The 72,089-nt window shown below is 44.4% G+C and overlaps 1 protein-coding gene and 2 non-coding genes across 3 annotated transcripts; 2 read left to right on the forward strand and 1 right to left on the reverse strand.

The window, feature by feature from the left end:
* Positions 1-678: 678 nt before the first annotated feature.
* On the forward strand, positions 679-760 carry trnas-aga (transfer RNA serine (anticodon AGA)). Its single transcript has one exon. It is a non-coding gene; the product is annotated as a tRNA-Ser (tRNA).
* A 5,171-nt stretch (positions 761-5,931) lies between these two features.
* trnan-guu (transfer RNA asparagine (anticodon GUU)) lies at positions 5,932-6,005 on the forward strand. The gene has a single exon. It is a non-coding gene; the product is annotated as a tRNA-Asn (tRNA).
* Positions 6,006-33,419: 27,414 nt separating this feature from the next.
* Positions 33,420-58,150, reverse strand: LOC144698504 (uncharacterized). Its single transcript, XM_078570442.1, has 4 exons — positions 57,901-58,150; positions 56,969-57,648; positions 39,364-39,935; positions 33,420-33,711 (listed from the first exon to the last, which is right to left on the reverse strand). The coding sequence occupies exons 1-4, from the start codon at positions 58,070-58,072 to the stop codon at positions 33,420-33,422; spliced, it is 1,716 nt and encodes a 571-aa protein (XP_078426568.1). The 5' UTR covers positions 58,073-58,150.
* Positions 58,151-72,089: the final 13,939 nt, after the last annotated feature.

Raw genomic sequence — 72,089 nt, forward strand, 5'->3', positions numbered from 1 at the left:
GTGCAATCATCAGCGAGCATCCTCACTTCTGATCATATGATGGAAGGAAGGTCATTGGTGAAGCAGCTGAAGATGGTTGGGCATAGAACACTAGCCTGAGGGAGTCCTGCAGTGATGTCCATGAGCTAAGATGGCTGACCTCCAACAACCACAACCATCTCCCTTTGTGCCAGGTATGACTCCAACAAGCGGGGAGTTTTCCTCTGATTCCCATTGACTCCAGTTTTGCTAGGGCTCCTTGATGCCACACTCGATCAAATGCTGCCTTGATGTCAAAGGCAGTCACTCTCACCACATTTTTGAAGTTCAGCTCTTTTGTCTATGTTTGAACCAAGGCTGTAATGAGGTCAGGAGCTGAGTGGCCCTTGCGGAACCCAAACTGGACATCAGTGAGCAGGTTGTTGCTCAGTCAGTGCCGCTTGATAGCACTGTTGATGACCCCTTCCATTACTTTACCGATGATGGTGAGTAGACTGATGGGGCGGTAATTGGCCAGGTTAGATCATTCTCACTTTTTCATTCCCAATTTGGTGGGAAGAACGAGGAGAGACAGGATAAATTGCAGGGTTCCGTGGAAAAGGCCAGGTAATGGCCATGACAAGATGGGCAGAAAGACTGCTTTCTCTGCTGTAACTTTTATGATTTCATACAACTAATAGTAGAATAGGAACAACTTCTATAGTCGTGGCCGAGTGGTTAAGGCGATGGATTAGAAATCCATTGGGGTTACCCTGCGCAGGTTCGAATCCTGCTGACTACGTTTCCTGTTATTTCTGATTTTAACCACGCACAGACAGAACTAATTGTCGTTTGAATCGAGGAAAAGTGATCCAAACATATCCGTGATCTCTTATGTCCATTGATTGTCAGCCTTCTGCAAATCTCCAGCCGGAAATGGAAAAAAAAAAATGAGCCAATTAGGTGACATGATTTCATCCTGGCATTTGTCTCTCTTTAGGCCTCTGTCAGTCTCGGTGTACACCGCTGTTTGTTTTCCTTTGTGTGGGTCAATGTGGTTCAGTTCCCTGAGGAGGTGAACACATTTTTACGAGAACAAACTGGATTCACATTAGTTGTGCAACTTCACATTACAATGTTACAGTGAAAAATATCAGGATGAAAGAGACAAGAGGAGTCTGTCTCTTTCTATGTATGGACTACAACAACAACTTATATTTATAAAGCTCCTTTTACCTAATGAAACGTCATAAGGCGTTCCCCAGGAGCATTGTATAACAAAGTACAACGCTGAGCCTCATATTCGGTCAGATGACTAAAAGCTCCGTCAAAGGGGGAGGCTTTAAGAACTGTCTTAAAGGAAGAAAGTATCGATTTCATATTCCAGCAAACAGCAATGGTTTTTCTCATTGGCTGAAGACGTCACTTGTGTTCAAATGACACAGACCATTTGGTCAAAGAAACTTGTCCCTGGTAAAAGGGATCTGGAAAGGGAAAATTCCACAAGCAGCCTGCATGTGTCAAACTGCTAGGTTAGTGGTTAGAATGCGGTAATTTTATCAGTACAGCCTGCGTTCGATTCCTGGTTAGGGAGTTGAAACTTATTCCTCCTGGGCGAGCTGTTCAAATCAAAGTGATTGATTTGCTGGTTGAAAATAACACTGTAAAGCTCTGCTAGAAATGATGGAGTGAGAGTGTAAGTTTCACATCAGAGCTGGAAATGTCACAAGGGCAAAACTCGGGAATAAACCCAGAGTCGGAGTGTGGGAGTGAAAATAAAAGAGAAGGACTGTGATAGGTTACAAAGCACTGACTATAGAGCTGGTGGTGCACGGCAGAATATTATTCCCGTGTTACCCATGTCACATGCAGCTCTAATTTCCTGATTTATCCCATGCCCAACATTACCACTACAGTTTGGTGGCCTATAAACAACTCCCACCAATGTTTGCTGCCTCTTGTTGTTTCTTAGCTCCACTCAAACTAATTCCACATCTTGATCCTTCAATCTGAGATCCTCTGTCACTAATGTACCGATCTCGTTCCTTATTAACAGCGCGACCCCACCTCGTTTTCGATTTGTCCATTCTTCCTAAAAGTATTCAGGTCAACCAATCACACTGTTCTTTGAAAGCAGCACACAGGGCCGAATGGCCTTTTTTCTTTGCTGTAACTTTCTGTCATTTTATTTTTCCTAATACCACGGTTAAGATTAATTTTCTTACCTTCCATATGATGCTTTGAATTCAAGACATTCAGCAAATTCAGCGAGTTTTCTTTTCATTTATGGCAGGGAATTTGGAACCGGACTCGTTGAGCGGCAATTAAATGTTCTCAATCGTCAGATGCAGCTCACCGAGTTAAAACAGGCACTGTTAGCATTAGCCTGTTATGTAGATTCTTGCTGTACATCTTCTGAGCTATAAGCTGATCACAGCTCCACTTTCTGAACATTGAAAGACAGTGTGAAAATAAGCACAATTTCAAATCTCAACAACACACATATTTGTGATTTTCTGCGTGTGTCAATGTGGTTCAGTTTCCCATTTTTACCACCCAAACATTGGCCATGTTAGTTCTGTGGCTTCATGTTAAGGTGGTACAGGGAAAAAAAGAGCAGTTTTAAAACATTTCTCTCTTTTCTTTGAGTGGAGACTGTTCAGCAACTAAACCTCCAGATGTTACTGGGTGATGATTGAAGCTTTCACATGATCTTATTAAGTAGCTGAGAACGCTCGAGGGGCCGAATGGCCAATTCCTGATCATAATTTTTTATATTCTAATTCAGTGTGAATGTTGGTGAAGACAATGTTTGTGTCTAATCTGAATGTGGTAGTGAGGCCGAGCATGCTCAGCCGCTGGTTCAGGTTTCGATCTCCCCGGTGATTTGGGCTTCACTCCCACCGCTGCCAAACTTTCTGGTGGTTTGTTATTTGAGGCGCTTCCCAAAAATTCTCCGTGCGGTGAAGGGGCAGCTGATCTGTGCAGTATTGTATATCATTTGGAAGAATGAGGAGAGACAGTGTAAATCCCAGGGTGACTGGAAAAAGGTGGGACAATGACACGGACTGCAAGACCTCCTTTCACTGGAACTCCCTGTATTCATTCTATTATTTTAAACAAACAACATGCAGCCTTTACCCAGTTGTCCGGGCCGAGTGCTGAAGGCATTTTTACACATGGTTCGAATCCTGCCAACTCCCTTTCTTCTCATTCCTGATTGACACAAACTGCCTGCAGAATAAATTATCTGTCAAATGAAAAAGAAAACCACCCAAATACCCCCGTGTTTCTTACTTTTGTTATTCTGAAAACATTCACTACATTTGCAGTCTGAAATGGAACAATAATTGGCCAAGTTGGTGACATCCTTGCTTTCTGGGTGTTTGTCTCTCCTTCGGCCTCTGTCACTCTCGGTGTATGTGTCTGTGTGTGTTCCTCTGTGTGTGCCAATGCGGTTCAGTTCCCCGAGGGGATGGACACATATTCACTTCATAAACTTGATTCACATTAATTGTGCAGCTTCATATTAAAATGTCAAAGAGAAAAATATCAGGATGAAAGATGCAAGAGAGAGTTTGCTATGTTTGGAAGGAGGTGCAGCTAAGAAGTGGAAGATGTGAATGTTATTGATGATTGAGAGGAATGCATTGTAACCTTGGGGCTTTTGTAGGCCGATTATCTCCCACACTTTGAAATTCAGAACAAGCTGAGGCTCCAGGGAGGAAGGAACATTGATCTCCCTGAATTTTTGCATAGGGAACAATGACTCTGCATTCCCGGCTAGCTTACCTGGTAAAGCGTGAGACTCTTAATTTCAGCATCGTGGGTTCGAGACCCACTCTGGGCGCTGCTGTTTTTTTAAAGCTTTGATGGGTGATCCCCAACTCCCCATCCCTCCAGCAGTGTCACCGCTCAAACTGAGTCTCTCTCCATCCCACTTTGTTAATATCACAGTTGCTGGCCTCTGAGTGAAAACAGCCTCGGCTTCACTGGAAGTCGGAGAGCTTCGTGCTTCGGATTTGGTGCTTTCACCGCCGCAGCCCAGGTTCAACTCCTGATCAGGAACTAACTTTTTTCTTCCCGCTGTGTGAACTGACACAATGCACAGGAATTCCTCGTGTAAACTATTAAAGCGAACCTGAAATTTAATGTAGGGAAGTGTGAAGTGATTCATGTTGGTCAGAAGAATGAAGAGAGGCAACATCACATAAAGTGTACCATTCTGAAGGGGCTTCTGTGTTACAGAGCGAGTGGTTAGGATCTGGAATGCACGGCCTGAGAGTGTGAGGGAGACAGATTCAATCGCGGATTTCAAAAGAGAATTGGACAGAAAATTCAGGTCTCCGGGGAAAAGACGGGGGACCATAACATTCTAACATGAAGTTGCACGAATAATGTGAATGAAGTTTGTGATGGTAAAAAAGTGTTCATCCCCACAGGGAACTGAACCACATTGACACACACAGAGGAACACACACAGACACATGCACCGAGAGTGACAGAGGCCTCAGGATCCACAAACACCCAGAAAGTTAGGATGTCACCAGCTTCTCCAATTATTGTTCCATTTCAGACTGCAGATTTGGTGAATGCTTGCCGATGAACGGAAATGAAGAAATGTGGAACAGAAGCCGGAGAAACACACGGGAGTCTTTGGAAAGTTTTTATTCCATTTCACCAACAATTAATTTAATTCTGGATTCATCTAAAATAAGGAGCAGCAGACAGCGAGGATTCAAACCTACACGGGGAGAGCCCAATAGATTTCAAACCCATTGTCTTAACCACTCATCCGCAATTACAAACCTCACATCAATTTCAATCTTGTTCATATGAAATCACAGAAAGGTTATAACAGAGAAAGAGGGAGTTCGGCCCCACATATCCCTAGTCACCCTGCAATTCATACTGCGTCTCCTTGTTCTTCCTGCCAAGATGAAGATCTTAGTACATCACGGCCACGAGCCGATGCTCAGGTGAAGTGACTGAAAGAACAAATCAAATGAAATTTCGATTCGAACCCACGAAGAGAACAGAGGCCAAATAAAACACCTTAACCCAGCCGGCCACGCTCCCACTATCAAAGGTAAACTAACCATTGCCTTGGGTGGTAACAGCTCCAAAATAGAACATAACAAATAGAAGCAGGAATTGGCCATTTGCCTCTCCAGCGCCTCATAGTGTCAGAGAATCAGTGCTAAGACTACACACAGATGGAGGCCATTCAGCCTGGGTCGGAGGAACAAAAGACTCAGGGGAAGGAATGGGACATTCAGCCCCTTGACCCTGCTTCACCATTCATTGAGGTCACGACAAATCTGGTTGTGGTCTCAACTCCGCCTTCCTGCCTGCTCCCCATAACGTTTGACCCCCTTGTCTATCAAAAATCTGTCTAATTCTGGCTTGTGTAAATTCAATGACCAAACCTCTGATGAAAATAATTCCACAGGCGAATGACCCTATGAGAGGAAATAAATCTCCTTAACTCCGTCTGAAAAGGGAGATCTCTTTCTCTTCTGGAAACTAACTCACCTGGTCTCACTCCCCCGCGTTTGTCCCTGGAGACCTGCATTATGTCCAATTCTCTTTTGAAATCCGCGTTTGAATCTGCCTCCCACCCACACTCTCACGTAGTGCATTCCAGATCCTAACCACTCGCTGTGTAACAGAGAAACCCCTTTAGAATTACCGGCTTCGGGACTATCAGAATACTTGGTAACAGACAAAACACGGAAAGACTCGAAGGGAGACGGCACCGGTTGTAGGAGAGCTGGTTCCCGGTGACATGGATGTGTCTGCAATGGGTGGGATCAGACTTTTTCCATGTGCCCACAATGAATGTCCCAACCTTTATTTGGGAAGAGTAAAACTGATAGGGAATAATTGTCATTGCAGTCACGGCAATCTGAAGCTTTCTCTCACTGAGCCATTGGTTTAGGATATCTTACAGAGTGCAAGCTCTTCTATCAAGTCTCTGTGGCGCAATTGGTCAGCGCGTTCGGCTGTTAACCGAAAGGTTGGTGGTTCGAGACCACCCAGGGACGAAGCTGGCACTTTTTTCTCCCCATCATTACTCATTAACGCTCTGATTTGTTTCGGGGCCCTGAAACTACAAGAAAATCCATCCCACCCCCCACGTTGAAAACACGGCTCTCACCCACTGAGTTCCCACACCAAGCTCTGTATATGGATATTCATTTCAGATATAACAAAGAATATGAACAATCGTGAACCCCCATCCAAATTAATAGAGATCTGTGAGGCTATTGGATTGAAATAAGCCCATCAATTAATCGCTCTTCCTCAGCTCCATGGTGAGTGAGACAGGAACAAGTAGCAATATTCCAGCCCCGCACTCTCCAATCACCCGCTGCCAGTGGAAACGTCTTCTTATTTTGCTGAATGTTATCTTCAGAAATGGTGAAGAGCGAATCTAATGTGGCTGCAAGATCCAGCATTCAGCTCACATTCAACAACAAACAGGAATGGGAGCGATACAACTTTTCCACACAGCTGGGTGATAATGTTTTCCCGAGCATCGAATGGAGTAACTTGCACATGTGAAATGAGCGGGGTAACCACAACGCTACAGGAACATTTCCCTGCCTGGATCCCAATGGAGCTGTCTGGAATGTTAATCGGTGACGTCATGCAGCAGCACTTTGGGTCTTTGTTTTGAAGAAATGGAATTCGGCTGTTCTCATTAGGAATGCTGGAGACAGACTGATCAACAATGTCATCATCAAATGGCACAGCGCAGTAAGAGGACCTTCCACCCATTCTATTTATAACCAGCCTTTTAAAAAGATCTTGCCTATTAGTCCCAGTTTCCTTCTCCCTTTCCATGAATCAGAAATTTCTCCCTTTCAACCATGTCCAAATTCCCTTTTGAAGAAGGAGTTTCTGCAGAATCCATGCAGTTTGCCTTAATGAACATTTCCCTTCCCCAATGAAATGAAGAGTTGGACTTTGGTTCCTTCTGAAGTTTTTGATATAAACATTAGTTGTTTGTGCAATTAATTTCATATTGAATTTACAAAAGATGTTTATTCTGATCGGACATGTCCTCAGTATTTTCTCAGTCATGATGACCATGAAACTAGCACTGATTGCTGTACAAACCCATGTGATTCACCAGTCCTTTCGGGAATTCAATCAGTCGTCCTTACCTGGTCTGAGTTGCATGTGACTCCAGACCCACAGTGATGTGGTTGATTCTTAACGGCCCTCCGAAATGGTTTAACAAGTTACAGAGCTGAAGGGCAATTCGGGATGGGCAACAAATGCTGGCCAGCGATGCTCATGAAAGAATGAAGATCCATGATAAGGAGCGATGAAAATTGATTTTGTACGATCTCTCCCATTCCCTTGTGTTCAATCACAGTATCAGTTGCGCCTGCCTTTAGGGTAATGCTAGTCTTTGTTTAACACAAGTAGTCATCTTTCAGTCAGTAAGTAACTGTGAATTTGCATTTGTAAACTCATTAATTCCTGTTGTTGACTAAAGAAACTGGTATTTTTTTTGTGCCTAGTCAGTTTCATCCCTCCTGAATTTGAGAATGCTTTTTGAAGTTGGCGAAGGGCAAATTTAATGTGGTGGCAAGGAACTATATTCAGTTAATATTCAGCAACAAACATGAATTATGGAACTTTCCCTCACACTTTGATGTGTAAATCTCGATAATGTTTCTACCCATTTCCAGACAGGGGACTTTTTGCATGTACTTGATAACCACTACACTACAGAAACAATGGACAGAACCACAGAGAGTGACTTAGTATATCAAACCCTGCAGTCTTACTGCACGCCCGAACCCTGGTTTGTGGAAGTCCAGTTTGGCTGAAAAACATAGCCATGCGGCAGAGAAATTGATCTGAAATTAGAATCATAAAATGTCACAGCACATCAGCAGGTCATTCAACACTTCACACATGTGCGAACTATCTCACTGTAATTCGTCTCATTTTTGTCTCTTTCTCATAACCGTGCCTTTTGGAGAAAATCATTCAAAGCCTGGAGAAGTGCCAATGACACATGGCTGTGAGATAATATATTCAGTTATTGTTTAGCAACAAATGGGAATTGTGCAACTTCTCGCAATTAGATAATTCAGTTTTGATAATGTCTCTGCCAGCTTTTGAACCAGTGACCTTGCGTATGTGAAGTGAATGTGATAACCACTATTTGTATTTTTATTCATTTATGGGACGTTGGCATCACTGGCGATGCACCACAGAAACAATTCGTGAGAAAATGCCAAAGGGACTTGTATAGAATTTCAAACTGTGTAGACCTGCTGCACTGCAAGATCCTGTTCTACTGGAATAAGATTGGGATGGGACATTTTGGAATGCTGCAGAGAAATTGATCTAATTGTAAACTGACACCGCCCATTAGGAGGCCATTCGACCCATCGGGTTTGTGCTTTCTTCAAAGAGCTAACCACTTAGTTCCAATATCATTCTCTTCCTTCATAATCCTGCAGGTTTTTTTTCCATTTCAAATAATTATGAATTCCTTTTTGAAAACTCTGAGTTAAGAAAAACAATATTGAAAGAGGTGCAGGAGCTTCTGCAGTGTCCATGCTCAGTGTGTGAAAATTAACAAAGTTTCCCACGTAGAGTTGGACTGGGGATTCATATGTTGTCTTCTAAATGAAGAGGAATGTTTATTTATGCAATTGATTTACTATTGAATATTTAAATGAAGTTTATTCTGACCAAGCATCTCAGTCGATATATACAATGTAATTCCCCTTATTGTACAGCCTGTTACAGAGGCTGTTTATAGAAAAGAGGGAAAGGTTTGCTACAGCTAAACAAAGCCCTGGTTAGATCTCACCTGGAGGACTGTGTATAGTTCTGGGAACGGCACCTTATAAAGGATCAATATTGGTCTTGGAAACAGGGCAGTGCTGATCCAGCAGAATGTCAGTTCTGGAATGTAAGTGGACATTCTCCCCTCCGTAAATTGAGGTCATCCAAAACTGCTGTCCGTGTCTTCACTCACAGCAAGTCCCATTCCCCATCACCCTCTACTCGTTGACCTACATTGGTTCCCGGTCAAAGAATGCATTTACTTCAAACTTTCTTATCCTTGTGTTCAAATCTCCCGTTGTTCTCGCCCCTCCCTATCTCTGAGATCTCCTCGAAACCCACACGTCTCTGAGATATCTGTGCCCCTCTAATCCTGGCCTGTTGTACGTTCCCAATCAAAATCGCTCCACCATTGGTGACCGAGGTTTCAGTTACCGAGGCCCCAAACTCTGGAATTCCCTCTCTCCACCTCGACCACTCTTTCCTCCTTTAAGACGCTCCATAAAACCTATCTCTTTGACCAAGCTTTTGTTTACCTGGCCCAACATCTCAATATGTGTGTCAGTGTCAGACTCTGTTACATAAAGATCCTGTCAACCATCTTTGGAGGTTTAATTACGTTAAAGGCGCTATCTAAAGGTAAGCTGTTGTTGTAATGGGCATATAGAGAAGGAGACAAGCTCCTCTTCCAACTTTCACCCCGATATTTTTTTGATCTGAAGTTGCACAACTAATGTGAATAAAGTTTGTTCTGTTAAAAATGTGTCCATTCCTTTGGGGAACTGAACCACATTAACACTCACACAGACTAAGAGAAAGAAGAAACCACGGGAGTGTTTGCGTGGTATTGATTCCGTTTATCCAATAATTAATTCCATGGGCACCTGATTAAAATCAGGAATGATGAGAACTGGAGACGGTAGGATTTGTACCTCTGTGAGGAGACCCCACAGGATTCCAACTCCATCCCCTTATCCACTCCACCGTGAACACAGGGCCGATAATGACGTCACTGCTGTTTGTATAAAATCACAGACGGTTACATCAGACGGTCATTCAGCATGTTGTCTCTCTGGAAGAGCAACTCAACTACTGTAATTCCACACCCCACCTTTTCCCCACAGCAACTCTCCTAGTTCTCCCTGTCAATATGAGGTGGCATCTGCTTGTGCTAATGGGGCTGTTAAATGTTGAGCAGCGGTGGGACGCGAACTCACGACTTCGTACATACTTTAAGCCAACGGCTTAGCTCGCTCAGCCACGCTGGGCGAAATTTATGAAACGTTTCCTTCACAAGTTTCGGCACTGAAATAGAACAAAAGCTATAGATTAGGAATAGGCAAAATACTGCGGATGCTGGAAATCTTAAACAAAAGCAAAAAATGCTGGAAAAACTCAGCAGGTCTGACAGTATCTGGGAAGAGAAAGGCAGAATTAACGCTTAGAGTCCGTATGACTTCTTCGGAGCTAAAGGGAAGTAGAAATATGAAGTCCTACTTCCCTTTAGTTCTGATGAAAAGTCATACAGACTCGAAACGTTAACTCCGTCTTTCTCCCAACAGATGCTGTCAGACCTCCCGAGTTTTTCCAGCATGTTTTGGTTTTGTTTCAGAGTAGGAATAGATCATTTGGAACCTCAAACCTGCTCCGTCAGTTAATCAGATGATCCTGCACTTCGTAACAAACAGAAATCATCTCCACTCAAAAACACAATGCGCTGCAGTGAAGGGTCGGCACCATTTAAACTGTCATTCAACTGGTCTGGTTCCAAATCTCCTGCTGGAAATGACAAGAAATCTTCTCACTGAATTCACTCCGGGTCTTGACTTCAGAAGGACAGGACACAAGGTAATAAAGTACATTTCGATAGAATGGGTTATAAAATGGCAGAATGACTGGGAAAGTGCATCCGTGGTGTTGGGAAAAATAAAGTTATATAAAGTTACAGCAAAGAAAGAGGCCATTTGGCCTGGCGTGCTGCTGTCAAAGAGCAGTTGTGATTGGTTGATCAGGAATGGTCAATTACTCTTCTATTTCACACTGCGAATTTAGTGAATGTTTGCAGATGAACAGAAATAAGAAACACGGGCTATCTGGCTGTTTTTTATTCAATTTAACCGATAATTAATTCCACAGACCGTCAGTTAAAATCAGGAATAATAAGAAGCTGCGTGAGAAAACTCCAGCCGATTCCCAGTCCGTCGGTTTAACCAATTCGCCACAATACTTAGTGAAAGTTCGCTATTGTTTGTATAAAATAATAGAATGGAGACAGGGAGTAACAGAGAAAAAAGATTTTCAGTCTGTGCCATTGGCCCAACCATCTCTCCCCATTCTCCCAACCAAAATGCAACACTGCACAGGTCAGCCGTCCCCTGGCCGCACGGAGGTTTTTTTGGAAGCGTCTCAAACAACAAACCGCCGGAAAGTTTAGCAGCCGCGGGACTGGAGCCCAAAGCAGGAAAGCCTCGGCCAGCATCTTAGCCCACTCGGTGACTCAGTACCACATTTAGAGCAGAAACAACCATTGCCTCGACTGGCATCGGCTCTGAATTAGAGTGTGGGAAAAATATGATCAGAAATAGGCCATTCAGCCCCTCGGGCATTCTCAACTACTTCATAACATCAAGTGAAAACTTCAATCATTATCCGCTTTGGAACATCCGGGCATTTAGTAGCTGAACAGTCTCCACCCAAAAAGAAACAAAAATAAATGTCCTCTTGCATCTTTTAAAACAGCACTTTTGTTTTCTCTGGACCATCTTAATATGAAGCCACAAAACTATCGTAAACAATGTTTGGATGGTAAAAATGATGAACTGAACCACATTGACACACACAGAGGAACACACACAGACATCGACACCGAGAGTGACAGAGGACAAGGGTTTGTTTCTAAGGAGAGACAAACACCCAGAAAGCAAGCATGACACCAACCTGGCTCCGTTTTTGTTCCATTTCCGACTAGAAGTTTCGTGAATATTTTCGTGAATGAACGGAAATAGGAAAACGCCCGAGTGTTTGGATGGACTTGATTCAATGTAACCGATAATTAACTCTGTAAACACAGAGTTAAAACCAGGAATTATGAGAAGCGGGAAACCCCAATGGATTTGGACTCTATCGCCTTCACCACTCAGTCACCACGACTGACTCAATGCACAGGGTGATGTTGTTAGTATGAAATCATGGGTGGCTACAGCAGAGAAGGGGAACATTCTTGTCCGTGCCGGCTCTCTGGAAGAGCAGTTTAACTCATTCCATAACCCTCGTCTTTTTCCTCAAAGCAATTTATTTTGAATCTGTCTCTCCTCGTCCTTCCTGTTAAAATGAAACACCGCACACAAACCGTACAATTCGATTTGAGCTGGCACTTGTTCGACTCGCTGTTGAAGCTGCTCATGTAGAACTTTCAATTTCCAAAACCCACCAACCTCATCACTGCGGCTCCTGTGAAACTGACAAGGGAACACACGGCAGAAATTCATCACAGAAAGTAACTGACACACATCAAATTCTAAACACGTTTACCTTGGTAGGAGGCTGTGGCACAGTGGTACTTTCATTGGTTTGGGATTCTGGGGATCAAATCTTACCATCGCAAATGGTGAAATTTGTTTTCAGTAAAAAATCTTGTGATCATCACTAATGGCAGTAGGGACGAAAATCTGCTGTCCCAGCAATAACTCTTATATACTCTCTGGAAGAGGACTGACCTAGCCAGGGACTACACACCCATCCAGTTTATGAACCCAATCTTTCCCTGGAAAGCAGGGAATGGGAATGTAAGACACGAGAAGAGTTCACAGGACCTGATTGTCCCAGACACTGATTATAGGAATGTGCACAGTATCAATTATCCACAGTCTTGTGTATGTTGTTAAACTTTGAAATTATTTTGAACTGATTTTCAATGTGAAGAATCGGAATGAGCTTATTTTGTTCAGTAGATATACAAGAAGGTACATGCTCATGTGCAAACACTGCGTGTTTGAAACTCAAGTGAATGGTTCCGATCATTTCTGCAGTTGTACTAGCCTGGTTTCAAATTCAGTTCCTAATCCGTTTAGTGTCTGAGATTCAAAGTGTTGGACAGAAGGGCAAGATATACATCTCGCGAGATTAAGTTATGAAATGCCAGAATAACTTAGAGAGATGCAACCGGGGTGTTAGGAAACACAAAATGACAGAAAGTTACAGCAAATAAAGAGGCCATTTGGCCCTGTGTGCTGCTTTCAAAGAGCAGTGTGATTGATCTGAATATTCAAGGGTATTCGTAATTTAGGAAGGATAGACAAAAAGAGAAAGGAGGCGGGGTCGCGCTCTTAATAACGACAAGATCGGTACATTCATGAGAGAGGGTCTTAGATTGAAGGATCAAGATGTCGAATCAATTTTGGGGGAGCTAAGAAACGGGCAAGAGGCAACAAACATTGGTGCGAGTTGGTCAACAAACTGCAGTGGTAATGTTGGGCACTGTAATAAATCAGGAAATTAGAGCTGCAAGTAACATGGGTAATACAGGAATAATATTCGGCTGTGCACCACCAGCTCTATAGTCAGTGCTTTGTAACCCATCACAGCCCTTCTCTTTCATTTTCACGCCCTCTGGATCTGTTCTTGACTTGTTGCACGTGTGACATTTCCAGCCCTGATGTGAAACTTTAACTCTCACTCCCCTGACTCTGACAGAGATGTTCTGTGTTGCTTTCAGCCAGGAAGACAATAACATTGGTTTTAAAAGTTCGCCCAAGGGCAGTAAATCCCAATTTCCTGACAGGGAATCGAACCGGAGGTACAGCAGTGAAAGTGTTGAACCCTAACCAGTCGGCCATCAGGGAAACTGTTAACAGGATTGGAAATTTGGCTCATGAAGGCTGATTTTGGCATTTTTTCATTCCCGATTCCTTTCACCAGAGATAAATTTCTCTGACCAAATGGTCTGTTCAGGTTGAACACAATGAGCCAACGAGAAGAACCATTGCTGTTATCTGGAACATGAAATCGATAGTTTCCTCCATTAATACAGTTCTTCATCTTTGACAGAGCTGTTAGTCACCTGACCGAATATGTGACTCGGTGTCACACTTTGTTATATAATGATCCTGGGGAACACCTTGTGTCGTTTCATTAGGTTAAAGGCGCTTTATAAATATAAATTGCTGTTGCAGTTTAACATACAGAGAAATAGACAAACTCCTCTTGCATCTTTTACCCTGAGAGTTTTTCCTTGTAATATTTTAAAATGAAGTTCCACAACTAAAGTAAATGAAGTTTGTGCTGGTAAAATGTATTCAACCCCTCGGGGAACTGAAGCACATTGGCACATACAGAGGAACACACACAGACGGATACACCGAGTGTGACAGAGGCCTAAGGAGAAACAAACGCCCAGAAAACAAGATGTCACCAACTTGGCTCAGTTTTTGTTTCATATCCGACTGGAGACTTGCAGAAGATTGACACAGAAATGGATTTGTTTGGATGGTTTTTCTTCTATTTGAATGAGAATTAATTCTACAGTCAAGCAGAAATAACGAGAAGCACAGTCAGCAAGATTCAAACCAACGTCAGGAGGCCCCAATGGATTTTAAACCCATTCACCTGAAACACTGGGCCACAACTACAGAACTTGCTAACATGCTAATATTATTTGTTTAAAATCATAGAATGGTTACAGCAGAAAAAGTGGGCCTTCTGCCCGCCCTATCATTGCCATTACCGACCTTTTCTCCAGAACCCTGCAATTTACATTGTCTCTCATCGTTCTTCCTACAAAATAATCGCATGTTTAGTCAAAATACAGAAGACTCGTTCAGCCAATAACAGCATCGAGTGTGTTAGACATGAACATGAAGTGAACAGTGAGGTGAAATAGTGCCACAAGCTGCGGATGTACAACTTCCAATTTCCAAAACCCACCAACCTCATCAATGCGGCTCCTCTGAACCTTTCAAGGTAAATATTGATCCTTAAAAGGGGCCGCTCCCAGATCTATTCACAGTCCTCCAGGTGTGATCTAACCAGGGCTTTGTATAGCTGTGGCAAACCTTTCCCTCTTTTCTATAACAATCTCTGTAACAGGTTGTACAGCAAAAGATATTAGATTGTATATTTCGACTGAGAAAAATGAGGAGGTGCTTGATCTCACAGCCATGTGTCCTGGTCAATGTTCACGAATATTAATCTGCAATATAATGAAAAATACATTTAGGCCGACATAGAGCCCATTCGAAATCTATAGAATTATTGGATTCAAACAAACCCATCAATTATTCTCTCTTCCTTAGCTCCACAGTGAGTGAGACAGAGAAAAGCAGAAAAGCAGCAATATTCCGGCCCCGCACTCTCCAATCACCCGCTGCCAGCAGAAAGCAGCGACTGCGGCTTCAGTCAGCGGGTTACTGCCCATCCCTGGGACACAAGACACTCCAACCCGGGCCAAACTTCCCAATTCACCGAACACAGGCACAAGGAAACGCAGGTAGATTATATCCTGGTCCCTAACCTCCGAGCAGCATTTACTGAATACCCGAGGGAATGTGTCACAAACAAAACTAACACCAACTTTCTAAATCTTTTTATTGGATGTGTTCATTTCATTTTAAGTTCTGCTGATGGGAAAATGGCCGAAATAGAGGTTGGTGAATAACAGCTTGGAACCATGTTCCTCTCTCCCACTGCAATGCTGATCCTTCCAATTTACAGACATTTGGAGGCAATTATTAGTTTGATACTCAGATTAGCTCCGTCTCCATATTATAAGATGAATCTAGAAGCACTGGAGAAGGTACAATAAAGATTTACTGGAGTGATGTTAGAACTGAAAAGTTTTAACATTCAACAACGATTGAATTGATTAAACAGGTTTTCTCTAGAAAACAGGGTGAGGGATGACCTGATCGAAGCCTTTAATATTCCAATAGGGTTTGGTAGATGCTTCTACTTGCGGATAGACAAGGATAAATAAAAGTTGGTCACCAGGAAATCCAATGTCCAATTCAGAAGCAACGTCTTTAACCAGAGATAAAAGCAGAAAATGATGGAAATACTCAGGTAATCTGGGAATTTTTGTGGATTGAGAACCAGAATTATACTTTCAGATCTGTGCACTGATTCTGTACAGTTCCGCTGACAAGTCACAGACCTGAAATGAAAACTATGTCTCTCCACAGACGTTACCAGACCTGTTTAGAATTCGAAAATGTTCTGTTTTTATTTCAGATTTACAGCATCGCTTTCCTTTTTCCTTCAGAAGAGAATGTAGAGCCCATTGCCAGAAGGATTAGAGATCCAAGTCTGTGCTGGACACGCCTAGGTAAAGTCACACTGTGAAAACATCATTCAGCAGCTCATTATGGAAAAAGGTTTACTCGATCATCTGATTAGTTGACACAGCAGCAGTCACATCTGATGGAGAAAATTCAGAGATTTCATGCGTGTGAAGGCATTTACTCAGTTTGGCCACCAGTGAACAATCCAGCTATAAAAGTTCAAAGGATTTGCTCCGCAATAGGCGCATTCTTACTGACAAGACGGAGTTTAAATGTTTGGTGCATGGAAGGAGAAATCACTTCTTCACCTCACCTGCGAAGAATCCAGTGAATCCACATCTAACTGTAGGGGTTTGTTTTGTTGTTAATTACACCGAGGACAGAAGCATGGTAGAGGCCGATGCAATTTATTGTATCAATTGATTGTATAATTTAAACCTTGACCATAAAGCTGCAATTACCATCGGATCATAAAAATTTATTTGATATGCAATTACGTCTCCCACCCAGCATTCAATGCGGGACAGAATGTGCCCTATCGAGAGCGCCAGGGTCTTACGCATGCGCATTGCGTCGTTTGATTCGCACCTGCGCATTGCGGGCTCTTAGCCGAGCATGCGCAGTGCTGTCCTTGACTGGAGCTGCAGACGGAGGTTAAGAAAATGGCGATTGGAGCAGAATAACAGAGTTAGTGGGTTTGGGGGAGGAATCGAGCCAGCGGAGTCGGCAGGGAGGTTTTATAAACACTTTGTGCAGCCCGCAGAGCCTTAATAAGAAACTACAGGCCCCGCGTTTGCAGCGAACAGACCGGAAATGACTGGGTCTCTCCCTCTGCTCGGCCCGGGGGCGCGGCTGTGCATCAGGGCGCATGCGCGGTCATCCTGGTCCAGGTAGCAGGAGGAGCGAATGCTGTGAATTTCTATCCTGGACTCACAGGGATGGATTTTGGAAACTCCTTTTACAGGGGGTTAGAAGGAGAGGATTTACACACAGCAAACTCAAATCAAGAGAAATATTTCTCAATTTCTGTCCTGGACTGACAGTGATTGATTGTTTTGTAATCTTTTCATAGGATATCACATGGGAATGATTTGCAGACGGGAAACTCAAACCAAACATCAGATCAAGATCTGACAGGCTCACTCGATTCATCAGCCTTTGAGAGTAAGTAATGAGTTTCAGGTCATTGTCACTCATTGTGTAAAATTTTTGCTCACACCCCTCCTGTAAATCTTGCTTCATAACTTAAATCTGTGTCCCATAACCCTTTTATGATCAGATAATGTGAACAGCTTTTCTTTAACTACCTCATGTAAACCAATCATAAACTTGTATACCTCTATCAAATTTCCCCTCAATCTACTTTGCTCCAAGGAGAACAACACCAGTTTTTCCAAACTAATCTAAAATCCTTCACCCGTTGAACCACTCTGGTAAGTCTCCTGCGCACCCTCTTAAGGACCCTCACATCCTTCATAATGTGTGGTGATCAGTGGTTTACACAAACCCAGATGTTCTGTGTCCATGTCTGTGATGTCATCACACATTGACAATTACACTGTGACATCAGCACACATCGACAATTACACTGTGACATCAGCACACATCGACAATTACACTGACATCAGCACACATCGATAATTACACTGTGACATCATCACACACCGATAATTGCGTGGTGACATCACCCCGCTCCCAGGGTATTTCCTCAACTGGGAGATTTTGCTCTGACTTCAGTGCTTCTGATATCTTTCCAGCTACAGTCTCCGGCAGGAGTTTCCAAAGCTGAAAAGAGTTAAATTGTTTCACAGGTGAGTAGTTTTGACAATTGATCTACAATTTGGAGCTTTTAGTCCTCTGTTATCTGTGTGAGGTCCGACAGCTCTGCGGCTGGTGTGACTCCTTTACTGTGGATCTGATTCTGTGTCCATCCATTGCTCTGTTTCACCTCTGCCCTCCCTGATCACCTCTCTGCTGTTGTCTAACTTCCTCTGTCTCTAATAGCGGGTGTATTTTAGCTCTGTTTAGCATTTTACGGTTACTTCTGCCAACTGCTGCCCTGACCATGTGCTGCTGGCTTACCAGCTATAGCTTCCCACCATGTCTTTCATAGTCAGGAGTTGTTTTTCCTGCGATATAGTCCATCTCTCTTCTACCCCTGAGCTTATATTGATCATCAGATTCGGCATCATTTTTATTCCGTCGTTCATTCTGCACCCCTGAAATGTTAACTCTGTTTCTCTCTCCACAGATACTTCCTGACCTGCTGAGTATTTCCAGCATTTTCTCTTTTTATTTCAGATTTCCAGCAGCTGCAGTATTTTGCTATTATTTTATTGGCAGGCAAAGTTACTGAGGTGGAAATAGGCGGTCTTAGTGATATGTAGTCAGAAGCTCAGCTGAGGGTGAAATATGACACTAAGATTGTGAAAAGTCTGGCTCAGCCTCAAAGTTGTCAGAGAGATGGATGGCATTGATGGTTAGGGAGTGGAGTTTGTAGCAGGGATTGAAGACAATGGCTTCAATCTTCCCAATATGTAAATGGAGGAAATTTCTGTTCATCCAACACTGGATGTTAAACAAGTCAGGATGGTGTGTGACTTGGAGGGGAACTTGGAGGTGATGGTGTTCACATACATCTACCCTGGTCCTTCTAGGGGATGGAGGGTTAGGGTTTGGGAGATGTTGGTAGAATTGTAGATGCATAAAACCCCTATCCTTCACCCCTGCCTCTCCCATCTCCCTCTCTATTTCCCCCAGTAGATGCTGGTGTTTTGTATAGTCCCTGACCAGTTGGCAGGTTCCCTTCCCTGAGAGACATTAGTGAACCAGTTGAGTTTATATTACAATCCAGCTGTTTTCATGTCACTTTTTCCTGGTATTGGCCCCACAAATTCCCAGGTTCATTCACTTCAATTTCACAACTTGTTTTTGTGATATTGTGGTTTCTCTCTCATTCACTTTTATCTGTTTAAACTATTTCCCCAGGATTTTCAATTGGGAAACCCACCATTTCATCAGAATCTGACGGTGTCGCACAATTAGTCAAAACCTGAATTTCATCGCATTTTAAGCATGAAACATAAAAGTGCTTTTCACCGTGGGGAGAAACCGTACACGTGTTCTGTGTGTGAACGAGGTTTCAGCCGATTATCTGACCTGTCGAAACACAAGCACAGTCACACTGGAGAGAAACGATGGAAATGTGGGGACTGTGGGAAAGGATTCAATTATCCATCCAGGCTGGATACTCACCAGCGCACACACACTGGGGAGAGGCCTTTCACTTGTTCTGTATGTGAGAAAGGATTTGTTGATTCATCCACCCTCCTGAGACACCAGCTCATTCACACTGAAGAGAGGCTGTTCACCTGCTCCGAGTGTGGAAAGGGATTCACTCGGGCATCCAACCTGCTGAGGCACCAGCGAATTCACTCTGGGGGGAGACCATTTACCTGCTCCGAGTGTGGGAAGGGATTCATTCAGTTATCCTACCTGCTGACACACCAGAGAGTTCACACTGGGGAGAGGCCATTTACCTGCTCCGAGTGTGGGAAGGCATTCACTCAGTTATCCAACCTGCTGACACACCAGAGAGTTCACACTGGTGAGAGGCCATTCACCTGTTCCGAGTGTGGGAAGGCATTCACTCAGTTATCCAACCTGCTGACACACCAGCGAGTTCACACTGGTGAGAGGCCATTTACCTGCTCCGAGTGTGGGAAGGGATTCAGTCATTCATCCCACCTGCTGACACACCAGAGAGTTCATTCTGGGGAGAGACCGTTCACCTGCTCCGAGTGTGGGAAGAGATTCACTCGGTCATCAAACCTGCTGATACACCAGAGAGTTCACTCTGGGGAGAGGCCGTTCACCTGCTCCGAGTGTGGGAAGCGATTCACTCAGTTATCCAACCTGCTGACACAACTGCGAGTTCACACTGGGGAGAGACCATTTACCTGCTCCGAGTGTGGGAAGGGATTCGTTAATTTATCCGATCTGTTGAGACACCAGCGAATTCACACTGGGGAGAGACAGTTCACCTGCTCCCAATGTGGAAAGAGCTTCACACAGTCATCCCACTTGCTGAGACATCAGCGAATTCATACTGGAGAGAGGCCGTTCATCTGCCCTGTATGTGGGAAGGGATTCGCTGTGTCCTCTGACCTGCTGAAGCATCAGCGAATTCACACTGAGGTGAGGCCGTTCAGCTCTCCAAGTGTGGGAAGGGTATCACCTCGTCATCCCAACTGATGAGACACCAGCGAGTTCACAAATAACGAACAGGACATTGCTGTTAATCACATCCAGGACTGAACCTTGTTCAGTGGAGTCTGTTTCTGCTGATGTTAATAAACTCTAGCCCAGTTATTGGGGCTAATATTCTGGATAAGGACAAATAAAATATATTTGTGTTAAATGTAGCATATTGAGTTAACACAAGTTAGTTTCTCTAGAAGGTCTCTCCCTCTCCCCTCTCTCCTCCATCCTCACCTCTAACAACAAGTGTAAGGAGCTCATGTAGCTTCTTTGTCACTAAGATTGAGACAATCCGATCAGCTGCCTCTGCTGCTTCCCTCCCTTCCACTAGCCCAACGGGACAATCTGTCTCTTGAATGTTCCACCTTGTCCAAGCTGTGAACCCACATCTTTCATTAGCTTCTCTCCCATCCCCCTTCCTGCCCTCTCAGTGCTCATCTTGTCCATGAGACCCACCTCCTGCTCCATCGACCCTATTCCTACTAAACTGCTGATCCCCCAACTTCCCCATGCTCACTGATATTGTTCACAGTTCTCTCTCTTCTGGTACGATCCCTCTCTCCTTCAAATCATCACCCTTTCCTCAAAAAACAATTACTAAACTCTACTGTCCTTGCAAAGTATTGACCCATCTTCAACCCCCAGTTCCCGTCTGAACTCCTGAAAAGTGTTCACACCTCCCAAATCCGTCTCCATCTTTCCCTTGAATCCATCCAATCAGGTTTCTGCCCCTGCCACTGTACTGAAACAGCTCAGATCAAAGCCACCAATGACATCCTATGTGACAGTGGCAAAGGGAAACTATCCCTTCTCGACCTGCTTTGACAAGGTTGACCACACCATTCTGCTCCAACACCTCTCCACTGTCGTCCAGCTGGGTGGGGCTGCTCTCTCCTGGTTCCATTCTTCTCTATCTAATCATAGTCAGAGAATCACTTGGAATGTCTTCCCTTCCCACTCCCACAGTTACCTCTGGTGTCCCCAGAGGATCCAGCCTCGGCCTCCATTTATTTCTCAGCAACATTCTCCCCACAGCGACATCATCTGAAAACACAGTGTCAGTTATCACATGGACACTGACAGTGCCCAGCTCTACCTCACCACCACCTCTCTCCACTTCTCCACTTTTGTTAAATTATCAGACTGCTTGTGGATGTGCAGAAATTTTCTCCAATTATATTTTGGGAAGATTGAAGCCATTGTTTTCATTCCTGAGCAATCAACTCCATTCTTTATCCCATTTCTATCAGGTCATCTCTCAGCCTTCTCTTTTCCAGAGAAAAGAGCTTCAGGCTGTTCAGCCTTTCCTGGCGATTATAACATATCCGTTCCTGTAACATTTGTGAATGAACTTTTATGTCCCTGGCCCTTGCGACACCTGAAAGCCGTTTTGAGTCTGTATGACCCTTCTTCAGAGGGTGTCTCTATTGGACAGAGCGGTTTCTTGGCTGCAGAGAATTGTGGGATTTTGAAAATGGGAAAAGAACGCACCATTCACAGTGTTCTGCATGTGGATGAGGTTTCAGCCGATCATTTGGCCTGGTCAAAACATAAATGCAGTCACAACTGAAAGCAGTTGTGCAAATGTCGACACTGGGAAGGGATTCATTTACCCATCGAAATTGGAAACTCATCGGAGCGTTCACACTGGGGAGAGACCATTGACCGGCTTAAAGTGTCAGAAGGGATTCACTCCGTTATCCCACCTGCAGACACACCAGCGAGTTCACACTGGGGAGAGACCATTGACCGGCTTAAAGTGTCAGAAGGGATTCACTCCGTTATCCCACCTGCAGACACACCAGCGAGTTCACACTGGGGAGAGGCCATTCATCTGTGCTGTGTGGAAAGAGATTCATTAATTTATCCAACCTGATTGCACATCAAAGAGAGCTTTCAAATTTCAAGACTGTGGGAAGTGTTTTACAAATTCTCAGGAACTGATCCACCAGCAAAGTATTCATACTGATGAGACACCGTTCAGATGCCTTCTTTATGGGACTGGGTTCAGGCAATCATCCCACCTCTCTCTACACAAGTGCTCTCACACTGGGGAGAGGCTGTACACCTGCACCAAGTGTGGGAAGATATGCATTCAGTCATCCCACCTGCCGAGACACCAACGAGTTCACAATGAACTACAGTGATTGGATTTTGCTGTTATTAACGTACAAGAATGAACTATACCCATTGGGGTCTGTTTCAGCTGATGTTAATAAACTCCGATAAAAACAAAAAGCTAAAAGCTACTGCAGATGCTGGAAATCCAAAACAAAAACAGAATTACCTGGAAAAACTCAGCAGGTCTGGCAGCATCGGCGGAGAAGAAATCAGTTAACGTTTCGAGCCTTCATGGCCCTTCGGCAGAACTGAAGAACTTCAGTTCTGCCGAAGGGCCATGAAAGCTCGAAACGTTAACTGATTTCTTCTCCGCCGATGCTGCCAGACCTGCTGAGTTTTTCCAGGTAATTCTGTTTTTGTTAATAAACTCCGGCCCAGTTATAAGTTTAATATTCTGGATAAAGGTCAAATAAATCAACCTTCTGTCAAACACAGAGGATGTTGAATTTTTAAAAACATCTCTAACACAAGTTAGTCCTTGTTTCGGACTCTCCCTCTCCCCTGTCTCCTGCATGCACACCTCCAACAAGTGTGAGGAGCTCATGGAGCTTCTTTGTCACTAAGATTGAGACAATCTTGAGACAATTGAGTTCAGCTGCCTCTCCTGCTTCTCTCCCTCCCACGAGTACATCCTTGACGCCGACATCCTTGCAATTCTTATCCAATCTCCGACCACTCTTCCGTCTCCAAATTCATGCACAATGGTCCTGCAACTTAGGGGTAAAATGACATTGTGAAAGGATTGTTCACCGGCTGAATTGTGACGTTCTTACTGACAAGACAGAGTTTAAATGTTCTGTGTATGGGAAGAAAAAATAATTGTTCACACCGCCTACTGAGACTCCAGTGAGTTTACATCTAAATGTCAGGGGTTTTACTGCAGTTATTTACACCCGGGACAGTATTATGGCAGAGGAACCATGCACTTTGTTTGTCATACCAATTGACTGAATAATTTTGTGTATTGGTCTTGGGCTTCGTTCGTCATCGGATCACAAAACAGAACTTTCTATTCAAAAAAACGAACTCTCAATGGCAGCCTCGTTACCCAGCATTCAATAGGGGCCAGAATGTGCCCTATCCTCCCTACACATGCGTATTACGATGTGTGTTTGGAGCATGCGCAGTGCTGGTCTGTGACTGAAGCTGCTCAGAGCGGGTGAGTGAATGGCGAGTGGAACAAACTAACAGAGTTAGTGGGTGTGTGAGGAGGAATAGAGCCAGCCGAGTGGGCAGGGAGGCTTCATAAAGACACAGTGAAGGCCGCAAACCCCAAATAACAAGGTACAAGTCTTGTGTTTGCCGAGAACGGGCCGAGAAAGCCTGGATTTCTCCCTTCGCCAGGCCCGGGGTAACGGCCGCCATCTTAATAGGGGGCAATGTGCAGCAGGGCGCATGCGCGGGCATCCTGGTCCAGGTAGCTGGAGGAAAGAATATTGTGAAATTCTATCCTGGACTGACAGGGATGGATTTTGGAAACTCCTTTTACAGGGGGTTAGAAGGGGAACATTTACAGACGGTTGAGATCTGACAGAGTCACTCAATTCATCAGGACCTGGATCCTCCTTTTTAAATGCTCTGTACAAACCATTTCCCAAACCTGTCACTGTCAGTCCAGGATAGAAATTCAGGAACTGGATTCTATCGGCTTCTGAGCGTAAGCATTGAGTTCCAGGTCATTACCACTCACTGTGTAAACATTTCTTTCTCACATCCCTCCTGTATATCTTACCCAAAATCTTAAATCTGTGACCCATAATCCTTTCATGATCTGCTACTGTGAACAACTTTTCTTTAACTACTTTATGTAAACCTTTCATAATTTTGTACACCTTTTGTTAAATCTCCCCTCAATCTACTTACTCCAAGGAGAACAATCCCAGTTTCTCCAACCTAACCTTGCAACTAAAATCCTTCATCCCTTGACCCATTCTGGTAAATCTCCTCTGCCCCCTCTCAAGGACCCTCCCATCCTTCATAATGTGTGGTGATCACTGGTTTGTACAAACCCAGATGTTTTGGGTCTGTGTGTGTGACATCATCACACTTCGACAATTACACGGTGACATCATCACACATCAACAATTACATGGTGACATCATCCCGCTCCCCGGGTATTTCCTCAACTGGGAGATTTTTCTCTGACTCCAGTGCTTCTGATATCTTTCCAGCTGCAGGAGATTTTAAAGTTGAAAACTGAAATTGTTTCAGAGTAGAGTATTTTTGACCATTCATCTACAATTTGGAGCTTTTAGTTCTCTGCTCTGTTATCTTTTAGAGGTTCCATCGCTCTGGGGCTGGTGTGGCTCCTTTCCTGTGGATCTGAATCCATGTCCATCTTTTGCTCTGTTTCACCTCTGCCATCCCAGATCACCTCTCTGTCATTGTCTAACTTTCTCTGTCTCTAATACTGGGTTCATTTTAGCTCTGTTTGGCATTTAACTGTTACTTCTGCTGATTGTGTCCAAATAAGGTTTCCACTGCTGCCCATCCCCTGACCATGTGCTGCTGTCTTACCAGCTTTATCTTCTCACAGTATCTTTCACAGTCAGGAATTGTTTTTCCTGTGCTATAATCCACTTCTGAACTTATATTGACCATCAAATTCTGCACCATTTTTATTCCCTGTAATCCATTTTGCACACACTGAAATGTTAACTCTGTTTCTCTCTCCACAGATCCTGCCTGATTTGCTGAGTATTTCCAGCATTTTCTTTTTTTATTTCAGATTTCCAGCAGCTGCAGTATTTTGCTATTATTTTATTGCAGGCGTTGGTCACAGAACTGAGTCACAGACGGACCAATTAAGAGCCGGTTTGTATCAGGGTGGGTGCTGGTTACAGAAGTTGGTCCCTGGCCTCCAGTGTAGGTCCTTTTTCATCAAGTCACAGAATCATTGAATGATGGCGATATAGACGGAGGCCATTTAGCCCATTGTGCACATGCTGGCTCTCTGCAAGAGCAAGTCAGCTAGTCCCACTCCTCTGCCCTTTCACTAACAAGACCAGCAAATATTGCCAATCCCCAGTTGCCTGTGGGGAAGATGATGTTTGACCTTCTTGAACCGCTGCAGTCCATGTGGTGAAGGTGCTCCCACAATGCTGTTAGGTAAGGAGTTACAGGTTATTCACCCAGCGATAATGAAGGAGCAGTGATATATGTCCAAATCAACAACAGCAATTTGTGTTTATATAGCACCTTTAACGTAATAAAACTTTCCAAGGCATTTCAAAGAACAGTATGCCTTTATAAAAAGCATTAGTGATTAGGACTGTACAATCAAAGCTCTCTGCTGTTGACTGAGTTCTGGATTGGCTGGTTGATGGACACTGTAACCAGGTCAGTCTGCGTTTCCTCGCGGTGAGTCTGCAGTGGTGACTTGAGTCTGAGAAGGATGAGAGATTAACCCTACGAAGACAGAGTAAAACAGCACAACTGTACTTGCACAACGGCAGCAAACACAGCCTTTAAAATAAGGATGAGAATTTTATTATTTAGGTTCTCCTTACCCCGGAGTGTTTGTAGGTCACTGAGCACAGGGGTGATGGGTGAACAAGATTTGGTGCGAGTAAGCACACAAGCAGCAGAGTTTTGGATGACCTCAAGATTACAGGGAGGGTGAATGTTGGAGGCCAGCCGGGAGTGTGTTAGGATAGTTAAGTCTAGAGGTAACAAAGGAATGGATGAGAGTTTCAGCAGCAGATGAGCTGAGACTGGGCTGGAGTCGGGCGATGTTACTGAGGTGGAAATAGGTGGTCTTGGTGATGATGTGGATATGTGGTTGTAAGCTCATCTTGGGGTGAAATATTTCACCATGTTTGTGAACAGTCTGGTTCAGTCTCAGACAGTTGTCAGCGAGTGGTGCAGAGTCAGTGTCTGGGGAGTGGAGTTTGTAGTGGGGACTGAAGACAATGGCTTCAATCTTCCCATTATTTAAATGGAATAATTTTCTGCTCATCCAGTATTGGATGTCAGACAAGTCAGGATGGTGTGTGACTTGGAAGGGAACTTGGAGGTGATGTTGTTCACATACAACTGCTACCCTGCTCCTTCTAGGGGATGGAGGTTGAGGGTTTGGGAGATTCTGTCAGGGTTCTCCTGCATCTCTCACTTCTCTCTCGCTCTTTCGCCCTCCTCCCCTAGAAGCCCAAATCTTGTGTAGGCCCAGACCGGGTGGCAGGTTCCCTTCCCTGAAGGACATTAGTGAACCAGTTGGGTTTTTATGACAATCCAGCAGTTTTCATGGTCACTTTTACCTCGTGCCGGCCCCACAAATTCCCAGATTCATTCAGCTCAATTTCACAACCTGCCTTTGTGTTTTTGTGCGTTTTCTCTCACTCCATTTTTTTTGTTTTAAATAAACTACACAGGGTAATAGAAGGGGAAGGTTTGCTGTTGGGAAACTGACACCAAGTCCTGAGAGAGTCACTTGATTCATCAGGACCTGAATATTATCAGCCTTTGAACATGGAAGCAGAAAGCGCTGCACACACTGGGGAGAAAGCGTGTAAGTGCGGGGACTGTGGGAAGGGATTCAATTACCCGTCTGACCTGGAAACTCATCGACGCACTCACACTGGGAAGAAGCCATTCGTCTGCCCTGAGTGTGGGAAGGGATTTACTCAGTCATCCACTCTGCTGACACACCAGCGAGTTCACACTGGGGAGAGACCGTTCACCTGCTCTGAGCGTGGGATGGGATTTATTAGTTCAACCAACCTGCTGACACACCAGCGAGTTCACACTGGGGAGAGACCATACACCTGCTCTGAGTTTAGGAAGGGATTCACTAGGTCATCCCACCTACTGAGACATCAGCTGGTTCACTCAGACCAGAGACAGTTTACATGCTTAGTCTGCGAGAAGTGCTATAAAAGTTACCAGGACCTGATCTTGCATCAACGTGTTCACACTGATGAGAGACCGTTCAGGTGCTCTCACTGCAGGGCTGGGTTCAGGCGGTCATCTGACCTCATTGTACATCAGCGCAGTCACACCGGGGAGAGGCCGTTCACCTGTTCCATGTTTGGGAAGGGATTCACTCAGTCATCCAACCTGCTGAGACACCAGCAAATTCACACTGGAGAAGGGGCTGCTCACTTGCCCTGTCTGTAGGAAGGGATTCATTAATTGAACCTACCCACTGAAACACCACGGAGTTCACACTGGGGAGAGACCAGTCAGCTGGTCTGTGTGTAGAAAGGGATTCACTCAGTCATTTGTGCTGCTGAAACACCAGCGAGTTGACAAGTAACAGCAAAATCCAATTACTGTAGTTAATCACATCCTGGATGGAACCATGTTCATTGGGGTCTGTTTCTGCTGACGTTAATAAACTCCAGCCCTGTCATAGAGGCTAATATTGTTGATGCAAATCAATTAAATCAACTTGGTGTGAAATACAAGGTGTGTTGAATCTTTTTAATATCTCCAATGCTCTGCTTCTCCCCTGTCATCTCCAACAACAAGTGTGAGGAGCTCATGCAGCTTCTTTGTCACTAAGATTGAGACAATCCGATCAGCTGCCTCTCTCCCTTCCACTCTCCCACCAGGACAAACTGTCTCTAAGGTTCCTTCTTGTCTGAGCCCTGAACTCACATCTTCCTCCAGTTTCTTTCCCATCTCCCCTCATGTGCTCTCAGTGCTCATCTTGTCCATGAGGCCCTCCTGCTCCCTTGGCCTTATTCTCACTAAACTGCTGATTATCCAATTTCCCCATGTTAGCTGATATTGTTAATGTTTCTCTCTCTTCTGGTAATGTACCCCTCATCATCAAATCTATCGTCGTCATCCATCCTAAAAATAAACTCTTGACCTGACCATCTTTTCACACTACCGGCCCATCTCCAACCTCCCTTTCCTCTCCAAAGTCCTTGAACTTGGTGTCCCCCGAGGATCTATCCTTGGCCCCTCCTATTTCTCATCTACATGCTGCCACTCGGTGACATCATCCAAAAGCACCGTGTTAGTTTTCACATGTACACTGACAACACCCAGCTCTACCTCACCACCATCCCTCTCCATTCCTCCACTGTTACTAAATTATCGAACTGCTTATCCCACATCCAGTACTGGATGAGCAGAAATTTCCTCCAATTAAAAATTGGGAAGACCAAAGCCATTGTCCTCGGTCACCACTACAAATTCCGTTCCCTCACTACTGAGTCCATCCCTCTCTCCGGGAACTGTCTGAGACTGAACCACACTGTTCACAATCTTGGTCTTTTATTTGACCCCAAGATGAGTTTCTGACCACATATCCACACCATCACTAATACCAGATATTTCAATCTCCATAACGCTGCCTGTCTCCACCTGACCCCCAGCTCATCTGCTGCTCAAACCCTCATCCATGTCCATGTTACCATTAGACTTGACAATCCCAATACATTCCTAGCTGGCCCCTCGCATTCACCCCATCCCACACAGAAACATGAGGTCATCTAAAACTCTGCTGTCCATGAGCTTTATCAGGCCAAGTCCCGTTCACCCTTCACCCCTGTAGTCATTGACCTAAATTGGCCCCTGTTCAAGCAATGCCTCCATTTTAAAATTCTTAATCTTGTTAACAAATCCCTGCATGGCCACATCCCTCCCTATCTCTGTAACCTCCAGTCGCACAACCCTCTGAAATATCTGTGCTATCTCATTCCGTACTCTTTAGCATCCCTGATTTTAATTACTCCACCATTGGTGGCCGTGCCGAGGTGCAAAGTTCCAGGATTTCCTCCCTAAACCTCTCCACCTCTCTCTCCTGATTAAAGAGGCTTGCTAATATCTGCCTCTCCAATCAAGGTTCTGTGTATTTACCCTAATATCGACCCATGTGACCCGATGTCAAATGTTTCTTTATGAAAGTCCTGTGAAGGACCTTGACACGTTTTGTTACATTAAAGGTATTATATGAATACAAATTGTTTCTGTTTCAAGACAGCCAGTTTGTGCACAGTAAGATTCCACAAACAGCAATCAGACTAACTGATTAATCCAGTTTTTTTTGGTGCTGTTAGTTAAAGCACGAATGTTGGTCCCACTGGACCAGGAGAACTCCCCTGTTGACAGGATGTGGAGTTGTTGAGCTCTCCTGAGCTGAGAGTGGAGCTGACTGAGCTGTCGGGCCTGCAGTGTACCTTGAAGAACCACTGTCTGGGATCTTTCCTCTTAATTCACTGACTCCCAGCTGAAGTTGTTTCTGCAGTTAAATAGTAAACTTTGAATATCAATCCCAATGTAACCTTTGGAGCAAAATCAACAACTTTAAATCAGCTGTAAAAGAGAAAGAAAATTCATGCTAATGCATTTGGGGAGGGCAAACAAAGCTGGAGAATACACAATAAACAGGAGAATATTGGGAGGGGTAGAGAAAGTGAGAGACCTTGGAGGCCATGTCCACTGGTCCCTGAATGTGGCAGACCAGGTGGATCAGGTGGTAAAGAAAGCATATATTTATCAGAACTCACAATACACCAGCACGTTCACACTGGGGAGAGGCCATTCACCTGTACGGAGTGTGCGAAGGGATTCACTCAGTTATCCAGCCTGAACAAACTCACACTGAGGGGAGGCCATTCACCTGTATGGAATGTAGGAAGGGATTTTCCCATTCGAACAACCTTGTGAGACACCAGCAGGTTCACACTGGAGAGAAGTTGTTCAGCTGCTCTGAGTGTGGGAAGAGATTTACTCAGTCATCCCATCTACAGACACATCAACGAATTCACACGATGAAAGACCTCTTAAATGTCCAGACTGTGAGAAGTGCTTTAAAAGTTCCAGTGAACTGATGCACCATGAACGTATTCACACTGACGAGAGACCGTTCAGGTGCTCTCACTGTGGGACTGGGTTCAGGTGGTCATCTCAACTCACTGTACACCAGCGAATTCACACTAGAGAGAGGCCATTCACATGCTCCGAGTGTGGGGAAGGGATTCACTCAGTCACTAACCTGTTGAGACACCAGCGAGTTCACAATTAACAAGGGATTGGATTTTGCTGTGAATCTCATCCAGGTCTGAACCATGTTGATTGGGGTCTGTTTCTGCTGATGTTAATAAACTCCAGCCCAGTTATAGGGATTTATACTCTGGATAACAATCGGATGAATCAGATTTGTGTTAAACACATGGTGTATTGAGTGTTTTTTTAATATCACTAACACAAATTAGTTCCTTTTGAACATAGGAATATGTCTCAGGACATTGGGGCAGCAATGAACAAACACAGGGGAATATTGGATACAGAGTCAAAACAACATTATATTCTTTCTCCATGTGACCTATCTCAGACCATCAACATGAGAGGAGTTGACATTTTCAGTCATTCCAAGAGGAAATTAGAGGCTGCAATTATCCACGGATGTTGTTCTGAAATTTTACAACCTCCCACTGTCACCAAAGCTGGCAATAGACAGCTCATTGTTCTAATTGTGTTGTAGCCTCTGTCCCAGATGTTCTTCAATATAGATTTAATGTTCAGAGAAAGGGGTGAGATTGGATGGTCAAAACCGTTCACAGGCTATGGAGGGTGATGTTGACTTGAATGTGCCAAAAACAGTGTTCTTCACAGGCACCAATACTTTATCCCCAGTTTTAGTCACTTTGGTCGGTGTTGTCCACCTGATAGGACAGGATGTGTCCTCATGTGTCTGTTTGTATGAGTGCGGGTGTGTCCCTGAATGTGGAAGTGTGTGTAAATGTGTGTGGGTGTGGAGAGGTTGTCTGAGTGTGTGAGACAGACAGAGAATGTGTGTGTGTAGGTCTCTGTGTGTGGTTGTCTGTGCTGCTTCTCATTAGCTATAACACAAACCTTCCTCTTCAAGCAGACAACATGGCTCCTGAGAATCCCATCCAGTGATGTGAATGGTACGATTCGGAGATCCTTCATCCAGGGTGAAACCACAGGCTGACTGTGTGCTGTGTAAAACCTGACACCTACACAACCAGGCCCCACTTCTCCTGGAGCAACATGAAGTGTCTGCTGCTTTCCAGATCCATTCCTTTCCCCTCACCATTATGCTCAGATAATTCACAAATTCCTTGTGTACAACATCCTCCAACACACCTATGGTTTCCACTTTAAATAATTCCATCGGTCTTTTTCACAGACAGCAATGGGGTTGCTGCTATCACAGGAATCAGTTCTGAAATACTGTCCCTCTGATCATTAGGCTTCCTGGAGTAATACACTGATCCAGATCTTCCCACCTAACACAAATCCATATCCCCATCTGAGTTCCAGATTTTAATGTGATCATCTAATATAGAAAACATATATCATTTAACCCATTTAAACCTGATTCAGCACACCCCCTCCACACACACTACAAGAGGTTGTCTTTGAGATCAGTTGTTCCTTTGTAATCTGGGTTGTTCTGAATGATGACAATATGAACCTTCTTCCTAACCTGTCCTAACCCTTGAAAGGGGGGAATGCGCCATTAACAAATATATGCTTCAAGTTAATAATTCTGCTTTGTCTGACTGACATGGTTAATTTACAGAAGGATAAGGGTATGGTCGAATGGACAGATCTCCAACGGGGACATAAGGGGACTTCTTGCTAATGTCGGGATTACAAGGTTAGACATTATTTTTACATTGATTTTTTTAACAATTTGCTAATTTTTGATGGAAAGGGAGACAGTGAGAAGGAGCTAGAAAGTCGAGAAGGTCAGAGGAAGTGCACTTGTGGTGTGGGGTGGGAGGGGAATAACAGAGGAACCAGGTATGGGTGCAGACCATTTCTACATAGGCATGAATGTACAGGATCGAAATTATAAACAAGGGCACACAGTTCATTCTGTAATCATGATCAATGCTGTAATGTCTACAAAATACTCCAAACGTACGGGAGAAACTTGTATCGATGAGATGTCTTTGGAGCTCTCCTGTATCCCCATATTTGTCGATAATGTTGCTTTTCCATCACACAGCTGACTCATGTCGAGTGTTTTAGATACTCCACAACACCCTTCTGTCGGTTCATTCACTGAAACCACGGACTCTCCTTGTTGTAACGGTGACATTCCCTGTCTGCCCGGTTATTTCTTGAAGTCAGTCAGCCCTTGAATTGTTGGTACATTGTTTCATCATGTCCCACCCAGCTGGCCACCAGTGTAGAGGCGTTGGAGGAGGACGGTTTGGTCCACGTTGTTAGAGGCTGTGGACAGGGCGAGAAGGACAATGAGGGAGTTTTCCTTTGTCACATTCACATCGGGTGTCATTGGTGACTTTGGGAAGAGCTGTTTCGATACCGTGACAAGGACAGAGATCTTATTGGAGGGATTTAAACATGGAGTTCTGGGAAATGTGGACATGGATTTGGGAGATGATCAGGACTTTGGAGAGTGAAGGGAGGTTGGAGCTGGAGCAGGAGTTTAATAGGATAGTGGGATCAAGTGTTGGTTTTATTGAGGACAGGTGATGATGGCAGATTTGAAGGTGACAGGGACAGTACCTGAAGAAAGAGGGCCATTAGCAATATCAGTGAACATGGGGAAATTGGGTGATCAGCAGTTTAGCGGGAATAGGGTTGATGGAGCAGGAGGTGGGTCTCATGGGCAAAGTGAGCTCTGAGAGGGCAGGAAGGAGAGATGGGAGAGAAACTGGAGAAAGATGTGGGTTCAGAGCTCGGGCATGGGGGATCTTTAGAGAAAGTTTGTTCCGATGGGCTAGTGGAAGGGAAGAAAGCAGCAGAGGCAGCTGATCGGATTGCCTCAATCTTAGTGACAAAGAAGCTCCATGATCTCCTCACACTTGATGTTGGAGGTGAGGATGGAGGAGACAGGGGAGAGGGAGAGTCCTTCAAAAGGAACTAATGTCTTAGGGATAGTAAAAAGATTCAACATCATCTATTTAATAGAAAGCTTAATGATTTTATTTTTATCCAGAACATTAACACCTATAACTGGACTGGAGTTTACTAACATCAGCAGAAACAGACCCCAGTGAAACATGGTTCAGTTGCAAAACTCAATCACTGTAGTTACTCGTGAACCTGCTGGTGTGTCAGGAGGTTGGATGACTGAGTGAATCCTTTCCCACACTCAAAGCAGGTGAATGGTCGCTCCCCAGTGTGAACTCGCTGGTGTTTCAGGAGGTTGGATGACTGAGTAAATCCCTTCCCACACACGGAGCAGGTGAAAGGCCTCTCCCCAGTGTGAACTCGCTGGTGTGAAATAAGATTAGCTGATCGCCTCAACCCAGTCCCACAGTGAGAGCACCTGAACGGTCTCTCATCAGTGTGAACACGTTGATGGGACACCAGGTCCCTGGAACTTTTATAGCACTTCCTGCAGTCTGGACATTGAAAAGGTCTCTCCTCACTGTGAACTCGCTGGTGAGTCAACAGATGGGGTGAATCAGTGAATCCCTTCCCACATTCTGAACAGGTGAAATGCCTCTCTCCAGTGTGACCATGCTGGTGTCTCAGCAGGTTGGATGACTGAGTGAATCCCTTCCCACACTTGGAACAGATAAATGGCTTCTCCCCAGTATGAATTCATTGGTGCACAGTCAGATGAGATGATCGCCTGAACCCTGCCCCACAGTAAGAGCAGCTGAACAGTCTCTCATCAGTGTGAACACATTGATGGGACATCAGTTCCCAGGAGCTTTTGAAGTACTTCCCGCAGTCTGGGCATTTAAAAGGTCTCTCATCAGTGTGAACTCGCTGGTGTTTCAGTAGGTAGGATGAACGAGTGAATCCCTTCCCACACTCGGAGCAGATGAACGGTCTCTCTGCTGTTTGACTGCACCGATGTCTTTCCATTCAATTGAATCCCTTCCCCCAGTCCCCACACTTCCACGACTGCATTTATGTCCTGCCAGATTAGATGATTGGCTGAAGCCTCGTCCACACACACAACACGTGTACAGTTTCTCCCCACTGTGAACGGTGCTTTTTCCTTCCATGTTCAAAATCCGATGATATACAGGCTACGATAAACTGTGCAACTCCACCAGATCCTGATGTGATGTTTGGTTTCAGTTTCCTGACTGCAAATCCTCTCCTTCTAATACCCTGTGGCATTGATTTAAAACGGAAAAAGGGAGTGAGGGAGAACCCACAAAAACACAAAGGCAGGTTGTGAAACTGAGCTGAATGAATCTGGGAATTTGTGGGGCCGGCACGAGGAAAAAGTGATCACGAAAGATGCTGGATTGTCACAAAAACTCAACTGGTTCACTAAGGTCCACCAGAGAAAGGACCTTCTACACAGTCTGTGCCCATAAATTTCAAAACTGTGCCTGAACACTAAGTCTAGGTCATAGGAGCAGGAGTCCTAACACTGACTCCTGGGGAAATCCACTTTCAACCTTCCTCCATTCTGAAAAATCATTACTCTCTGTTTCCTGTCTATCAGTTAATTTTGTACCCATGTTGCTGCTGCCCATTTTGTTCTGTGAGCTATAACTTTGCTCACAAGTCTGTTATGTGGCATTTTACCTAATGCCATTTGGAAGACCATGTACACCACATTAACAGAATTACCCTCATCAACCACACTGTTAACTCTTGAAAAACCTTAAGCAAGTTCGTTTAACATGATTTTCCATTAATAAACGTGTGCTGGCTTTCCTGAATTAGCCCACATATTCTTAAGTGACTATTAATTTTGTCCAGAAGTATCACTCCCAAGGCTAAACTGACTGGTCTGGTAGTTGCTGGGCTGATCATTACACCCTTTTTGAACAAAGGCGTATGATTTGCAATTCTCCTGTCCTGGGTCTGAAGAAGATTGGAATAATATGGTCAGTGCCTCCACAATTTCCACTCTGAATTCCCTCAGTATCCTTGGATACATCTCATCCAATCCTGGTGTCTTGTCAACTTTATCAGCCTATATAATACCTTCTCGTTATCAATATTAAACACCATAAGTGTTTGAACTACCTCCTCTTTAACCATGACCTGTGCAGCATCATCTTCTTTGGTAAAGACAGATGCCAAATATTCATTTATACCTCATCCATGCCCCCTGTGCCAATGGGTAAATCACCTTTTTTTTAAATCCCTAACCAGCCCCTGTCTCCTTTTACCGGCCTGTTACTAGGTATCAGCCAGAGAAAGCGTTTTGATTTCCTTCCATGTTAGCTGCCAGTCTCTTCTCATACTCTCTCTTTGCTTCTCTTACTTTCTTTTTCCAATTTCTCCCTGAATATTCTTTCTTTATCCTGTCTCTCGGTTGTATTAGCCACCTGATATCTCTGTTAGCAGACTTATTCATCTTCATCTTAATCTCTTCTCTTATTTAGTGAGCTGTGGATAAGTTAGCCATACCTTCCTCATTTGTAAGAATAAGTCATTACTATGTCTGATCTATTTCCTCTTTGAGGCAGCCCATTCCTCAATTACAGTTTCTCCTGCCAACCTTTGATTCCACTTTACTGCGTCAGATCCATTCTCACCCTATTGAAGTTGGCTTTCCCGAGTTAATTATTCTTTCTCCTACAAGTAATCTTTGCCCACAGACAGACAGGCCAACTGTTTACCTTCCAGATTTAAAGGCCGATGATATTCAGGTCCTCACGAATCGAGTGACTCTGCCAGATCTGAATTGATGTTTGATTTGAGTTTCCCATCTGTCCTTAACTTCTAAGATCCAGTAAAAGAAATTTACAAAAACACTAGCCGCCAGTCCAGGACAGAAATTGAGAAGAAACAAACATTTCTCCTGGTTTGAGTTTGCTGTGTGTAAATCCTCCCCTTCTAACCCCCTGTGAAAGGAGTTTCCAAAATCCATCCCTGTCAGTCCAGGATAGAAATGCGCAACATTCTCTCCTCCTGCTACCTGGACCAGGATGGCCGCGCATGCGCCCTGATGCACATTGCCCCTGTGACGATGGCGGTTGTTAACTCGGGCCTGTCTCCGAGAGGAGACGCGGATCAGTGTTGTCCCCTCTCCGTTCGGTGTAACCGCAGGACCGGTAGCTTCTTATTCAAGATTTCAGACCTTTGCAGGGTCTTCATGAAGCCTCCCCGCCCACTCCGCCGCCTCCATCTCTCCCCACTCACCGACTCCTTTTACTCGCCTGTGTTCGCCATTTCTCAGCGTCTTCCACCAGCTCCAGATGGGACTGCGCATGCTCCAGTCAGAGATCGCAATGCGCATGTACCAGTCACTGCCAGCTACTGCGCCTGCGCGAGGACCGCCTGTCGTGAGGATAGAGCACATTCTGCCCCCCACTGAATCCTGGGTAAAGGTACCGCCATTGAAAGGCCTTTTCTGTAAAGATAATTATGTTCAATGATCCGATGATGATTTGCGCCATTGGGCCAATATATAAAATTATTAATATTGATATGGCAACCATAGTGCACGGCCTCTCCACCATAGTTCTGTCCTGGGTGTAATTAACAACAGATCAAACCCTGACAGTTAGATGTGAACTCACTGGAGTCTCAGCAGCGGCCCAGACAAGTGATTTTTCTCCCCATATTCTGACGACTGAAACTCTGTCTTGTCAGTTGGAATGTAGCAATTGTGGATCCAATCCTTTGACCTTTTAAAATTGGAGTGTTAGCAGGTGGGCAGTGAGTAACCCTTTTGCACACAGGAAGTATCTGAATGGTCTCCCATAGGTGTGACTGTGCTGCTGTGTCAGAAAATGGAATAACGACATTAATCCATTTCCACATTCAGCTGGTGTGATTTCATGGTGTGATTTTGCAACATGAGGTTCAGCTCACACTGGGATCTCAAACCCTTCTACGAATGTGCTCTACATTCTCAACCACAGTTAGAGAAAGGTGGTGCTGTAAATCTGAAATAAAAAAACAAAATATTGGAATTTTCAGCAGATCTGGCAGTGTCTGTGGAGAGTGAAAGATGTATTTAAATTTCAGGGCTGTGACTTTCCATCAGTGAGCAGACTTGAAAACTTAACTCTATTTCTCAATTCACAGATTCTCCTGGATGTGCTGAGTATTTCCATGATTTTCTGCTTTTATCACTGATTGAAGAAGTTGCATATGAATTGTGCATTAGGTTTATTGATGACTAACGTATATTTATTCACAACCATCTACAAGTGGAAAACTCTTCCACTTGTCTACCCTCTTAACCACTTTCATTATCTTGAAGGCCTTAGTCAAGTCATCCCTCACTTTCTTTTCCAGAGAAAAACTTTTCAATCTGTTAAATCTTTGTGAATTTGAAATATTTTCCAATTCTGGCATCATTCCAGTAAATCTTTTTTGCACCATCCCCAGTGCTTCGCTCCTTCCTATAATATGGAGGCAGAGATAATCTGAGCATCAAAGTCACATTGTCCCAAATTCCTGTATGTTGTAAGGATCATTATGGCAGTGGGAGAGGGGACTGTGGTTTCGAGCTGTTATTCACCATCCCCTGTTTCAGCCATTCTCCCATTAGCTGAAAATAAGATTAGATGAAATGAGCAGATCTAATGAGCCGGTCTGTGACATTATGAATCAATTACAAAGCTGTCTCTCAGCCTTACAGTGAAGCGGAGGGTATTTTTCATTCTAAATTTGCTAATTATACCATTAAGAATACCTGTCAGAGAATGACTAGATTTCAGCATGGGGCCAGTGTAAAGCTCATTTAACATGATTACCAAGCAGTGAAGAGGTGAATTTGTAATTCACATGCACCTTGTTTGTGCATTTCCCAGATTAATAGTTGCACTGAGTCTGTTGTTCTCCATCTTGATATGTTCAAGATGGAAATCCATAAATATTTGGGCACTAAGGGATATGGTGATAGGATGGGAAAATGGAGTTGAGCTGGAAGAACATTTAATGGTGGAGCAGGCTCAAGGGGCCTTTTAGTCCAACCCTGCTCCTATTTCTTGTGTTCTTATGAACATCAGTGTGAATCATTTCCATTCAAGCACAGCAGATGCAGCAGCACCCGTCCACCTCCTCCCTTCCCACATTCCAGGGCCCAAAACACTTTCCAAGGGGCACAGTGATTTACTGGTACTTCTTGCTATTCAGTATTGTCTATTCACTGACCACAGTACGGTTTTCTCTACATTGAGGAGATTAAATCCCAATTGGGTAACTGCTTTGTGGAACATCACCTTTCAGTCTCCAAGTATGACCCTGAGCTCCTGGTCATTTACCAGTTTAATCTCCACCCACTCCCACTTTGACCTCGACCTCCTGCACTGTTCCAATGAAGCTCAATGGAAGCTCGAGGAACAGCAGCCCATCTTTCATTGGACACTTTACATCCTTCTGGACTCAACATTCATTTTGATAATTTCAGATCATAACCACTGCTCCCATTTTTTCTGACAGGAGGTGCTGGTAATGGTTCTTCTTTTACCATTTATCCCTCCTCTGAACCTGTGTTGTTTCTCCACTTGTCCCATTAGTTTATTTCCTTGTCTCATTATCACCCAATGCTGCCTTGCACCATCATCCCCTTTGTCATTTAATCACGAGTTCAGGCTCGGACAAGGGGGATCTTTAGAGATAGTTTATCCCGGTGGGCTAGTGAAAGGGAGGGAAGCAGCAGAGGCAGCTGATCAGATTGTCTCAATCTTAGTGACAAAGAAGCTCCATGAGCTCCTCACACTTGTTGCTGGAGGTGAGGATGGAGGAGACAGGGGAGAGGGAGAGGCCTTTAAAAAGGAACTAACTTGTGCTAGAAATATAAAAAATACTCAACTGTTCATCGCAAAGCTAATTTATTCCAATTTTATACATAATATGTAACTGGGCTAGAGTTTATCATCAAAAAGGAACGAACGTGTTAAAAATAGTAAAAAGGTTCAACACATTGTGTTTAACACAATGCTGATTTATTTGACTTTTATCTAAGTGGGCTGGAGTTTATTAGTGTCTACAGAAACACACTATTATCAACATACTTCAGTCCTGAATGTTATTAAGAGCAAAATCCCATCACGACAGTTACTTGTGAATTCTCTGGTGTCTTAGCTGGTGGGATGACTGACTGAATCCCTTCCCACATTCGGAGCAGGTAAATGGCCTCTCTCCAGTGTGAACTCTCTGGTGTCTCCGCAGGCCGGATGACTGACTGAATCCCTTCCCACATTCGGGGCAGGTAAATGGCCTCTCTCCAGTGTGAACTCTCTGGTGCAGCAGCAGGTTGGATGACTGAGTGAATCCCTTCCCACATTCGGAGCAGGTAAATGGCCTCTCTCCAGTGTGAACTCTCTGGTGCAGCAGCAGGTTGGACGACTGAGTGAATCCCTTCCCACATTCGAAGCAGGTAAATGGCCTCTCTCCAGTGTGAATTCTCTGGTGTCTTAGCCGGTGGGATGACTGACTGAATCCCTTCCCACATTCGGAGCAGGTAAATGGCCTCTCTCCAGTGTGAACTCTCTGGTGCAGCAGCAGGTTGGATGACTGAGTGAATCCCTTCCCACATTCGGAGCAGGTAAATGGCCTCTCTCCAGTGTGAACTCTCTGGTGCGTGATGAGTTGAAATGATCGTCTGAACCCAGTCCCACAGTGAGAACACCTGAACGGTCTCTCATCAGCGTGAACATGTTGATGGGACTTTAGTTCCACAGAACTTTTGAAGCAGTTCTCACACTGTGGGCATTTAAAAGGTCTCTCATCTGTGTTAACTCGCTGGTGTCTCATGAGGTTGGCTAATTGAGTGAATCCCTTCCCACGCTCAGAGCAAGTGAATGGTCTCTCCCCAGTGTGAGTGCACCAATGCGTTCCCAGTTCCGATGGGGATTTGAATCTCTTCCCACAGTCCCCACATTTCCATGGTTTCTCTCCATTGTGACTGCATTTATGCTCCGTCAGGTCATATGATCGGCTGAAGCCTCGTCCACACACAGAATACGTGTACGGTGTCTCCCCACTGTGAACGGTGCTTTTTCCTTCCATGTTCAAAATCTGAAGATACTCAGTTTAAGATAAATTAGGCGACTCCATCAGATCCTGATGTGATGTTTGGTTTCAGTTTCCCGACTGCAAATCCTCCCCTTCTAATACCCTGTGGAATTGATTTAAAACAGAAAAAGGGGAGTGAGAGAGAACCCACAAAAACACAAAGGCAGGTTGTGAAATTGAGCTGAATGAATCTGGGAATTTTTGGGGCCGGCACTGGGAAAAAGTGACCACGAAAACTGCTGGATTGTCATAAAAACCCAACTGGTTCATTAATGACCATCAGGGGAGGGAACCTACCACCCGGTCTGGGCCGACACTAGACTCTGGCCTCTATAAGAACATACGAAATAGGAACAAGAGAAGACCTAACACCCCATCGAGCCTGCTCCACCATTCAATACGATTGTGGCTGACCTTGGGCTTCAACTCCACTTTCCTGCCCACTCCCCATATCCCTCGACTCCCCGAGACCCCAAAAATCTCTCCACCTCAGCCTGAAATATATTCAAAGATGGAGCATCCACAACTCGCTGGCTGGAGAATTCAATGTGACAGAGAGAGTAAGAGAGAGAGGAGTGGGAGAGACAGAGAGAAGGTTACTAAACAAAGCACAGGATGTCAATAAACATAATTCAAGTACATGGGATTGGGGTAATATCCTGTTATAGATTGAGAATTGGTGAACAGACATAAAACAGAGTCGGAATAAATGTCTCATTATCAGGATGACAGGCTGTTATTTGTGGGATCCTGCAAGGATCAGTACTTGGCCCACAGCCATTCACAAACTACACAAATGATTTGAAGGCACTCATTTAAGCAGCACCTAAATTTTCACATTCTCATCCTTGTTTTCCTCCATTGTTGTGATCATTCCTATCTCTGTAACCTCCTCCAGCCTCACAATCCTCCCGAGATATCTGCTCTTCTTGAATTCGAGAATTACTGATTTTAATAATTCCATCACTGGTTGCCATTCTGTCAGTTTCCAAGACTCTAGAATTCCCTCCCTAAACCTCTCTGCTTCTCTATCTCATTTGCATCCTTTAAGATATTCCTTCAGACCGACCACTTTGACCAAATTATTGGCCACCTGCCTGAGTATCTCCATGGTTTCTAACATTTCTGTGAAATGTCTTGGTAAACTATATAACAATAAATGTGCGATATAAACACAAATTGTTGTTGTTGATTTGGAGATATATTAATGTCCCTTCCTCATCGCTGGGTGAATAACCTGTAGCTCCTTACCTCACAGCATTGTGCGTGCACCTTGACCACACGAACTTAATTAGTAATGGGTTGAAAGGTTATGGGGAGAGGGAGGGAAATTGGAGTTGAGGCCAAAATGAGATCAGCCATGATCTTAATGAATGGTGGGGCAGGTTCGAGGGGCTGAATTGCCCACTCCTGCTCCTAGTTCTTATGTTCAAGGATCTATGGACATGCACACCAAGGGTCTGTACTTCCTCAGGTCCTACCATTCATCATGTACTCCCTTGTCTAGTTAGTCCTCCAAAAATGCATCACCTCACACTTTTTTGGATTAAATTCCATTTTCCACTTCTGCCCATCTGACCAGCCCGTCTATATCGTCCGGTTGTCTAAGGGTTTCCTCCTCGCTATTTACCACACTAGTGATTTTTCTGTGTTACCTGTGAACTTACTGATCATACCTCCTACATTCATGTCTACATCATTAATGTCCACTAAAAACAAGGGACCCAGCACCGAACCCTGCAGTACGCCACTGGACACAGGCTTCCAGTCACAAAAACAACCTTTGACCATCACCCTCTGCCTCCTGACACTGAGCTAATTCTGGATCCAATTTGCCAAATTGCCCTGGATCACATGGGCTCTTACCTTCTGGACCTGTCTCCCATGCCAGACCTTGTCAAAAGCCTTAGAGAATTCCATGTGGACTACATCAATTGAACTACCCTCATCTACACACCTCGTCACCTCCTCGAAAAATTCAATCAAATTTGTTAGACATGAGCTCTCACTGACAAAGCCTTGCTGACTATCCTTGATTAATTCTTGCCTCTCCACGTGGGGATTAATTCTGTCCCTCAGAATGTTTCCCTACCACTGATGTTAGAATCACTGGCCTATTAGCTCCCTGGTTTATCCCTACCATTCTTCTTTAATAACGGTACCACATTAGCTGTCCTCCAGTCCTCTGGCACCGCTCCTGTGGCCAGAGAGGATTTGAAAATTAATGTCAGGGCCCATGCAATCTCCTCCCTTGCCTCCCACAGCACCTGGGATACATCTCATCTGGGCCTGGGGATTAATACACTTTTAAGGCCCAATAAAACCGCTAATACCTCCTCCCACTCAATACTCATTTGTTCAAGTGTATCACAGTCCCCCTCCCTGATATCTACATCGTCCTTCTGTATAGTTAATACAGATGCAAAGCACGCATTTAAAACCTCATCTACATCTTCCAGCTCCTCACACAGATTGCCATTTTGGTCCCTGATGGCCCCTAATCTTTCCCTGCTGATCCTCTTGCCCTGAATATACTTATAAAATGCCTTTGGATTTTAACTTATTTCACCCAGCTGTCTTTTTCATGGCCCCTCTTCACCTTCCTAATTTCTTTTTTAAGTAACCCCCTGCACTTTCTCTACCCATCAAGGGCTCCTGCTGTTTTGAGCCCTCGGTATGGACCATAAACTTCCCTTTTACCCCCCCCTTATCTAAACCTGTCAATTCCTCAACATCCCGGTTTCTCTGGACTTGTTGGACCTTTGTGGGAAAATGTTGGCCCTGCACTCTATTTCCTTTTTGAATGACTCCCACTGCTCTGATGTTGATTTTCCTACAAGTAGCTGCTCCCAGTCCACTTTGGCCAGGTCCTGTCTTATCATGTTGAAATTGGCTTTCCCCCAATTCAAAACCCTTATTTTCGATCCATCTTCGTCCTTTTCCATAACTACTTAAATCTTACTGAGTTATGGTCATTATCACAGAACTGCTCCCCCACTGACACTTCTACAACTTGCCCAGCATTGTTCTGTAAAAGAAGTTCCAGCACCTCTCTTGTCGGACTTTCTATGTGCTGGCTTAAAAATCTCTCCTGGATACATTTGAAGAATTCAGCCCCCTCAAAGTCTTTCACACTTTGTTTATCCCAGTTAATATTGGGGAAGTTGAAATCCCCGTCTATTATTACCCTATTATTTTGACACTTCTGAGATTTCCCTACATATCTGCCCTTCTATCTCTCCCTGACTGTTTGGGGGTCTATAGTATGCTCCCAACAATGTGATTGCCCCCTTTTTATTTTTAAGTTCTACCTATATGGCCTGATTTAAGGAACCTTCCAAGATACCATCCCTCCATACTACAGTAATTGACTCCTTGATCAATATTGTGACACCACCATCTCTTTTACAACCTCCTGTCTCGCCTGAAGATTCTAAATCGCGGAATATTGAGCTGCCAGTCCTGCCCCTCCCTCAGCCATGTCGCTGTGATAGCAATGATATCATATCCCCATGTGTTAATCAGCATCTGCAACTCATCTGCCTTCCTCACAACACTCCTTACATTAAAAGAAATGTCATCCAGCCTTGCCATGTTGCCTTGTGCCTTAACTTGACTATGTACACCTTGCCTTCCAGACTGACTTGTTTTTTCTTATATTCTTGTATGTACATCACCCCCTACTATACCTCCACTCAGTATCCCACCCTCATGCCAAATTAGTTTAAGAGCCCACCGACAGCACTAGCAAATTTCCCCACACCTTTTCTCACAAGGTCTCTTGTCAGTGAGAATGTGCTGGTGTCCCAGCAGTTCGGATGATGGCCTAGACCTCTTACCACACTGTGAGCAACTGAACAGCCTCTAGCCAGGGTGAATTCAATGTGTTTCAGCAGGTCAGTCCAAAGAGACAAACATTTCTCTTGGTTTGAGTTTCCTGTGTGTAAATCCTCCCCTTCTAACCCCCTGTAAAAGGAGTTTCCAAACACTCGGTGTAAACTGGGCTCTGGGAGTTTCTAATCGGGGTTTGGAGTCCTACACCGGGTGTTTGTGAACCCTCCCAGTCCACCCTCCGGCTCCATTCCTCTCCTGCACTCGGCCCTTTCTCACCCGCTGGACTTTAAATTCCACCGCAACAAAAACAAAAATACCTGGAAAAACTCAGCAGGTCTGACAGCATCTGCTGAGAGGAACACAGTTAACGTCTCGAGTCCATATGAATCTTCAACAGAACCAAGTAAAAATAGAAGAGAGGTGAAATATAAGCTGGTTTAAGGTGGGGGGTAGGGGGTGGGACAAGTAGAGCTGGATAGAGGGCCAGTGATAGGTGGAGATAACCAAAAGATGTCACGGACAAAGGAACAAAGAGGTGATGAAGGTGGTGATATTATCTAAGGAATGTGCTAATTAAGGGTAGAAAGCAGGACGAGCAAGGTACAGATAGACCTAGTGGGGGTGGGGGGAAGGGATTGAAATAGGCTAAAAGGTAGAGATAAAACAATGGATGGAAATACATTTAAAAATAATGGAAATAGGTGGGAAAAGAAAAATCTATATCAATTATTTGAAAAAAAATTCCACCGCCTTCATCCCAGTCCCCCGCCCACACTGCGCATGCTCCACTCCCAGCAGGCTCCGCCCCTCTCACGCCGATTGGCTGGAGGACCAGTTGCGCCCGTGAGCGGATTTAAAATGCGGGTTTTGCAAAGAGCGAATGCAGATCCAGAACCGAAAATAAACGCGTGAACAGAGATAGGGCTGCCGGATGAATTTGGAAGCTTCATAAACTCACGGCACCGGCCCCAATCCCTCAATAAGAAGCCACCATCCCCGGGTTTGCTCGGCGTTGCGAGAGAAAAGCCCGAGTTAACGGCCGCCATCTTTATAGGGGCAATGTGGAGATTGGCGCATGCGCGGCCGCCATCTTGATTGGCCAATGTGCTACAGGGCGCATGCGCGGCCGCCAGCCTCACGGGGACAATGAGCAACAGCCCGAGGGAGACATTCATAAAATGTGTGTTCACCAGGAGTTTTAGATCAGCAGCAATAGGATTATAAACCCACAGTCACTCAGCAGTACGGAATTTAAGTATTGCTGAAAAAGGGAGACATATTGCTGATATTTCATGTTGAACCCATCCGAACAGATGCAAAACAAACAAATTACTCACCGAACAACAATTTATGCTGCACAAGGAAAGGGTGTTGACTGGCTGGCCAGTCAGCTCTGATTGGTCAAGGCATTACCATGGAGAATGCACCAAAGAGCTATCATCCTCCATGCCTTTGTTTAATTCAACAAACGGCCCCATCCCTGGACATGCCCCTTCTGTCTGCAGTGGACAGTTCCCTGTGTATGAATATATGTAGCTTCTAGCAAGCATAAGTGAGCCACATTATGAGCCCGACTTACAATCTTTAAAATTTGATGTTCTTGCGTCTGTCCTGATGAGTACAAGATAAAAGGTTTTGACAGAATGTCTCTTTTTTTAGCAATACTCAAGTGTCTTAAAGGGGCAAAATGTGGTCGACAGACGGAGTGGTGCAGGTCGAGAATTTCAGAGTTTGGGAATGAGGGAACTTAAGGCAAGGTCATTAATGCTGGAGCGATTAAAATGGAGAATGTACAAGATTCCAGAATTCGAGCAGTGCAGATATCTCAGAGGGTTGTGGGACTAGAGGAGATTACAGAGATAAGGAAGGGCGAGGCCATGGAGGGATTTGAAAACAAGGATGAGAATTTTAAAATCAAGTTGCTGCTGACCGGGATCCAAGACAGGTCAGGAAGCAAATGGGTGACAGAGGAACAGGACTTGCTACGAGTGAAGACATGGACAGCAGACTTTTGGATGGCTTCACGTTTACGGAAAGTAGAATGTGGGAGACCAGCCAGGAGTGTGTTGGGATAGTCGTTCAAGTCTGGAGGTAACAACGGCAGTGATGAGGGTTTCAGCAGCAGATGCACTGAGACAGGGTGAGGGCGGGTAGTGTTACAGAGGTGGAAACAGGCGATTTTAGTGGTGGCACAGATATGAGGTCAGAATCTGATCTCAAGATCAAATGTAACACCGAGTTTAATCTCAGACTGTTCCCAGGGAGAAGGATGGATTTGGTATCTAGCGAATGGAGATTGGAGCAGGGAGTGAAAACAGTGTCTTCAGTCTTCTCGGTGTTTAATTGGAGTTAATTAGTCATCAGGAAGAGAAGCAGCAACCAGAATAGACCATGAGACTGATCCCAGGTTTAACTTAGTTAGAGAGGGAGAGATGAAAGGAAGGAAATCCTGGGAGGTTTGGAGAAACCACCTTCACAATCACTCATTAAATCTCCACACAGTAAGTTTTGGACACAAGGTTAACGTCTGCTATTCTGTATGGTCTGTCAGGGGGTTTCAGATTAATGTTTTGTCATGAGTAATGACTGAAGTGAATGATCAAACATATTGTTATCTTCAGCTGGACAAATTTGTTAAAAAGATACAGGAAGAATTATCCAAAACTCTGTTTGGCTTCAGCACAGGGAGGAGGGAGAGTGTGTGGGACAGGGATTTGCAGCTTTGGGAGAAGAAGACAGGAAATAATGTTCCATAGAAACGAGAATTGTCTGCTCTGACTTTCTATCCTGTTCTTACAGTGATGACTTTTGTAAACTCCTTTTACAGGGTATCGGAAGGGGAGGATTTACAGAGGGGGAACTCAAACCAAACATCACATCAAGATCTGACAGAGTCACTCGATTCATCTGTACCTGAATATTATCGTTTTTGAATGTGAAAGGAGAAACGTTTGTTCTTTCTGTGGGAAAAGATTTCAAACATCAGTGTGACTGGAAAAGCACCGTGACACACACACACCCGAGTGAGAGTGTTCCAGTGAACTGACTGTGGAAAGAGCTTTAACCAGTTACACAGCCTGAAATAACATCACACCATTCACAGCAGGGGGAAATTGTACACGTGTTCTATGTGTGGACAAGGATTCAACTGATCATCAAACCTGGAGAGACACAGGGACACTTGAACCATGGAGAAACCGTGGAAATGTAAGGACTGTGGGAAAGGTTTCAATTACCCATCCCAGCTGGAAATCCATCGACACAGTCACACTGGGGAGCGACCATTCGCCTGCTTCGAGTGTGGGAAGGGATTCACTCAGTCATCTGAGCTGCTGAGACACCAGCGAGTTCACAGTGGGAAGACGCCATTCACCTGCTCTGAGTATGGAAAGGGATTCACTTACTCAACCAACCAGCGAACACACCAGCGAATTCACAATGGGGAGAGACCGTTCGTCTGCTCTGAGTGTTGGAAGGGATTCACTCAGTCATCTGACCTGCTTAGACACCGGCGGGTTCACAGTGGGGAAAGACCGTTCACCTCCTCCGAATGTGAGAAGGGATTCACCCAGTTATCCAGCCTGCTGAGACACCAGCAGCTACACACTGGAGAGAGGCCATTCACCTTCTCCGAGTGTGGGAAGGGATTCACTCAGTCATCTGACCTGCTGATACACAGGCGAGTTCACAGTGGAGAGAGACAGTTCACCTGCTCCAAATGTGGGAAGGGATTTGCCCAGTTATCCAGCCTGCTGAGACACCAGCAGCTACACACTGGAGAGAGGTCGTCCACCTGTTCCGAGTGTGGGAAGGGTTTCACTCAGTCATCCCACTTGCGAATACACCAGCAAATTCACACTGGAGAGAGACCATAAGAACATATGGAATAGGAACGGGAGCAGACCATTTGGTCCCTCAAGTTTGCTGTGCCATTCAATAAGATCATGGCTGATCTTCTTGTCTTTGAATTTCCACATTCCCATCTAACCTCGATAACCTATGATTCCCTTGCCTAACAAGAATCTATCTACCTGTGTCTTAAAAATATTCAATGATCGCGCCTCCACCGCCTTCTAAGGCAGAGAGTTCCTATTCGCACATCCCTCTGAGAGAAAAAAAAAATCCTCATCTCTGTCCTAAAAGGGCAACCCCCTAATTTTGAAACGGTGCCCCCTAGTTCTGGACTCACCCACAAGAGCAAACGTCCTTTCCACGTCCACCTTGTCAAGGCCATTCAGGATCTTGTATACTTCAATCAAATCACTCCTCCCTCTTCTAAACTCCAGTGGAAACAAGCCCAGTCTGTCCAACCTTTCCTCATAAGACAGCCCACTCATTCCAGGTATCAATCTAGTGAACATCCTTTGAACCGCCTCCAATGCATTTATATCCTTTCTTAAATAAGGAGACCAAAACTGCACACAGTATTCAAGGTGCAGTCCTGTATAACTGAAGCATAACATCCTTACTTTTATGTTCAACCCCTCTCCTAACAAGGGATAGCATTCCATTAGCCTTATTAATTACTTGCTGTACCTGCAGACAAACTTTTTGTGACTCATTTACTCGAACACTTAGGTTCCTCCGCACCTCAGAATTAAGCAGTCATTCTCCATTTAAGTAATACTCTGCTTTTTTGTTTTTCCTGCCAAGGTGACTAACTTCACATTTTCCCACATTTCACTCCATTTGCTAGATCTTTGGCCACTCATTCAACCTATCTACATTCATCTGCAACCTCCTCATGTCCTCTTCACAACATACTTTTCTACCTACCTTTGTGCCATCTGCCAATTTAGCAACCATGTCTTCACTCCCCTCAAATAAGTCATTGACGTGAATCATAAAAAGTTGAGGCCCCAGCACAGACCCCTGTGGGACTCCACTCGTCACATCCTGCCAATCAGAAAAAGACCCATTTACACATACTATCTGCCAGCCAGCCAAACTCCTATCCATGCTAATAAGTTACCTCCTACACCATGCGCTTTTATTTTCCATAATTATCTTTGATGTGGCACCTTCTCAAACGCCTTCTGGAAATCCAAGTCCAGTACGTCTACAGGCTCCCCTTTATCCATTGCGCATGTTACTCCTTCAAAAAAACTCCAATCAATTGGTTAAACATGGTTTTCCTTTCACAAAACCATGCTGACTCTTCCCAATTGCCTTGAGCTCTTCCAAGTGCACAGCTATAACCTCCTTAATGATTGATTCTGATAACTTCCCCAAGACAGACGTCAAGCTAACTGGCCTATAGTTTCCTGTTTTCTGCCTCCCTCCCTTCTTGAATAGAGGGGATAAATTTGCTACTTTCCAATCTGATGGAACCTTTCCAGAATCGAGTGAATTTTGGAAAATTAACACCAGCCAATTACCTCAATTACCAACTACCTCATTAGCCACCTCTTTTAAGATCCTAGGATGTAGTTCATTGGGTCCCAGAGACTTGCCAGCCTGCAGCTCCATCAATTTGCTCAGTACCATTTCCCCAGTGATTTCAATTTCACGAAGTTCCTTTCTCCTGTCAGCTCCTGATTTGCAGCTATTACTGGAGTGTGTTTTGTATTGTCTATATTGAACACAGAAGCAAAATATTGTTAATTTCTTCCACTATTTCCTTATCTACTATTAACTCTAGAGGACCAACACTCACTTTTCTCTCTCTTTTCCTTTTTAAGCACCCGTAAAAACATTTGCAATCCATTTTTACATTTCTAGCAAACTTCCTCTCACACTCTAATTTCTTTCTCCTGATTAACCTTTTAGCCATTTTCTACTGTTCTTTAAATTCTGTCCAATCATCTGTCCTGCCGCTCATCTTTGCGGAGTTGTATGCTTTTTCCTTAAGCTTGATGCTTTCCTTAACTTCTTTAGTTCGCCACAGATGATGGGTCCTCCCCTTATAATTTTTCTTTATGGTAGGAATGTACTCATTCTGAATACTTTGAAATATCCACTTAAATGTCTGCCACTGCTTATCTATTCATCTATCCTCTCGGCTAGTTTCCCAGTTCACTTCAGCTAGCTCAGCTTTCATCCCCAAATAGTTGCCCTTATTTTAGTTTAAGATATTAGTCTTTGACCCACTCTCCTCCCTTTCAAACTGGATGTAAGATTCAACCATATTGTGCTCGCTGCTACCTAGCAGTGCCCTTACTCTGAGGTCATTAATTAATCCTGTTACATTACACAATACCAAGTCAAATATGACCTGCTCTCTGATTGGCTCCTGAACATGCTGCTCTAAGAAACTATCTTAAAAGTATTCTAAGAACTCCTCATGCAGGCTATTAGTGCCAATTTGATTTTTCCAGTTAATGTGTAGATTGAAATCACCCATGATTATTGCTGTCCCTTTATCACAAGCACACAATATTTTCTCTTGAATACTTTGTTCTACACTATGGCTGCTGTTAGGGGCCCGTCAATAACTCCCACTAATGACTATTTTTCCCCTACTATTCCTCATCTGCACCCAAACCAATTCTACATCCTGATCTCCTGATCCAAGGTCATCTCTAACTATTGCACCAGTGCCCTCTTTGATTAACAATGCCACCCCTCCACCTTTACCTAGCTTCCTATTCTCCTTGAATGCCACGTACCCCTCAATATTAAGGACCCAATCTTAGTTGTCCTGCAGCCACGTCTCCATAATTACTATCAGATCATATTTATTTACTTCTGTGTGGGTCATCAATTCATTTACTTTGTTTTGAATGCTACGTGCATTCAGATAGAGAGCCTTCAGTCTTGTCTTTTTGTTACCGTTGTAACATCTAGTCTTGACTGTTGATTTATTCTTAGGTTTTTTCTCTCAGTCCTTTCCTGCCTTTCTCTGACCTCATTTCTCATATTACTATTTTGCTCTCCTGTCTTGACTCTACACCTTGAATCACCTCTACCCAAGCTTGATCCCTCACCGCTCTTGTTTAGTTTAAAGCCTTCTCTACTTCCCTAGCTATGCGATTTGCGTGGACACTCATCCCAGTGCGGTTCAGCCCCCACTGCCCCCAGCACTGATACCAGTGCCCCACAAACTGGAACCCAGTTCTCCCACACCAATCTTTGAGCCACGCATTGGTCTTGTTAATCTAATTTGCGCGATGCCAATTTGCACGTGGCTCAGGTAATAATCCAGAGATTATTACTTTTGAGGTTCTGCTACATAATTTGGTACCTAGCTCCTTATACTGACTTTACAGAACCTCTTTCCTAGTTCTACCCATGTCATTGGTACGTACATGGACTACAACAACTGGATTCTCCCCCTCCCATTGCAAGTCCCTCTCAAGCCCCGAGCAGATGTCCTGAACCCTGGCACTGGGCAGGCAACACAGCCGTCTGGACTCTCACTTTTTGCTGCAGAAAACAGTGTCAATGCCCTCACTATAGTATCCCTTAGTACCACTACATTCCTTTTTGCTCCCCCTGCGTGAATGGCTTCCTGTACCACAGTGTCATGGCCAGCCAGCTCATCCACCTTGCACATTTCGCTTTCATCCACACAGGTTGTGAGCACCTCAAACCTGTTTGACACTTGCAAAGTCTGAGACTCCTCCGCTCCTGCCTGCTCAGTCCCATTACCTGCCTCACTGACAGTCACATCCTCCTGTCCCTCACTGCTGATCAAACAGATGACCCTCTTCTAAGAGGTGTGACTGTCTTCCGGAACAAAGTATCCAGGTATTTTTCCCTTCCATTCTAACTTATATTAATTAGTTAATTTACTTTAATTACTTTCTTCCTATGTATGCTACAATTTACTGTGTTTACTGAATGCTAGTACCACTGACAACTAAAGATTATATGCTTCTTAACTACAAGGGATATGTATTAGATGTTTGTTTAAGTAACTCTATTTTATTACTTGTTTAAAATCTTTGTTGTTTTATTTGAATTTTAAGTTTTCAAATTTTGGTTTATGATTGTGAAGTTTTAGTTCTTTTTATTTAAAGATCTACCTGAACTTGCCTGTCCTAAGCTGTTTTCTCACACACTGTCCCTTAGACTCAACACTACCGACCAATCAACGTACCAGCTTCCTGTGACATCACAGTTGCCTCATTCCCCCCCACTCCTGCTGCCTCACAGCAGCTGCAACAGTGAAACAGCCCGTTCCTCACTCAAATACCCCGTCTGTATTTACAGGCGTTCCTCACTCAAATCCCCTTTTTGTATTTATAGACGTTCCTCAGTCAAATCCGCCGTCTGTGTTTATAGACGTTCCTCACTCTAATCCCCCGTCTGTGTTTATAGACGTTCCTCAATCAAATCCCCCGTCTGTGTTTATAGACATTCCTCACTCAAATCCCCCGTCTGTACTTATAGACATTCCTCACTCAAATCCCCCGTCTGTATTTATTGACGTTCCTCACTCAAATCCTTTGTCTGTATTTATAGGCGTTCCTCACTCAAATCTTTTGTCTGTATTTATAGGCGTTCCTCACTCAAATCCCCCGTCTGTATTTATAGACGTTCCTCACTCAAATACCCCGTCTGTATTTATAGACGCTCCTCACTCAAATCCCCCGTCTGTGTTTATAGACGTTCCTCAGTCAAGTCCCCCATCTGTATTTATAGGTGCTCCTCAGCTCCCCACTGTCTCCTGCAGGTCTGCTCTGCTCTGACTCCCAGCAAGGTAGAGGGATGGAGCCAGTGACTATGGAGTGGAGTTTGTAGCGAGGACTGAAGACAATGGCTTTCGTCTTCTCAATATTTAAATGGAGGAAATTTCTGTTAATCCAGTTCTCCCAGTATCCTTGGGTGCATCTCATTTGGCTCAGGTGATTTCACAACTTTAAAGTAAAAGCAAAATACTGCGGATGTTGGAATTCTGAAACAAAAGCAGAAAATCCTGGAAAAACTCAGTAGGTCTAACAGCATCTGTGGAGAGAGAACAAAACAGTGAGTCATACGGACTCGAAACATTAATTGTTTTTTTTTCATTCCACAGATGATGTCAGATCTGCTGAGTTTTTCCAGCAGTGACGGAGGAGTGGGCGGGGCTGGATGACCGAATGGGAGCAGCTGCTCCTCCAGCCAATCAGACTGAATGGGGGGGCGGGGCTGATCTCGGTTCTCCCTCATTGGCTGAAACTCTGCATCATTCTGAAAGCTGATTTGTCTCAAACTCCAGGAGAAAACTGGACCTTTCTGTTTGTGACTTTAAACAGATGAAACCCTGTGGGTGTGGAGCAGACATTTCAACATTTGTTACTGAAATGTGGGAACAGGATAAAACAACGTACAAACAATTCAAGGGCTCACTTCAAGGAATGACTGGCCAAGCAGGGAAAGTCACCATTAGAACAAGTAGAATCACTGGTTTCAATAAATGAACGGGCAAAAGGGTTAGGACAGGTTAGGGAGAAGGTTAATACTGTCATCATTCAGAACATCACATGGAAGCCCAGGCCTGGGAGAGGGGGATCCACCGCAGACATAGGAACAGGGGAACGAAAACAAAAAATGCCGGAAAAACACAGCAGGTCTGAAAGCATCTGCAGAGAGAGAGACAGAGACAATGTTTCGAGTCCGTAAAACCCTTCTTCAGATCTAAAAGGAGGTGGAGATGTGGTGAAATATGTACTGATTAAGGTGGGTGAATTTGCCCAATCTCTCTTCATAAGACAGTCCCACCATCCCCGGAACAACCCTGTGAACTTACATTGCACTCCCTCTATGGCAATAATATCCTTCTGAGGCAAGGTGACCAAAACTGCACACACTACTCCAGGTGCGGTCTAAACAAGATTCTAAACAATTGAAGCAAGACTTCACTCCTCCTGTACTCAAATCCTCTTGTGGCAAAAGCTAACATTGCACTAGCCTTCCGAATAGCTTGCTGCATCTGCATGTTAGCCTTCAGCGACTTATGGACAAGGACACCCAGGTCCCTTTGTACATCTACATTTTCTCATCTCTTATCATTTAGGAAATACTCTGAACGTTAGTTCCTTCTGCCATTTTTCCACAATATATTCCATCTGCCATGTTCTTGCCCACTCACTAAGTCAAATCCTCCCATAGCTGCTTTACATCTACCTCACAACACATTCCCACCTCGCTTTGTATCATTTGCGAACTTGGAAGGATTACATTTGGTCCCCACATCCATATCGTTAATATATATTGTGATCAACTGGGACCCAAGTACTGATCCTTGTGGTACCCCACTAATCACAGCATACCAACACGAGAATTACCCATTTATTCCTACTCTCTGTTTTCTGCCTGTTCGCCAATCCTTAATCCATGTCAGTGTATTGCCTCCTATCCCATGTGGGTTTATTTTGCTAATTAATATGTCAGGTCCCAGTGACTTACCAACTTTCAATCCCATTACTGATATTAATTTCCTTCAATTCCTTATTCTCCCTACTCCCTTGGATCTCTAAACCTGGGAGATTTCTTATATCTTCCCCGGTGAAGGCAGACTCAGAATTATCATTTAGCTTCTCTGCCATTTCTCTACTTCCACGACTCTGCATGCAATAGACCCACATTTGCCTAATGCAGCTTTTAGAGTCTGTTTTTGTCTTTTCTCTAGATTGCATTCATATGCTATTCTCTCTTTCTTTACCAGTTTCCTGGTCTTCTTTTGTTGTGTTCTAAAAGCCTCCCAATCCTCAGGTTTACTACCACTTCTGACAACTTTATGAGCCTTATCTTTAAATCTTATACCATCCTTAACTTCCTTTGTCAGCCACGGTTGACTGACATTTTGGGGCTTCTGCACCTTGATCGAAGGTGTATGTGCTGTAAGCTATGTAATAATTCTTTGAAGACTACCCATTGCCTCTGTACATTTTAATGTATTTTCACATTCTATCTCAGCCAATTTCTCCCACACGCCTTCATAATTTCCTTTATTCAACTTTAACACCCTTGCTTCAGAGTGAACTACCTCATTTTCAAACATAATATAAAATACTATAATATTGTGTTCACTCGCCCCTCAAGGTTCTTTTACAACAAGATTATTAATTAGTCCTTTTACATTACATAATGCTAGATCTAAAATAGCCTGTCCTCGAGTCAGCTCCTCAACATACTGCTCTAGAAAACCATTCCCAACATACTCCAGAAATTAATCTTCCACAGCATCAGTGCTCAATTGGTTTACCCAGTATACATGTAGATTGAAGTCATCCATGATCAATGTATAGCCTATGCTACATGCTTCTATTATCTTTTGTTTAATACATTACCATTACCCTTACTATTTGGTAGGCTATGAATAACTCCAACAAATGTCTGCTGTCTTTTGCTAATTCTTAGCTCCACCCAGATTCCACATTGTTCTTCCAAACTGAGATCCCCTTTACTAATGCACTGATCTCATCCCTTATTATGAGCACAACTCCACCTCCTTTTCTTCCTTTACTAAACTTTCAGTAACCATGAATATTCAGTTCCCAGTTTGTGTCACCATGCAGCCATGTTTCCATAATGGCAATAATATCTTACCCCGATAGTATCTTACTATTTGTGCCTTTTGATCATCGATTGCGAATGCTGTGTGCAGTCAGGGAGAGCACCTTTAATTTTGTCTTTTTAACATAATTCTGCATTCGAAGCAGACTCAATGCCCTGCTTTGTTTCTCCTGCCTTGTAGCCTCAGTACTACTTCCTGTTACCCATTTTACTTCCTTCTAATTTTACACTTAAAGTAAGGAGGATTAGTAAGAATAAATTAACAGTAACTTCACTTTGCGACACTTCTCCTAACTTTACCTTACTTTGGTTTACTTTATGACTCTATTTCACTTTGACTTGATTTAACGTTACTTCCCTATTGTTGGTGTTCCTTACTGAAATCCAGGCAGCTACCTCTTTATAAATGTTATGCTTTTTTTTTCTAGTTTTTAGCTATTTAAACACACTCCCTAACAGCAACGTCTCACCAACCAAGTTTTCCTGCGATGTCGCCCTTGGGTTTATTTTCAAACTCAGCCCGCTGCCCGATCGGAGGTGTTCCTCACAGGTCTGGCTGTCTCCTCTCCAAGAAGGTGAGACACGTCGGGAAGGACCAGAAGAGAAAGTATACCTGTGTCGCAGCCACATAGGATCTCACTTGTGGCTTTGATAAGAACTGTTTTTGAACAGAGGCAGGGCAGAAACCTGATTGGAGGGATTCAAACAGAGAGTTCTCAGAAAAATGGACACAGTTTTGGGAGATTACAAAATGTTTAAGGATTTTTGAAAGGAAAGAGAGGCTGGAGATGGGGCAGCAGCATGCAAAGATAGAAGAGTGAAGGGCTTGTTTTTATTTAAGGATGTTATAATGATGGAAGGTTTAAAGGAGAGCAGAACAGTATCTGAAAAGAGAGAACCATTGACAATGACGGTAAACATGGGGAAGTTGGATGGTCAGTAGTTTAGTGGGAATAGGGTCGATGGAGCAGGTGGTGCACACAGAGGGCATGAGAGGAGATGGGAGAGAAACTGGAAAAAGATGTGTTCACGGCTCAGACATTGGGGGAAATTTAGAGACAGTTTGTCCCGGTGGGTTAGTGGAAGGGAGGGAAGCAGCAGAGGCAGCTGATCGGATTGTCTCAATCTTAGTGACAAAGAAGCTCCATGAGCTCCTCACAATTGTTGTTGGGGCTGAGGATGGAGGAGACAGGGCAGAGGGAGAGCCCTTCAAAAGGAACTAACTTGTGCTAGAGATTTCAAAACGACTCAACACACTGTTTATCGCAAAGCTGATTTATTCCAATTTTATACAGAATCTGTAACTGGGCTGGAGTTTATTAACCTCAGCAGAAACACACTCTTATGAATATGCTTCAGACAAGAATATCATTGGGAACGAAATCCAACCACAGCAGTTACTTGTGAACCCACTGGTGTCTCAGCATATTGGATAACTGTATGAATCCCTTCCCACACTCTGAGCAGGTAAATGGCCTCTCCCCAGTGTGAAATCTCTGGTGTCTCAGTAGATGGAATGACCGAGTGAATCCCTTCCCACACTTGGAGCAGGTGAACGGTCTCTCCCCAGTGTGAACTCGCTGATGAAATGAAAGATGGAATGACCGAGTGAATCCCTTCCCACACTTGGAGCAGGTGAATGGTCTTTCCCCAGTGTGAACTCGCTGGTGTTCCAGGAGGTTGGATGGATCAGCAAATCCCTTTCCACATGTGGAGCAGGTAAATGGTCTCTCTCCAGTGTGAACTCTCTGGTGTCTCAGCAGGCTGGATGAATCAGTGAATCCCTTCCCACAATCAGAACAGGTAAATGGTCTTTCCCCAGTATGAACTCTCTGGTGTCTCAGCAGGGTGCATGAATCAGTGAATCCCTTCCCACAATCAGAACAGGTAAATGGTCTCTCCCCAGTATGAACTCGTTGGTGTCTCAGCAGGGTGCATGAATCAATGAATCCCTTCCCACAATCAGAACAAGTAAATGGTCTCTCCCCAGTGTGAACTCGCTGGTGTTTCAGTCGGTTGGATGAATCAGCAAATCCCTTTTTACACACAGTGCAGGTAAATGGTCTTTCCCCAGTGTGAACTCGCTTATGTTTCATTAGGGAGGATGAATCAGCAAATCCCTTCTTACACACAGAACAGGTAAACAGTCTCTCCCTAGTGTGAACTTGCTGGTGTCTCAGCAGGTGGAATGACTGAGTGAATCCCTTCCCACACTCGGAGCAGGTGAACGGCCTCTCCCTAGTGTGAACTCGCTGGTGTTTCAGTCGGTTGGATGAATCAGAAAATCCCTTTCCACACACTGAACATATGAATGGCCTCTCTCCAGTGCTTGTACACTGATGGATTTCCAGCTGGGATGGGTCATTGAATCCCTTCCCACAGTCCCCACATTTCCATGGATTCTCTCCATTGTGACTGTGTTTCAATAGGTCAGATGACTGGCTGAAGCCTCGCCCACGCACAGAACATGCGTGTGGTTTCTCCCCACTGTGAACAGGGCTCTTAATCACCATATTCAAAATCCAATGGTATTTGGGTTACGATAAATTGGACAACACCGTCAGATCCTGATGTGATGTCGGGTATGTGATTCTGGACTGCAAACCCTGTGAAAATAGTACAAAGCAAACAAAGGTGAGTGAGGGAGAACTCACAAAAACACAAAGGCTGGGTGTGAAATTGAGCTCAACGTGTGGGACTGGCATTAGGAAAAAGTGACCATGAAATTTGCTGGATTATCCTAAAAACCCAACTGGTTCACTAATGTCCTTCAGGGAAGGGAACCTGCCTGCCAGTCTGGGCCTACACAACTCTACCAGAACTTTGGCAGCATTTCCCAATCCCTTATCCTCCAACCTCCATAAGGACCAGGGTAGCAGGTGAATGTGAACACCATCACCTCCAAGTCACACTCCACCCTGATTTGTCTGACATCCATTACTAGATGGACAGAAACTTCCTCCATTTAAATTTTGGGAAGACTGAAGCCATTGTTTTCATTCCTCGCTACAAACTCCACTCCCCAACCTTCAACGCCTTTCTGACAACTCTGAGGCCGAACCAGACTGTTCACAATCTTGGTGTCATATTTCACCCCAAACTGAGCTTCTGACTACATACCACTAAGGCCGTCCATTTCCACATCAGTCATTTTGCCAAATTTCATTCCTGCCTCAGCTCAGCTGCTGCTGAAACGCATCCATTCCTTTGCTACCTCTAAACTGGAATCTTCCTAGCCTGCCACAGAAACAATGGAGTCATTTAAAACTCCACTTCCCGTGTCTTTACTCGCACTTTGTCTCGTTCATCCAACGCCCCTGTTCTCATTGAGCTACATAGGCTCCTCGTTAAGCTGCGCCTCAATGTTCAAATTCTTATCCTTGTTTTGAAATCCTTCAGTGACTACGCCCCTTACTATCTCTATCATATCCTCCAATCTACATCCCTCCCAGATATCTGGACTCATTTCATTCAGGCCGATTGAGCATCCCTGGTTTTAATTGACTCACCATTGGTGACCGTGTCTTCAGCTGCTCAGGCTATAAGCTCTAGAATTCCCTATTTAGGCCTCTCTTTCTCATCCTTTAAGACTCTCCTTAAAACTTGCCTCTTTGACCAAGCTGTTGATCATGTGCCCCAATATCTCCTCATGTGCTTCAGTGTTAAATATTCCGGTATAATATTCCTGTGAAATACTTTGGAACGTTCTATTCTAATCAGTGTGCTACATAAATGCAACTTGTTGTTGTTGATTTGGACATTTATCATCGCTGAGTGAAAATCCTGTAACTCCTTACCAAACAGCATTGTTGGAACACCTTCACCACAGAGACTGCAGCGATTCAGGAAGAAGGCCCACCAACACCTGACCAACAGACAACTGGGGATTGACAATATCTGCTGCTCTTGTTAGTGACACCAAATACCAAGAATCGAGTTAACAAAAAATCTCGGAAAAAAAGGCACCGTGGAAATAGTTGTTACTAAAACAACACTCTTAAATTGAATGGACGTTTGTCACTCTGTTCTCCCCCAGGATCTAACTCCTTTAACAGCCTCACACTGGAAATTGCTGGGCCCGACTGGGTTGCAAAGTCCTCGGGGTTAACCCCAGCAGCTTCTCCTCCAATTCCACTCCAGCTATAAACTGATGCAACAAAAAAGACCCCCATTCAACACCCACCCTAATTCAAACCGGCTCCTAATTGGTCTGTCTGTGTTTCCAGACTCGGCTGCATGAAACAATAAAATGAAAGCAAAGCTCTGCAAGACTGGAACTGAACTTAAGACATAAAATATTTTAAATATCCAGCAGGTCAGGCAGCATGAACAGATTAAGGAACAGAAGTAGGGGCTCAGGTCGCTGACCTGCCTTCAGACTGCACGATAACTCTCGGCGATGGCGGCCGACTAATGGCGGGCAATATTCCCACAATGCAATGCGCTCCAGAAACAGCTCTATCTAAAAGTTGTTAACTTCCTGTTGGAAGGTCGGTTGCCGCAATCGGCAGGTGGCAACTATGGCGCCGGGAGAGTCAAGGAGGTGAAGAACTGCAGCAAAATACAGGAGGACGATCACCCGCCATTATTACAGAACAATAAGCCGCGCATCTGCGCTTGCGCACCCACACCAGGGCCGGGACTAACAACTGTCCCGCATCCAGAATCACCGGGACCTGCAGCCTGGAACTGGGAGAAGCGGGAAGAATGAGGAGAAACAATATAATCCAACACTCACAGCAACCTCCATTCCCGGGATAGTGAGACAGAGTTTAGAAACACTCACCAACACGATTCCAGTGAAACTTCCACGAGGAAAGGGGGGAGCAGTGCCTGTGCCTGCTCTGATATAGCCCCAGACCTGTCACTCAAACCCCTCAACTCCGCCCAGTTCACAGCTCAGCCTACCAGCTTGCAGCTTCCTGCACATTGACCCCGCCCGGCCCAGGTGTGGGACAGTCCAAGGTGAGTCCTTCGTGTAACCAGGACAGTGGGGGAGGGGTGACCTCCCACCCTGTGCTTTGTCCCAAATGGTTCCATCCCCCCTCCCCCAAGGCCCACTATACACTGCATGCAGACGGCTGATGGACCTTGGATATCCTCACTGACCTGCACAGTTACACTATGCTGCTCCCCACCCCCGATACGCGTAAACATCTTGTTTCATACAAGTTTTGTTTAAGACTTGTTCAATCTTGTTTAATTGCAGGGCTATGGGGCAAAGGCAGGGACGTGGCATTAGGTAAATTGTCCCTTCAGGGGGCTAATACAGACACGACTGGCTGAACGGCCTCCTTCTTTGCTGCAACCATTCTATGATTCTTTGAATTGTCCCTATCCCGCTGCTCCATTCAAAGTGATTCCCAACTTCTGCTATTGTCCCTGGATCCCTGTTTAATCAAGTAATTCCTCCCCTTTCCCCTGCTCACCCTGTACAGTGTGTGTCAGACTTCCTCCGGACACCTCCCCCCACCACCATCCCGGCGCCATCAACCATCAGCCGATTTCTGCATGTCTGGTTTTAGTTTAAATTTACAGAATTCCTGGATTTAGCTTCAAACTCGCCTTAATTGAATCCAGTAAAACTGAAAAATTTTGTCCCACACAACAGGATAGATTCTTTTGTTTAAAGTCAGAGCGAAAAATGCAGTTACTGTCCTCAATTAAAGTGGCTCTTCATTTCATTCCGCACCAGACCAGCATCTAAAACAGTGAACATTATCCCCCAGACCCTAATATAAAACAGTAAACATTATCCCCCAGACCGGAATACAATACAGTGAACATTATTCCCCAGACCCGAATATAAAACAGAGAACATTATCCCCCAGACCTGAATATAAAACAGTGAACATTATCCCCCCAGTCCCGAATATAAAACAGAGAACATTATCCCCCAGACCCGAATTTAAAACAGTGAACATTATCATCCCAGGACCGAATATAAAACAGTGAACATTATCCCCCAGACCCGAATATAAAACAGCGAACATTCTCCCTCAGACCCAAATATAAAACAATGAGACTGGAGTTTCATGAGACCGAGACTTCTGTTATCGATGTGGCAAATTAATTTGGGACAATCTCTATCTTTACAAACTCTCACAGTCTACAATCCCGACATGAATCTGAAAATGCTGGAATTCCTCAGCAGGTCAGGCCTTCATCTGTGGCAAGAGAAACAGAGTTAACGTGACAGCTCTGTGACCATTCATCTGACCTGAGAATATATAGAAATGTTCATTACCAGATCAAAAGGAGATGCTTTACAGACTTCGGGGATCAAAATTTGAGTTCAACAATTTTCTATCCTAATCTCTGCCCTCATTTGTTCCTTATTTCTTTGAGTCCTAGTTTTCCTTTCTTATTTCTCTCATTTTCTTCACATTGCAATCAGACTGTTGTTATCGTGCCATTCACACCTAATCTAGAAGCAGCTTTTGTGTTTTTAACTGTCCCATTACCACTCCCTTTGACCTTGCATCATGAAACCTTTTGTCAGTTAATCTTTCCCGCCCTACAGCCTTTCATAGGCCTTTCTTTCTGTTCCTCTTCCACCGCCCCCTTTCAATGGCTCACAGACCTGAAACGTTAATTCTCTTTCTCTCTCTGCAGATTCTTCCAGACCTGCTGAGTGTTTCCAGTTTTTACACTTTTCATTTCATGTTTTAAGCATTGCAGTAATTTTCGTTTCTCCATTCCAAGCACTCTACCTGACATTGTTAATAATTCAATTCAGTTATTTATAAATTAATTTATCTGTACTTTATGTCTTGAAAACTGATTATTTATTGAGCTATTTATCAGTTATCAGTGTCTTTAAATGTTCCAATTTCACAACTCCTCACGTTTTCCTCACACTTCCTGGCACTAATATTAATCTTTAGTAATCTTAAATGGAAGGGTCAGCCCAGCATTGACAGACCAGTCAGTTTAACCTCCGTGTGGGAAAGCATTTAGAAGCGGCAATTCAGGTCAAAATTAGGTCACTTGTACAATTTGTTCAGGACAATCGTGTTGAACTAAATTTCTTGAGTTTTTGATCAGGCAACAGAGAATGTTGATGAGGGTAACACGGTTGATGTGCACATGAACTGCTAAACGGCATTTGATACAGTGCCAAGTAACAGGCTTGTCAGCAGAGTTAAAATTCATGGGGCAGAGGCAGCATTGGCTGTGTGACAGGCAACAACATGCATGGTGAACGGTTGCTTTTTCAAATTGAGGAAAAGTATACAGTGGGATCACAAGGGGTCGGTGGTCAGACCACTGACTTCTTGATATATATTAATGATTTAGACTTGTGTGTGCAGGGCTGCATTTCAAAATTTGCAAACGACACCAAAGTTTCAAGATGTGTTCACAGTAGGGAGGACGGTGATAAACCTCAAGAGGGCATAGACACGATGGTGGAATAGGCAGACAGGTGGCAGATAAAATTTCATTCACAGAGGTGTGAAGTGATTCATTTCGGTAGGAAGTACAAGGAGAGGCAATATAAAACAAAGGATACAAGTGTAAAAAGGTGCAGGAGCAGCATAATCTGGGGCTTTATGTGCACAAATCATTGAAGATGGCGGGGCAGGCTGAGAAAGCAGTGAATAAAGCATGTGGAATCCTGGGCTTTATGAATATGGGAATAAAGTACAAAATCAACCAAGTTAGAATAAACCTGAATAAAACACTGCTTTGGACCCAACTGCAGCATTGTGTCCAATTCTGAGCTTTAGGAAGAATGTGAGAGTGTGGAGGAAAGATTCACGAGAGATCGGAACTTCAATTAGGCGAGGTGAAGTTGGTTTGTTATCCTTGGAAGGGGAACCGTTTTCTTGCATCTTTTCTGGACCCTCTGTCTTCACTTCCTTCCGAAATTGTAGCCATTCAGTGGCGGTGGTGTTAAAAACTTTCTTTCATGGAATGTGGGCAGGGCCAGCATTTGTTGCCCTTGAAGCAAGTGCTTGCCACACCATTTCAGAGGGTATTTAACAGTAGCCACATTTCAATGTGGATCTGGAGTCACATGTCAGACCAGGTAAGGACAGCATATTTCCTCCCCGAAAGGACATTAGTGAACCAGGTGGGATTTTATGACAATCGACAATGGCTGAATTGTTGCCCTTATTGAGACTCACTTTCAATTCCAGATTTAATAATTGATTTTAAATCCCACCAGCTGCTGTGGTGGGATTCGATCCCATGTCCCCAGAGCATCAAGCTGGTTTTCTGGATTATTAGTCCAGTAACATTCCCACTGTGGCACCGTCTCCCCCAATATATATTTTTATTTATTTTTAGCCGACAGTTGAGTTTGTCAGTATTTTGTTCCATGTGGTTTCTATTCTGAGTTTCAGACAGTTTCTGTGCCAAGTGGACGAGGTGTTTAAAGTTCATTCATTTGCCCCTTTTCCATCTCCAGGTCCGGGAAAAACACAGAGAATAATGTCCCCTCATTAAGTATCTATTGACGAGACTGAGATGGACAATTCCCGCTCCCCATCTTTCCGGTGGATAATGGATGTTCTGTTACATTCAGGTTTCTCTATAATTTCATCTCTAATTTTATTGAGGTTTTTTATTTAAATCCCCGAGACCCAGATCCAAGATAACGGCCGCCATCTTTTTTCAGTAGGTAGCAGGGCGCATGCGCGGCCTTGTTGCTGCACCAGTGAGTGGGCGGGGCTTCATGGTCCCGTTTCCCAACAGGGTCCTTGTGCCCGGGAGAGGAAATTATTAAGCGGGGTGACAGGGTTTTAAGCAGCTTTACCCACTCCCAGGCTGCAGGTGATGTTTGCGACCTGGAGGAGTCCATGGGCCTTGTATATGTTCAGAGTGAGAGGCTGCAGCCCCTATGGGGCTGATTCGCAGCCTTTGGTGACACTTCAGCCCCACAATCCTAATCTCTGGTTGCCTAGTGTAGGAGGGGTGGGGAGAGGGGCTGCGGTAAGACAGCGAATCTTTTCCTGTAACTGTTCATGGGCCTGTTTAAATCAAGAATTTGTAGATCCAGGATGGGTGACACACATGGGGGTGGTCACATTGGCTGCCGATCTCTCTTCCGTGGTCCTGTCCATGTCTGGGTGTGCCTGGAGAGGGAACATGCAGTGTCCACCGGTACGCTTGATACCTTCCACATCCAGTGGGCACCTCAGGGTACAGAGTGTCTCACAGGCACTGGAAACAACATTCTGGTTTAGTTAGGAAGGTTCCCTTTGCTTTTATTGGGACTTTGTTGCTGATTTGAACTTCTTTCTGTTTGATTGGACCATATGTTTGGGGAAAGAATGTTCCAAAGAAACTCGAATTGTCTGTTTTGAATTTCTATCCTGTACTTACAGTGATGGTTTTTGTAAACTCCTTTTACCGGGTACAAGAGGGAGATGATTTGCAGATAGGAAACTAAAACCAAATATCACATCAAGGTCTGACAGTGTCACTCGATTCACCAGGAAACAAAAAAAACATAGAAAATAGGAGCAGGGGTAGGCCATTCGGCCCTTCGAGCCTGCTCCACCATTCATTATGATCATGGCCGATCGTCCAACTCAATTGCCTGCTCCCGCTTTCTCCCCATATCCTTTGATCCCTTTCGCCCCAAGAGCTATATCTAACTCGTTCTTGAAAACATACAATGTTTTGGCCTCAACTACTTTCTGTGGTAACGAATTCCACAGGCTCACCACTCTCAGGGTGAAGAAATTTCTCCTCATCTCAGTCCTAAATGGTCTACCCTGTATCCTCAGGCCGTGACCCCTGGTTCTGGACTCCCCCACCATCGAGAACACTTCTTCCTGCATCTACCCTGTCTAGTCCTGATAGAATTTTCTCGGTTTCCATGAGATCCCTCCTCATTCTTCTGAACTCCAGTGAATATAATCCTAAACGACTCAATCTCTCCTCATATGTCAGTCCCGCCATCCAGGAATCAGTCTGGTAAACCTTCGCTGCACTCCTTCTATAGCAAGAAAATCCTTCCTCAGACAAGAAGACCAAAACTGCACATGATATTCCAGGTGTGGTCTCACCAAGGCCCTGTATAATTGCAGCAAGACACCCCTGCTCCTGTACTCGAATCCTCTCACTATGAAGGTCAACATACCATTTGCCTCCTTTACCGCTTGCAGCACCTGCATGCTTACCTTCAGCAACTGGTGTATGAGGACACCCACGTCTCGTTGCACATTCCCCTCTCTCAATTTATAGCCACTCAGATAATAATCTGCCTTCCTGTTTTTGCTACCAAAGTGGATAACCTCACATTTTCCACATTATACTGCATCTGCCATGCATCTGCCCACTCACTCAGATTGTCCAAATCACACTGAGGCATCTCTGCATCCTCCTCACAGCTCACCCCCCACCCAGCTTTGTGTCAGCTACAAATTTGGAGAAATTACATTTAATTCCCTCACCAAAATCATTAATATATATTGTGAAAGCTGGGTTCCCAGCACAGATCCCTGCGGTACCCCACTAGTAACTGCCTGCCATTCGGAAAAAGACCCGTTTATTCCTACTCTTTGTTTCCTGTCTGCCAATCAGTTTTCTATCCATCTCAATACACCATCCCCAATCCCATGTGCTCTAATTTTACACGCTAATCTCTTATGTGGGATTTTGTCGAAAGCTATCTGAAAGTCCAAATAAACAACATCCACTGGCTCCCCCTCATCAACTCTACGAGTTACATCGTCGAAAAATTCCAGTAGATTTGTCAAGCATGATTTCCCATTCATAAATCCATGTGGACTCTGTCCCATTCTGCCACTGTTTTCCAAGTGTTCAGCTATTGAATCTTTTATAATGGACTCTAGAATTTTCCCTACGACCGACATCAGGCTGACTGGTCTATAATTCCCGACATTGGACTGAATAACATTGATCTTTGACTGTGGAAGGAGAAATATTTGTCTGTTCTGTCTGTGGGAAAAGATTTCAAACATCAGTGTGACTGGAAAAGCACCGAGACACACATACACCCGAGTGAAAGTGCTCCAGTGAACTGACTGTAGAAGGAGCTTTAACCTGTTACACCAACTGAAAAAAAACATTTCATCATTCACAGCAGGGAGAAGTGTTCTGTCTGTGGACAAGGATTCAACTGATCGTCCAACATGGAGAGACATGGGTCACCAACACCATGGAGAGACCACGGAAATGTGGGGACTGTGGGTTAGGATTCAGATCCCCATCTGAGCTGGAAACTCAGCGCACTCACACTGGGGAGAGGCCGTTCACCTGCACTGATTGTGGGAAGGGATTCACTCAGATAAGTACCCTCACTTCACATCAACTTGTTCACTCTGACAAGAGACCTTTTAAATGTTCTGTGAAAATTGCTTTAATAGCAGAAAGATTCTGCTGACATATCAGCGAGTTCACACTGGGCAGAAACCATTCAACTGCTCCAAGTGTGGGAAGAGATTGACTCAACTAACCCAGCTCACTTCACATCAACGTGTTCACTCTGAAAAGAGACCTTTTAAATATGCCGACTGTGTGAAAAGCTATAAAAGCAAAATGGATCTGCTGACACACCAGCGAGTTCACACTGGAGAAAGGCCATTGACCTGCTCCGTGTGTGGGAAGGGATTCATTTACCCATCCCTCCGGCTGACACACCAGCGAGTTCACACTGGAGAAAGGCCATTGACCTGGTCCGTGTGTGGGAAAGGATTCATTCACCCATCCCTCCGGCTGAAACACCAGCGAGTTCACACTGGAGAGAGACTGTTCACCTGCTCCTTGTGTGGGAAGGGATTCAGTCATTCATCCACCCTGCAGACACACCACTGTATTCACAAGTGACTCCCAGGGTTGGACTCTGCTGTTATTGCTGCTGTTAATCATATCCAGGACTGAACCATGCTGTTTCCGACAGTTGGGGTTTGTTTCTGCTGATGTTAATAATCCCTGTAACTGAGCTGGAGTTTAAAATTTTGGATAAAGGTTAAATAAATCAGCTTTGTGTCAGACATTGTCGACATATTAGTCGAGGCATTGAACGTAAGAGCAGGGACGTTATGATGGAGCAGTATAAAGCATTAGTTAGGCCACATTTGGAGTATTCTGTGCAGTTCTGTTTGCCACACTACAGGAAGAACTTGAATGCACTGGAGAGGGTGCAGAGGAGATTCACTCAGGATGTTCCCTGGGCTGGAGCATTTTGGCTATGAAGAGAGACTAGATAGGCTGGGATTGTTTTCCTCAGAGCAGAGAAGGCTGAGGGGGGACCTGATAGAGGTGCACAAAATTATGAGGGGCATAGATAGGGTGGACAGGAAGACATTTTTCTCTTTAGTGGAGGGGTCAATACTGAGGGGGTATAGATTTAAGGTAAGGGGCAGAAGGTTTAGAGGGGATTTGAGGATTTTCTTTTCACCCAGAGGGTGGGGGCTATCTGGAACCAGCCAGCAAAGCTTACATCCCATGAATGAATTTTAAAAGAAAGACAACGCTTTCATCCCTGAAATCAACTGTGTGAACCTTCCCTGAAATGCTTCTAATACAACTCTATCCATCTCAAGATTATCCCATAACTATGTTATCATAAGGTGCGAATGGTATGAGCTGGAACTTGGTCTTTGTTATTTTTCAATCCATTTGCTAACAGAATCTCCCCCTTCCTTCCCCAGATTCGGACAATGATTAACTGAGACTTGGTCTCTAATGACGGCCTTAAAAGTGGATAAATCCCCAGGCCCAGGTGAAATGTGGAACTCAGTGCCTGAGGGGGTGGTAGAGGCAGGAACCCTCACAACATTTAAGAAGTATTTAGATGAACACTTGAAACACCACAGCTTACAGGGCTACGGGCCAAGTGCTGGAAAATGGATGAGAGGAGATGGGGTTTGATGATGACCACTGCAAGAATTCACCAAGGCTCCTTCGACAGCACCGTCCAAACCCATGACCACTACCATCTAGAAGGATAAGGGCAGCAGATAGATGGGAACACCACCACCTGGAAATTCCCCTCCAAGTTGCTCACCATCCTGATATGGAAACATTTCTTCACTGTCGTTGGGTCAAAATCCTGGAACTCCCTTCCTAACAGCACTGTGGGTAAACCTACACCACATGGACTGCAGTGGTTCAAGAAAGCAGCTCACCACCACTTTCTCAAGCGCAACTAGGGATGGGCAATAAATGCTAGCCCAGCCAGCGAAGCCCATATCCCATGAATGAATAAAAAAAACAGAACATGAGTGATTATTGTGGCCAGTAGAATGAAACAATGTTTTAAATTGTCAAGACATTAACACATATTCCATATAAAAATTGTCTCTCAAACATTCAGGAAAGAATTAAACACATTGAACATATCAAAGTGAGTCGAATTAATTTGAAGAAGGAAATAGAATCTGGATTTAGAAAATATCCACGAAGTGGGTGCAGGTGAACAGAGCTGGAGAATCTTTAAAGTCTGTGCATGAACTTTTGTTTGAACCAGATGTAATTACAACATGTCAATAATTTAGAATTGTGTAAGCTGATCAGCTGATAGGGAGGATGAATATAAGTCGATAGTTATCACATTTTAGTGGAAAAGATTTGACATTTATTCTTGGTGGTGGCTAAATGGTTTGTGTTGCTGATTCTGATCATTCTAGTAGCTTTAGTATGTTATCTAAGGTTTGTCATCAAGAAATTAGGAAAACAAGCTCGGAGCTTAGAAATAGTGAAGTTAGTCAGAAATCAGTTGTGAGAAGTCAATAAGGATATTCCCTTCTCAAGGTGGGGAGATCTGTGAGAAATCACTGTCTAATTAACCTTATGAAATCTTCAGAAATTTATTGAACATTACAAGAATAGCTCTCTCTCTCTCTCTCTCCCTTGTTTAGGAAGAAAGATTCCTGGCTTGATAAACATAGGACAATGTATCCCTATGATAACTCATAGGGATGGTCTCAGTAGTTACAGGATGGAATTTGTAGTAGTGATTGAAGACAATGGCTTTGGTCTTCCCAATTTTTAATTGAGGAAATTTCTGCTCATCCAGTATTGGGTGTGGGATAAGCACTTTGATACAGTACCAGGGGAGAGAGATAAAAAACTGTGAATTATATCAGCTGACATGGAGAAGTTGGGTGATCAGTAGTTCAGTGAGAGTGGGGTCAGTACAGCAGAAAGTGGGTCTCTTGGACAAGATGAGCAGTGAGAGGGCATGAGGGAGATGGGAGAGAAACTGGAGAAAGATGTGAGTTCAGGGTTCAGACAAGGGGGAATTTTAAAGGCAGTTTGTCCCGGTGGGTTAGTAGAAGGCAGGGAAGCAGCAGAGGCAGCTGATCGGATTGTCTCAATCTTAGTGACAAGGAAGCTCCATGGGCAGAATTTTGCCCTTGGTGTGCAGGCTCGGCGGGGGCGAGTGGGGCAGTCAGGAAGCTGACCGCTGCCTGCAATCAGGCCTGGAAGGCAATTTCATGCTGGAGGCCAATTAAGGCCTGCGCTACGTGAAACGTGAACAGCAGTGCTCAGTGCTGCCTGTGCGGGCGGGGGGAGGAGTGCGAGCTGGGCGAGTGTGACCTTTGTACATGCACGCGAGAGCGAGCTACATAATCTCCCTGAGGCAGAGAGCTGTCTCAGGGAGATGGATTGATTTGAAAAAGAAATTAAAGATTTTATACATGTTATGAAACATGTCCCCTCATGTCACTCTGTCACATGAGCAGGGACATGTTTTTAATTAATAAGATAAAAGCAAAATACTGCAGAGCAGTACTTCTTCAAGGTCGGCATTCCTGGAAGAGAAGTGGCAGTGAATTAAATACGATAAAAGCAAAATACTGCAAAATACTTTTGCAAAGAAGCAAAACTCGGTTTGTCTCTCCAGAGATGCTGTCAGACGTGCTAAGTTTTTCCAGCATTTTCTGTTTTTGTTTCATGTTTTTAATTCAAGTGTAAAATTTGATTTGTTTCAGGCGACCTCGTCCCGCCCGTGGATGAGGTTTCCTGAAAAAGGTAAAGGCCACTTGGCCTTTTCGCCCGCCCGTCAACCATTAGGTTCGATGGGCAGCGTAAATTTGAATTTAATTAACTTCTTAGCGGCCTTACAGGCTTCTTAATTGTCGGCGAAATATTGCAGGACTGCGCGATGACGTCGGGACACTCGCCCACCGAGCGTAATTTTCTGCCCCATGAGCTCCTCACACTTGTTGTTGGAGGTGAGGATGGAGGAGACGGGGGTGAGGAAGAGCCCTTCGAAAGGAACTAACTTGTGTTTGAGAGATTAAAAATTGATACACGCTGAGTTTAACACAAAGCTTATTTATTTGACTTTTATCCAGAATATTACTCCCGATAACTGACCTGGAGTTTCTTAACATCAGCAGAAAGAGACCCCCATGAACATGGTTCAGTCCTGGATGTGATTAACAGCAAAATCCAATCACTGTATTTACTTGTGAACTTGCTGGTGTCTCTACAGATGGTATAAGCGAGTGAATCCCTTCCCACACCCGGAGCAGATGAACGGCCTCTCCCCAGTGTGAACCCACTGGTGTATCAGCAGATGGGAGGACTGAGTGAATCCCTTTCCACACTTGGAGCATATGAACGTTCTTTCCCCAGTGTGAATTCGCTGGTGTACAGTGAGTTGAGATGATCGCCTGAACCCAGTCCCACAGTGAGAGCACCTGAACGGTCTCTCGTCAGTGTGAACACGTTGATGACGAAGCAGCTCCCCAGAACTTTTATAGCACTTCCCACAGTCTGAGCATTTAAAAGGTCTCACGTCAGAGTGAACACGTTGATGGGACATCAGATTCCCAGGACTTTTATAGCATTTCCCACAGTATGGACATTGAAAAGGCCTCTCCCCAGTGTGAACTCACTGGTGCATCAGTAGGTTGGATGAAGTAGTGAAACGCTTCCCACACTGGGAGCTGGTGAACGGTCTCTCCCCAGTGTGAATTCGCTGGTGTACAGTGAGTTGAGATGAACGTCTGAATCCAGTCCCACAGTGAGAGCACCTGAACGGTCTCTCGTCAATGTGAACATGTTGATGACGCATCAGTTCCCCAGAACTTTTACAGCACTTCCCACAGTCTGAGCATTTAAAAGGTCTCTTGTCAGTGTGAACTCGCTGGTGGGTCTTCAGGCTGGATGACTGACTGAATCCTTTCCCACACTCGGAGCTGGTGAACGGCCTCTCCCCAGTGTGAGTGCACCGATGAGTTTCCAGCTCAAATGGGTATCTGAATTCCTTTCCACAATCCTCACATTTCCTTGGTATCTCTCCACTGTGAACGGTGCCTTTTCCTTCCATGTTCAAAATCCGATGATATTCAGTTTACGATAAATTGTGCAACTCCGTCAGGTCCTGATGTGATGTTTGATTTCAGTTTCCCGACTGCAAATCCTCCCCTTCTAATACCCTGTGAAATTGATTTAAAACAGAAAAAAGGGAGTGAGAGAGAACCCACAAAAACACAAAGGCAGGTTGTGAAATTGAGCTGAATGAATCTGGGAATTTGTGGGGCTGGCACGAGAAAAAAGTGACCATGAAAACTGCTGGATTGTCATAAAAACCCA

This window comes from Cetorhinus maximus, chromosome 23, assembly GCF_964194155.1.
Source record: "Cetorhinus maximus chromosome 23, sCetMax3.hap1.1, whole genome shotgun sequence".
Lineage (NCBI taxonomy): Eukaryota > Metazoa > Chordata > Chondrichthyes > Lamniformes > Cetorhinidae > Cetorhinus > Cetorhinus maximus.

Bases quoted from the DNA above. Each gene is read 5' to 3' on its own strand.
- LOC144698504 (XM_078570442.1), bottom strand. From the start codon at position 58,072: ATGGTGATTAAGAGCCCTGTTCACAGTGGGGAGAAACCACACGCATGT. The intron at 39,936-56,968 runs GTTCACAAGTAA...GTGGAACTAAAG, and splicing joins ATATGCTGAGACACCAGTGG to TCCCATCAACATGTTCACGC. The intron at 33,712-39,363 runs GTCATCCCACCA...GTGCTATAAAAG, and splicing joins TGTGGGAAGGGATTCAGTCA to TTCCAGGGACCTGGTGTCCC.